Genomic DNA, 70,894 nt, shown 5'->3' with positions numbered 1-70,894 from the left:
CACGCGTCAAAAAGAGCCAAATGGAATTTCACCTTTACGACTGTCTCATTAAGCTTTGACTCCCGATGTCTTTCCATTTCCCTCATAAATGAAGCCACAGACCCATGTGAACTGTACGGCCGGATAGCAATTTCTAGGATATATTCCCCATGTGGACTGATTACTTTAAATGCTCCTTTCACACATAGATTATTAAAATGGAACCAAAATTAGAAAACAGAGGGAAGCTAATGAGATTTCTCTAATTTAAAGAGTAATCTTGATTCCACAGCTGTTTGAGGATATGTTCTGCGAGACTCTTGAGCCGAGTTCAGTCAAGCCACTGGTTTTAATCCTCTCATCTTTCTGGTCTGAGAACAGAAAGACGAGAGCCTCTTACATTGTATTGCTTCATCAAATATTCATGATGGTTAACATCACTGTGTCTATTTATGTGAGAGATATCTAACAATGTGAATGTAAGACCAAGGCTTAGTATTACAAAAAACACGACATATTTTCACATGTTTCCATACAAACAAGCTAGGGGTAAAATACTGATTCATTAGTAAGATAAAACCTCATCTTTAAATGCTAAAGTATGAAAAGGTTAGAGGTTTATGACAAGCTTTTGCAAGGTACTGCATAACAGCTGTTCTCATGTGTGTTTGTACACATGAGAATATTTCTGGCCTGAACAGGAGAGAGAGAGTTCATGAACATCACCTTACCGGAAAGGAGAAAAAACAAAAGACAGAGACTGTCAGAGGTTCACTTTGAAAAAGAGAAGAGACAATCAGTGGAAGAAAATGCTTAAAAATAACAGAGAAGACCATGTAAAGCAATAGACTCCTGCTTGTGCTGCATGAAGAGATCCTTGCTGAAGCTTAAACATTCCTTTACCATAGATTGTTTGTCAGCTGGGCAATAAGCACAACCCTTTAGGGGCAAAGAGAGTCGATAGCAGGCTGTATAGCAGTGGTCCCCAAACTCCACATTTGGACCGGGCCCCTAAACAATACCAGAGAGCATTTATCTTTTTATCATATACCGTATTTTCTGGACTATAAGCCGCTACTTTTTTCCTAAGTTTTGAACCATGTGGCTTAAATGTGGATTTTTCTTCAACCACCAGGGGGCTCTTTAGCAGGAAGTTAATCATTGAAAGTCAAAATTGGAAATAAAAAATAAAGCGCCCATTAACCTCCTGACAACCAGTAGTTCATTTTTGTCCTCTGTAGAGGACATTTCTAAACTTGAATATCTCCCACCCCCTGCATTTTACTGATTTAATACCTTTTGGTATCTGGAGAGGACATTTATGGCTTTTCAATGATACCACATGTGAAGGGGTGGGACTTTTGTACGTACCTTTTTCTAATTCATAAAAATGGCATTTATCAGTAATAACACATTTTATGTGAAGAGACAAAGTAAGTGCATAAAACCTTTTATTACCTTACAAAGACTGTGGGATTTTTAAAAAATTGTGATTGGACATAAAGTCAGGAGGTTAAAACGGAATTAGTTTTTAATAGGGAATTGAAATTTGAGAATGTTGTTGATCAGTAAAATAGCATTGAGGGGAAAAAGAAGATTGTTCGTTCTTTTAAATATTACTGGGATCATTATGAGAATTTGAGGCATAGGTATTAGGATCCAGTAGATGGCAGTAGTGCAACAATAATGAATGCAAGCTGCCGTTGAAATCTGAAGAAGAAGAAGTAGAAGGCGCTCATTTTCATTTAGCACATGCTAGTAGCAGACACGAAGGATCAGCACTTTTACTGTTACAGTTACCGTTCGAAAACTACCTTAATCAGTTCAGTTAAATCTAAACTTGGCAACTTTTCTTTTTCAGCCGTAATAAATGTCATATTCAATTGACCTGTTATTGCTCAAATTTTGGGTGTCCGCCCCCCTCTGCTGCTGCTGCATTGTTGTGGAAAACCTGGAGCGGCAGAGATATCTGCGGCTTATAGTCCGGAAAATACGGTATTTAATTAATAAATAGTGTTATTTCCTGGATTTTTTTTGTGTGTGTGAAGAACCCAGAGAGGGTTATTTGATTGTGCTTTCTGGAAAACAAATTTTTACATTTAGGTACTCCTGCAATTGTCACACTTTTTCTGTTACAAACTGACTCCGGCCCCCCACCAGAGAAGGGAAAAATTATTTGGCCCTCACAGGAAAACGTTTGGGGACCCATGCTGTATAGTAAAGTACTCTTTCCATAAAAACAGATACGACTCCTCAAATTAAAAGCCTTCTAAACATCTCTACATCTAGAAAAAAAAACTCCTTTCAAGCTAAAAATAAACAGTGCCTTGCAAAAATATTCTCATTTTTCACAACTGCAAGCGTCAGTGTGCTTCATCACCATTTTATATAAAATTGAGACGTGTCAGTAATAATATGGAGAAAAAAAATATTTAATGTATATTTAACCCAAGTCACTCTAATTCTCCAAAAATAATCAAGCACTCTACAGCTGATCACCTGAAAGCGGAAAATTAATTGCACAACTATATACCCACTAAGATAAGATATGCTGTCCAACTGAATGGACAGTCCAGGCGAGGAGAGCATTAACCAGACAAGCCTCTAGGAGTCCTATGGCAGCTGTGGAGCAGCTTCACAGATGCACAAATGAGGCGGGAGAATCTGTTGACCAGAAACACTGTTAGTCATAAACCATACAAACTGGGTAACAGAAGAATCGCAAGAAGAAAATCTTTGTTGAAAGCAAAGACATAAGAAGCTGTAATCTCTAATAACTTCACAGATACAAGTACTTGCAACTGTAATCATAACAAAAGATTATTCTACAAAGTATTGACTCAAGGGATCTGAATGCATATGCACACCAGGTTTTTCAGAATTTCCTTTGTAATAAACTTCAGAAACCAGGCATTCTTTTATCTTTCCACTTCATAACTATTCAGTGCTTTGTGTTGATCTATCACAACAAATTGTACATTGAAGTTAGTGACTGTGACAAAATGTGAGGAACTTCAAGGAATACGGATACTTCTGCAGGACACTGTACACATGCCACACAAAGTGAGGTGGTTTTGGATATTCTCAGACTACAGAAGAAACTTTGGTCGATCCTACTGCAAAATGCATGAATATGATTAAATATGAAGATGCTGCCTGTGAATTTGTGTCAGCACTGAGGCATAATTTTGTATCTACAGTCAAAGTTTGCAGCCAGCAAAAATGACAGCGCCGAATCCATCAAATCCTATTACAGACGGGAACCCGTTTCCTCTCTCTCTGTGCCTCATTCATGATGCATACTGCAGGATCCTTTCTGGCAAGTGACCGTGAAGAAGCCCAACGACGAGACTCTCTGCGAGTTTTCATCCACGAAAACAAAAGGAGGTCAGCGCTGTCATACAAGCATCCAAAACCGGGAAACAATTGGAGACAACATACAAACAGTCTGGTGACTTTTCAAAGTCGAGCATGTCCCGCAGCAAACAAAGGACTTATCAAAACAATGACACAACAACTTTCCTGTGCGTGTTGCTAGAGTAAGTTACATTGAGAAAAATTATGTAAGGCATGCAAAAGTAAACAAAGGCTGTTCCCCATATGATGGCTTATAATGCATATGAGTAATAATTAAAGGCAGCATATTCCACAGATTTCATCAGATATTAAATGACCACTAAGTCACAGATAAGGAATGTAATATCCTCCAACTCAGACCATTAAAATAAGGCCATAATGTCATAAATGGGCTCATTTTTCATTTCTAAGTTAGGGTGGGCTCCATTTGGGTGGACAGGAATTGGGTTCACCGCCATGTGAGCCATGAACTTCTTGGCCACTAAATGAAGTTGCAGATCTAATCTATTTTGCATGGAATCCATAATTAATGCATGCAGCGACAGGCAAAAACCTGCATTTCTTGGCTGTCCTGCTATGTCAGGGAACTGTTAGTTCACTTTAACAAAGATGTCGCGGAGAAAAATATGTAGCTGCAAAGCCAGATGTAAATGTGATGGCACGGCAGCCAATGCTTTGTTGCTTATGGTGGAAACACGTGAACGTTTAACACCTGGCATGAACAAACAGCCTCACTCTGTTGGAAAACTTCTGGGCATTAAAATTTGTCAATATTTAAAAATGTCTGAATACCTCTTGAAGTCTTGGAAGTGTAATTTCAAATCAAAATTATAACTAGTATTTACTTTTTATGTGATTAAAAACATTTTTGTTAAATAGCTTTGGGAGTATAAATTAGAGTCACTGTAATCATTAAATATATCAGATAATATAAATCCAGTGGAACTCATGCAGGGCTAAATGCATAATGGATGCAGGATTTGATTTAATAAAGAGGTTAGTCATGAACAGCATTTGAATGAGTTATCTTTATAAATGGTAAATAAATGGATCTGATTTATACATCTCTTTTCTAGTCGTACGATAACTCAAAGCGTTTTTCACTAGAGCCACATTCATCCAATCGCACTCACAGACGTGTATATAATACACCGATGTGCAGATCTTAGGTAACTTAAGGTTAAGGATCTTCCCCATGAACCCATTGTGAAAAGTAGAAGTCGGAATCAAACAACTTTCCCTACTCTTCCCATTGAGCCACAATCCCCCAATAAAGGCACTTACAATGAAAATCATCCACACTTTTTGATTTGTTGATTTCTTGTGCAAAAAGCTGAAAAATAAGTGGCTTTTATTGCAGTAAACTTAAGTCTAATTTTGCCGCTAATGCCTCACTTGTGTAATTGCTAACACAGCAGCCCTAGCCAAAAAAATTATAATATTTATTCAGTTTAGCTAAAAGCTAAGAACTATGTTTTAAAAAGGAAAAAGCAAACAATAATATAACACAATAGGATTAAGCTGTAAGAGGGGAGAAAAATAACTTCAGATCTTGTCTCAGATCAGATAATGTGCGTACTTCTATGCCCCGAGGTGAGCTTACATATTTGATAAGCCAGTTGCAAATTTCAATATTTAATCAGCCTGTTGCAGGTGAACAGGATGTGAGGAGGAAAGAGCGATCAGGTGTGCTGTTCTGTCCAGATACCAGGTAGGACAATGTCCTACAGCTATTCCCCCTGTAAGTATTTTATTAAATAGCTGACATGAACAGGCAAAAATCTAGAATGACAATCAGGCTTTGCGTTCTTGTGTTTGCTTCTGTAAGGCTTGCCTTTTCAGAGGCCCACGAAAAGGTTTCTGTTAATCGTGTCGGCGATAACAACAAACTAGATTGTGCTTCAGCGCACATGAGAAGCATCGCATGCAGAGCTGTACCGTTCCACCTTTTGGCGTCATGACCTTACAATGTGCAGTCACAATACTCACACAGTGAATATAAACAAATGCAATAGACTGGAACGCCCATGACTCTGTGCCACAAACATCTTAGAGAGGGTTATTTGTGAGCACTGGACTGAAACCTGCAATAGAGACATTCAGACATACATGCATAACCCAATGTTTAACTGTAGTGTGTGGCTGCAGATAGAGATGGGATATACAAATTAAAACATCTTGTTTTCTTTTCATTGGAAAACATGCAGGTGCATTTTAGTCTATAATTTAACAGTTGATTTACTTCAGGGGCTGCACAGTGGCGCAGTTGGTAGAGCTGTTGCCTTGCAGCAAGTAGGTTCTGGGTTCAATTCCCGGCCCCGGTCTTTCTGCATGGAGTTTGCATGTTCTCCCTGTGCATGCGTGGGTTTTCTCCGGGTACTCCGGTTTTCTCCCACAATCCAAAAACATGACTGCCAGGTTAATTGGTCTGTCTAAATTGCCCCTAGGTGTGAGTGTGTATGTGCATGGTTGTGTGTCCTGTGTGTCTCTGCGTTGCCCTGTGACAGACTGGCGACCTGTCCAGGGTGACCCCGCCTCTCGCCCGGAACGTTAGCTGGAGATAAGCACCAGCAACCCTCCCGACCCCACTGAGGGACAAGGGTGAAAGAAAATGGGTGGATGGATTTACTTCAGTAATTCAAGCCAAACACTGAAACACATTAGTTGCAGAATAACTGCTATGAATGAAAGCTTATAAAAACGCTGTTCTCCAGAAATTCTATATAAACATTGTAATATGACTTATATCACACACACAAAATGTATTTCATGTAGAAACAAAAGTCCCAAAGTATAGAAGATTAGATAAGCAGAAAACCAAAGTTGCTTGAAGTGTCATTCTTAGAAAAAATTAAAAAAAATAAAAATATATATATATATATATACATATATTGTTGTTGTGAATTCAAAATCTTAATGAGACACACCTAAATTTAATAAAAATTAATAAAAATTAATTTTCAAGATTTTTTTTTTTTTTTTGCTCCAACACAAATTAGGTGTGAGGCTTCACACTCACTTCTGACTCTTGAGCAGATGATGAGTTGAGAAGTGTGGACACTAAAGGAAACCTTTCTTCTTACACATAACACATTTCAACCTTGGTCTACCTTAATCTCTTTGGACATCATCACAAGCTCCACTGTGATTGCTGTGACAACCAGCACACACACACATATTCACCTCCTCTGTCCCATCCAAACCTCTGCTCTTACTCTGCTCTTACGCTCAAGCAGCAGATTTAAACTAACACAAACACACATTCCCATAGCCGTCACACAAAAGGAAAGAGAAAGACAAAGGACTCCAACACACACACAACGCTGGTGATGCTTGTGGAATACAGTAGGAAGCAGCTGGGTATTCATTTTTCTAAAACAAATCAGTGATTTAAAAAAAACATTTTTACCGTAGCACAAACTTAGGAGGTCATTCATGCTTGAGTGGGAAGAAAATGCATTTTAAAAATGTAATATGAGATTAGAACTAATGAGCAGAACACAGCGACTTTATGAACATGTAAAGGACTAAATCTTAAATTACATATGTGGACAACAAACATATTAGTTTTTCCTAAAATTTTTATACAAATAAATTGACCTTCTTACATCATCTTGTAAAGACCTGCTTTTTTAACCTTCTGTCTAATTATCATGCGCAAAACTATAATTCTGGAAATAAGTAAGGAGCTATAGGATCATTAAACATCATTCACATTTTAATATCAAGGTGCACATTCTGCTAATCTGGCATTAAACTAAAACAGCATTTTATCATTCCAACACCCTTTGTGTTAAAAGTTTTTGGACTGTGGAAGGAAACCCTCAGTCAGACGTTTGGCCCAGGACGTTGCTGGGGCAACAGTGTTAACAAATATGCCAGTGTACTAACCAACATTCAGAACGGTGATCTCAAATTGCATTCCTCAAGGGCCAGAGATCTGCAACTTTTAAATATCTCTGCTTTAGCACACCTGGCCCTAATATGAACCCATTAGCAGAGCTCTATAGAGCTCATTTGCATGCTAGTGAGGCAGTTTGACCATGTGACTGAAACATGAAGGATAAGGGTCACATCTAAAAGTTGCAGGACTCTGGGCCTTGAGGAATGCAGTTTTAGACAACTAATTTGGAATAGGAACATCCTAGTCACGGTCAAACACGGTTGTGGTAGTGCTTGACCAACTTAGGGGCTGATTTGTCATAATTGATGGAACAATATGTTCTGCTTCCCATCAAAAAATCTGTCCAAAAATTATCAGAACTTACCACTCTGTCTAGCTGCTCTGACTCTACGGAGACCTGCGGACCTACAAACAACCCTACACTCCCGACACTTAAACCTAGGGGTAAAGAGGAGCCAAACTAATCTAACAGTTATATTTTGAGAAGAAGCTGGTGTAGCCAGAGGGAACCCACACAGGCACAGGGATGACATGCAAACTCCATTCAGAAAGATTAAACTGGAGATCTACTTCCTACAAGGCAACAGTGCTAACTCCAACCCCACTGAGCAGCCAAGTGAAGCAGCTCTTGTAGTTGAGCATTCTTAAAATTCACAGCTTTACACATAAATAACACAATATGTACAAAAATGATTAAGTGAAACCGCACCTTTGCTTCCTAGTTCTCATGAATATTTCAGCTGGCTTAATGTCATTCATCCATAAATCAGGAAAGGTTGCTTCTTCCTACTGCCTTTATGAAACATACATGCATGAGTGCAACATGTTTGCCACTTTAGTGTTATTTTTGCAGCTGATTGTCGCGGCTCGTGGAAGATTTTATATGGCAATGATTCTGTTCTGCTGGAAACAAAACGCACTTGAGCAGAAATGTGCACGCCCACGCAGTTTTCTAGAGCTACTATAAAACAAGTGCAGCTAAAGTTGCTACCTTCACTCCACTTTTCAGCCCTGCAATGACCTCTCACAGTTATAGACAAAGCTTCTGTTTTCGACCGTGCTCTAAATCCCTCTCAGTGAAATTGGCCATCTTATGTTCTCTTTTGTTCCTGGTTTCCTTCTTTTCTCTCTTCACTCTCGTCAGCTTTTATCTCGTCGAGCCTCTCCTTTCTTTCAAATCCTCTTTTCTCCTTTTTGTACTGGCTGTCTCTGTTGTCTTCGTTAGGCTGCCTCGGTGTAAAAAGTCCTGCTCTGATTCAGAACTCCACCACGGGCTGAATACATCGGCTTATCCTCTGTGCATGTATGCCTGCCTTTGTGTGTACGGGTGGACTGTGAGGCAATTTTGCGATAGAGAAAATGGAAAGCAAGGGGGCTGTGCATGGAAATTTGTTATGTGACCTCCTTCCTGGCTGCTTGACAGAACGTGTAGTGTTTGGACAGGGTGGTCGTTGCAAAGCACTCAGCCGTCTATCGACTGGCAGCCATTGATCTGCAAAATCCAATGACTCACTAGCTGCTCAGGATGCAGCCCACATACATATCCACGCAGACGTGACTGCTGTGTGTGTAAATGGGCGCACATGTAGACACTGACTGATTAAAGTAATTACAGTCCACAAATTAAATGAGTATAATTGGCCTGGGATATTTAAACTGAGTTGTTCTTTTGAAGATTGTAGTTAAAAGAGATTAGTAACTCGCCGCCCTCACACAGTAACTGAGAAAAAAACAAGGCTGGAAACCAAAGTTGAAATGAAAATGCTAGTTTTATATGGCTGAGGAGGATGTTTTAGCTGTGAAAGCATGAAAGAAATATATACTATTTGTCAATATTTACTGTATTGGCCTTTTCTGTATCTTGTTGAACCGTTTTAAAAAGTAAAAGACAGTAAAGTAAAGGAAAGTAAAAACAGATACTAGAAAAAAAAACATGTTTAACAGCATACATTCTGCTTGTGGTGACTGTATTCATTTTTACTGAACGTTGCTTTAAGCCCTCATAGATCCATTGGGGAACATTCCCTGAAGGTTCTATGAAAGTTCATTAAAAATATTTTAAGGTGTAAGGAATCTTTAGAGAACATTTACTGAAGGTTTTCTAAAGGTCATTCCATGCCAGTTGGAGATGCACACCAGAGACGATTTATAGAAAATCCTCTGATAGTTTCTATAAGGTAGCACCTTTAGGCCGACGGGGTCAAAACACTCTAAAAAATAAAAGGCAAAATAATAGTCTATCTCCATCAGCAACCTGTGCTAAGTTTGTACCAGCCTTGAAATGGCCACTCCTGCTTTAGGGGAGCGTACATTCTCCAAAGGTTGCATTGTGAGTATTGTAAATAACCTGCAGGAAACATTTATTGAATGTTCCCTGGGGGTTCCATGAAGGTTACTTTGAGGAAGTTGGAAATAATCTTCATTATCAGATTCCCCAAATGTTGCACTGTCAATGTCCTTTCAGCCATCACTTCTGAAATTGTAAGGTTTTTTTTTTTTCTGATTCTCTTGATTTCTGTCATGGGACAAACTTTATAATTACAAAAGTTATTGGGCATATTACCAGAAGCAATGATGAAATATTTCCCTATATTTACTTGAAGTATTTAAAGGTTGATTTGCCCATGAAGCCTTTCAGTAATGAGACTTCATTCAACCAGACTTCTTGTACTCAGTAATGTAGTCGGCCCGTTACCAATTATTCATTTTCCACACCAACTTATTCCATCATCTAAAGTTTAACATATAAATTGGTGTGAAAAAGTGTTTTGTCTCCTTCTTGATTTCCTATTTTTGTCACACTTAACTGTTTTAGAACATCAAACCAATTTAAATATTAGTCAAAGACATACATCATAAAGGCAGACAGAAAATCCAGACATTTAAGGCCTTGTGTGAAAAAGTGATTGTCCCGTAAACTGAACAACTGGTTGGGCCACGCTTAGCAGCAACAACTGAAATCAACCGTTTATAACAATATATCATGGAATATTTTACAGCGCTGTGGAGGAATACTGGCCCACTTATGTATGCAGAATTGTAATTCAGCCACATAATAATCAGCATCTTCATTTAAAACTACATTTTGTGTTCACTTGTGATGTACATGACTAATTGCCTTGATGTTCTGAAACACTGAAGTATGACAAGCAAGTAAAACAAATAAAAACAGGATTTCTTAATTTCTCCCCCATGAAAAAACACCTTTTAAGTTTTAAGACTAGTTATAAATGTGACTGAATGGTACTTTGTGTTTCAAGTCTCAGCTGCTCTGGAACAATTTAAAGGCCTGTGCACACTGTAGCTCACAGTCTGCTCATTGATTTAGCTGGTATATAAAAAAAAATAAGTTAAAAGAATTACTTAATTTACCACCACATGAGGAAAACAGAGAAAGTGTGCCCCCTGTAGGATAAATCAATACGACAAGACTGAAGACATTTGATTACGTTGTCTAAGCAGGATTAGAAACATTAACATGAAAAAAGTCACAGACTTCTTTATCTGATCAGTAATCATAGCTTTACAGCTGTTAATCAGTTAATTGGAATATTTCTAAAACTTGCTCAGTAAAGTGCAGCACTTAAAAGAAAAGGTTTCGATTTGTTGAGGTTTTTAATAATCATCAACACGTTTATATACAAAGCAAGCAACAATACCATGTTCAAATAAAAGAAACAAAAGTATCCTAAAATGTATTTTCTTGTTTTTGTCTCATTAAAATAGCTAAAGCTTACCTCAGGAAATCAATTCAACAGTTATAACAAGACATTTTTGCAGAGCAAGTATAATTAAAATTGACACACAAAAAAAAAAAATCTTCAGAGACCATTTTCTAGTTTACCAAACCTGGGCATGAGTGAAAAAGCTGGATGGAATTAACAACTGCATGCCCCTCCGATGAAGATAATTATGAATTATGACAAGATCCTATTTTAATCAGAGTACACTTGTCCCTTACAGTTTTTATGAGCACCAAGTTTGTCTTTGTTCTTCAATTATTCAATGGGGTAAACAAGACCGCGCACAGAATAGAGGCAGAGATAACAGCTTTTCCAGATCTTAAGTGTTTGAATGATTGGGCTTGTTGGGCGTCTCGAGTTTCCACATCAGCATCTCCTTTAATCAGTCTTTTGCCGGCCACCTGAAGACAAAGGTGTTTGTATTTCGTGCACCTATTGTTGTGCCTTTAATACAAACATCTCAATACCCCGATTGTCAAAAATATTTCACAGTGACATCAGGATACCCTCAACTTTCTGCTTTGAAGAACATACAGAGGTAAAAAATAAAATAAAAAGCAAAAAACGAATATAGGTAAAATTCACTACTGCTACAAACATGTATGAGAGTGAAAGTGAAATGTTTGAGTAGCTTTATTTGACTGCTTGCAAACACATTTAAGAAAATGTTATTGTGAATCAGTCTTAGAAGCTAAAATAACCCTAGATAAAAAAAGAAAACCTAAATTATTTAGGCTTGGGAGTTTTTAAATCATCACATCAATGTTGATCTCTTATTTCACGTTTGTATCCGTGACATTTATTTCAACGTCCTTTAGCACTAACTGCAGTGATGCAGGCATAAAGATCTAGTATAACTCAAGATGATGGTAGGAATTCCCAAAGCATACCAAGTAGTTTGTTCCTCTAAAATGACCATAAACATTTTTTTTATCCAGAGCAAAACAGACGAAGCCCAACAACGCCCAGACAAAATACCAGACCAAAGATGAGATTGGTGCTGTAACCACAGATGTAATTTGCACACAACCAGGACAGTACTTATTTTTTTCTTCTGTATTCAATATAGTAAAATGTTCTAAATAATGTGATAATGTGTGTTTTTCTCTTTACGTTTACAACTCAAATTTGTATGAAGACATCACAAGTGAGGATCAACTATCTTTTTACTTATTCTGCATTATTTGATCATAAAACGAGGGGTTACAGGTAACTGAAAAGAGTACAGAAAAAAAACCCAAGTAGTTATCTGTTTAACACAATCCTAAAGAAAAATAAAGGTAAAACAGTTTTGGAGAAGTTCAGAACATATACAAAAGCGTTTGACCCACAGGTTCGTTTGGTTTGTTTCTTCCTCGGGTTTTCTAACGGTCTTGCCTAGGTGAGAAGCTGCACCGTTGGGATGATGGTGAAAGACATCAACACAAACATACTAAAACTCACTGTACAGTCATACAGCTGTGGCCCTCAGTGAGTCCACTTTTCTCAGTGGCATCACAGGTGAAAGTCTGCAAGTCTCTAGCTCTTGTACAAACAAACCGTGGGAGCAGTGTCGGGCAGTTGGCGCTCCTATGTTTTATAGCTGCAACAAACAGGGAGCTCCTCCACTCTGTCAGATCATCTGGCTAACAGAGAGAACTGTGGGAAAGAAGGTCCTTTAGGGGATCCTACGTTTTGTTTCAGTCATTTAAATGAAGTGGCTGCAAACAGAGAAGACAAAAATAAGTATATTTAACCACTGAGAGAAAAAAAAAATCAACACAGAATATCAGTCAGTAAAACTAATACAAAATAAAGTTTGGAAGGATAAATGAACCAAATAAAGGGTTATGAAGATGGATTTATGACCAGATTTTATCCAACAACTTACTGAAAATTGCTGACATTTCTGGTTAACCTGCTAAACGTCTTTTTATACATTCAACACAGGTTCAGGGAGTTTTAATGAGCTATCGACAAATGCCTTGACTAATCATAAATGATGAATGATTCAGAAGTGAAGACTGGCTAACAGGAAAGGAGTAACAGCGAAAAAACGAAGCCAAGGGGTGAATCTATATAGAAGAATTGTCCAATATGTACAGATAACTTGTTAATTTTCTCTCTCTCTCCTAAACAAGAAGCTGAATGTTATTTGGGTGATGACTTGTGAAAATAATTCTAAATTAAGAAATGTCCCCACTGCTGCGGAGCAGCTGATAAGCTGACAGCAACCTTTAAAGTGTGACTCTAAAAATAAACAAATCCATGAAGAGGTTCAGTGAGTATGAGTGTGTGTATATATATATATATATATATATATATATATATAAATTCAAAGACTGAATATTTTTAATAATCAAATTTATTGATTGTAAAACCATATAGACATCTCCAGGACATGGGGTACAACTGTCTCATTCTTTTGGTTAAGGTAGTACTCTGTAAAACTAGGATTTTCTAGAAAAGAGTTTGCTTTGCTGCAATCTTCCCCACTTAAGTGAAAAAAGAAAGTGTTCTCAAAATGTTTTTTTTGGATCAGACAATAATCAGGATGCTGCATTGGCAAATACAAATAAGCTGTGAAAGCTTATTTTTCACAGCTTTTGAAGTCAACTTATCCCGCTGGGGTCACTATATTATAAAATACCTCATGCAAAGCACAAACTCTGTATATGTGGAATGTCCTGTTACGTTTATGTAGCTCACTGTGCACAACTTGTAAAATTGCAGAAGTGAGCCATTAGTTTTACTGTGGTGCTCTTTTATGGTTTAAAACCTGTGTGTGGTGCAGCTTTATCCCACTTTATTTATTCTCCTATAATTTTTGTTAAACTACACAGGTGGGTTTACCAGGAGTTTGTAGCCAAAATAACTTGTCTGTATAACAATGTAATTCAAGTGACTGAATATATCTGTGCTGTCAGACATCAACAGACTTGTTCATTGCTAATCTGCCCCCCCACTCTGCAGCTTTGCTTGGTGTTCATGTAAAGCTGGTAAATGTAATCTGGAGACTCAGGACAGATTCTAATAACTGATGTGACTTCTTGTTAGGTTTGCCAACCTTCATCTTGATATGTGCATGTAAATACTGGTCTAAATATGAGAGATTTTAAAGCACTTTAGGTATTTATTCCTCATTTATTTACCAAAGAAACGTGGGCTTCGTTAACATTGAAGCAAAGCCACAGGCTGATCCCCTTCATGACACGCTGTGCTGATGCAGTACATAAAACCACATGTGAGGCATATTGACACATAGGTGGGCCAACATTTTTGTATTAATATATTTTTCATTGGTCATTTTCTGAGCAACTGGAGGTTTATTTATTAGCTAAAACCCAAAATCTTGACATTAGCAAAAATAAATGCTTGAACTATATCACTGTGTATATTACTCTAACATATGCACTGCGTTTTTGATGCATGTTACTGAAATAACTTTTTACAAATATTCAAATGTACTGAGATGTACCAGTAATTTCTCACTTAACAGTAAAGTTCACAAAATTTATTGGGTATAGGTATTGAACATGTATCAAACTAATCTAAAGGGAATATTGTTTTTTAAAGCAATAAAAAAATAAATAAATCAGCTGAAGATTTCACCTTGTGGTGGCCTTGATGGTTTTAACTCTCGTCGTCTGACACATGGGGCTTCGCAACAGCCATCTCCTCTTTGCTATTTGCAATCATCTTGCACTTCTATAGAAACAGATCAAAAAGAAACATTGGTTAGTTCTGAAGTAAGACGAACATTTCTGAATATTTAAATATTCAGAATTTTAATCGTGACATTTCCACATTTCCCCAGTTACTATTTCTGCTCTATGCAACAGTTATTTATTAGTCATTTTAAGTAACAGAGCGGGAAGGATAGTGAGGATAAGGATTTACACACTTGGCAATTGATAATGAAATATTTTTGCTGTATTAGGCAGCCATTTTGACTTTCTAGTGTATGTGTTATGGTAAGCGCTGCAGCCACCTCTACTTCCGTTTGTAGTTTATGTTACATTCAGTCTCAGAAGACGGCCTAGGGATGACATCACATCTCAATTTAACACCTGCAGGAATTTCTAGTTATTGTACTTAATAAATAGAATAACTTCTATTAGCGATACAACCTGATAATGTATTTCAGAAGTCATTGCACAGTACTATGTGTGGTTACACAATGAAAAAAAAAAGATTTAATGTGCTTCTTTTGACTTTGTAATACAAATCAAATCCACTATTAGACAAACAAAAAGATTACCCTGATGTTTCTTGGAGGTTCTGTTCATCTATCAATCAGCAATGTCTGGTTTACTAAACACTCAGCTTAAACATAATTAAAAATGAAACCAAATACAAGTGGTTTCACCTATCCAAACCTATCCATACTAGGTTTTCTTAGTATGGATATAAATTGAATCCATCTAGGTGAGTTTCCATCTAGATGTTTGGAAACTCAAGACTTAATGAATCTTTTTTTTTTTTTGGTAAAACAGTTAAGCCCATTTACCTCTGTGAGTTCCTTAATGGTATGTATGTTGGCCTGCTGAGTGACTTTCCTCTTTGCCTCCTCAATGTGGTCCAGGTTTAGAGACGGAGTTGGGGGGACAAGGCTAGGGGGAGGTTTATTAGTTATCGTGGGAAGAGGGGCAAGTGGTGGCATGGCTGCAAGGGCGCCCATGTTGGTCAAGGCAGCAGTCATGGTGGCTGCTGTCATACTTGCCACAGCAGCACTCATGGTGATGTTTGACATAGTGGGCATTCCAGGAATACTTGGTAAGCCCATTGGACCCATGTTGGGCATATTCGGCATTCCCATGCCCATTGGAAGAGGTAACGGTAAAGGTAATGAAATGGGGGTAGGAGACGGGGTCGGGAGAGGGAGCTGGAGAATAGCTTTTGGCCGAAGACTTTCTGGAATAGGAACCCCTGCCTTGGCACACATGGCGGCGGCATTCGCCTTGGCTATTTCGAGCAACTGGTCTTTATCTGAGGAGAAAAGGAGTGAAAATGAGACACAGGAAGGGGTAATGCAAAGAAGGTGGTTAGTGCACGCACTACGTTTATTTATTCACAAACTAAATGTTTTACCTAGATCAGTTAGTCTTGGAGGTGTTTTGCTAGCACTGCGTCGTGATCGGGACCCTGAGCGGCGTTGCTTGCGGAGAATGACAACCGGAGAGTGACTTGGTTCCCTCTTCCATCTGTCTCGTCTGTCAAATGAACGACTGCGGAATGCTGGCCGTCTTCCTCGACCTCGTGACCTTGACCTACGTCTGCGATCCGAGGAGCGGGACCGTGATCGCCTGCTTCTGTCTCCTGATCTGGATCTTTTCCTCCGGCCTGTGGAGCGGCTTTTAGATCGCTTATTCCTGTCCGGGGACTTGGACCTCCTCCTTCCCCGGGCATTCGGAGAACGGGATCGCCTCTTGCGAGCTGGAGAGCGGGATTTGGACCGGCGGTTCCTGGTGCGTGACTTGGAGCCAGAACGCTTGCGACGTGTGGTAGAACGTGAGCGTGATCTCCGCCGTCGAGCAGGACTCCGAGATTTGGACCGTCGCTTTTTTCTTTGTGACGGAGAGACGGAGTCTTTTTTCTTAACCGGAGACTTGGACCTTTGGAAGGATAAATATTCAGAAGAATTAATAACTGCACACAATGAAGCTTTCCAATGCAGAAATCAGCTTGACAAGGAAGGAAGACTCATCAAATTTCAATGCCTCACTTGTATTGGATATCTTTATACCAACTGAAGACCTAATTTTACAAAGTTACTCGACATCAAACCCCTTTTAGAAAACCTCATCATAATACAAACCTGGACAACTTTCTTCTGGATGCCGGCTTGGATGTCGAGCGAGACCGTTTCCGGCGATCAGCAGGTGAGCGTGACTTGGAAAGCTGCTTCTTTGGTACTTCTGGAGATGCTGAACCTGAGGAGCTTTTCTTGCTCGTTAACACAGTTTTGACTGGAGATTCCTCATCGTCATCTGAGCCTTCTGAAGAATCAGAACCAGCTGGGCCGCTGGGTGGCTCTTGGGAAGCAGATCTTGAAATGGGAGCAGGCAAGTCTGCAAGCTGAATGGGCTGATCCTGCAACTTATCCAAGGGACTCTCACTTTGGGGAGCAGCGTCAGGTGCGGAAGGCAATGGTTTCAGATCACCTGCTGGATACATACACATTGCATAACAACCTCAATATCTGATCATTTATTTCAGTTAAATGTATGTATAATGTTAGTAACCTATCAAAAGTTTTACCTGCTTCAAAACAAGGTGTGCCATTTTCTTCAACAGGTTTTTCTTCTGGTGTTTTCTCCTTAGCAGGAGGGGAAGCCTTCTTCTCTTTTAGTGGTGTGTTAGCCACTGATCTTGCTGAAGATGAACTTCCAGATCTTCCATCACTAGATTCAGACCTTGACCTGGATTTAGATTTTTTTAAACCCCGAGAGGCAGATTTAGACTTTGACCTCCTTCGACTCCTTTGTGGAGATTTTGACCTCTTTTTGCTCGGCTGAGGTGATCGGTGTCTTCGAGACAAAGAGCGGGATTTTGAACGTTTTCCGGACCTTGGTGGCGAGCGATTCCTCCTTCCAGGAGATCGAGAACGTCGTCTAACTGCTGAACGAGATTTGGACCGCCGTCGTGGAGGAGGGCTTCTTGATTTGGACCGTTTGCGAGGACTCCTGGATCTGGAACGACGGCTGCGCTTAAGCATGACAACGGATCTTGAACGACTTCGTCTGCTCCTGCGGGCGGATCGAGACCGTGAGCGGCGGGATCTGGGTGGCGGTGACCTCTTACGCCGAGACAAGGAGCGGCTCCTGGAGCGTCTGCCTACTGCACGCCTGGCTGCTGATCTTGATCTGGATCGACCGACAGGGCGTCTAGACCTAGAGTGAGAGCGACGGGTTTTCGTGATGGAACGTGACAATGAACGTCGACCAACTGCACCACTTCGCCTTGGCGACCGGGTCCTGGAGCGCCTTTTACCTCCACGGGAACGTGACTTTGATCGTCGTCTCCTCCTTGGAGACCGAGACAGGGAGGGGGACCGCCGCCCTCCACGCTTGGGGGATCGTGACACTTTTCTTTTGGGAGATGGAGAATTTCTGCGTCGCTTTGGGGAAACTGACACTGAACTCTTCCGTCGTTTAGGAGACTTGGACTTGCTTGGAGATTTTGACGCCTTCTTCATTGGAGTGACAGAGAGAGAGGTGGATCGGGAACGACGACCGGAGCTCTTCTGCAACTTTCGGAATGGTGAGGGCGATGTTTTCTTGGTTTTAGGAGAGGGAGAGCGGGACTTGGAGTGAGAAAGCCTTTGACTCTTCTGAGGAGATGAAGGCAGCTTTTCCTTTGAGCCTGATCTAGAAGGAGTTCTAGATCGTTCTTTCATTAATTCTTCTGGTTGAACCTCAGCTTCTTGCTTGATAAGACAGGGTGACGGTGAACGGCTGGGGTCCGATTCTGATCTCTTTATTTCTAAGCTCTTAGAAGGAGACAAAGGCCGTGGTGAATCAGGCTCCTTGACCTTTGCCTCTGGTACTAAACTGGTCTGATCTTTCAGGATTAGCTCATCTTTTGGAGTAGTGCCTTCCTGTTTTGGGATAATGTCAGGTAATTCCTGTACATGCATGAATTTGGCTTCTCCGTAACTGCTCTCAATCTTCACCTCAACAGTGTCCGTCTGTGTTATCTCATCTTGGCCAGTAGAGGGTGATATCTTATCCTTTTCTATTTCATTAGCGCAACTATGGTTCTCTTCAGTGGAGGGGACTTCCATGTCTGTTATTTCTTCCTTCTTTACTGCAGGCAATTCAGGCTTTTGCATTAAGATGGGAGCAACTTTCTCCTCCCCTTGGCTGTCCTTTGGCTCCTGTCGGGATGTTGGCTCCTTGAGGTCAGACGAAACAGCTGGAGAACATTTTCCATTGCCAGCTGTTTTGCCTCCTTCACCTTCAGAGTCAGAACCTGAAGCTGAGCTGCTGTCAGACGGTGAGCGGGATGATTTTTTTTCTTGCTTTTCATCTTTCTTCCTCTTCTTTTTTTTCTTTTTCGCAGCTTGTCTTTTATGCTTCTTAGATTTTGAGCCTCCATCTGTATCTACACAATGAAAGATAAATTGTCACAGTTAATATTACCAAAGATATTTATTGCATTACTTTAAAAAAAGACACAAACTATGATTGTGTGTCACTTCCATTTACCTGTAACTGCATCTTTTCTTTTCTCCTCTTTCAGTCCAGTGCTTTCAGTTCCAGCTGCTGCTGCCAATCTGGCACTAAAGCAAAAACAAATTATCCAATTTACTTTCCATGTCTAAAACACTGAATAATTGTGGACATGAGCAAAGTAAGATGTTTGCTCATGTTGAAATAAAAATATTCTCAACATTACTTTTATTTTGAAAATATTACAATATGAACCCACAGTATAATCCAGTTCCTGATTAGGGATCAGCTCAATAAATAAAACTCAAATTTATCCCTTTTTATAAAGGAAACCTATAACATTTCTCTTCTCCATCTATTATCACAACAGATCATTGTCTACATGTCCACTGACATTTGTATGATATTTGAGGGAGTCCCTAATATGATGGGATTTTTTTTTTTTTTGATTATTCTTCATTGTATATGTAATTTTCTGTAATTGGTTGTAGATCGTTTCACCAATTTGGGGTCCTTTTGCCAACAGTATACTTAAATATATAAAACTTTGTTTTAGTTTAAGCATTGTTGACTGTGGAACATAGGGTAATATAAATGTGAAACATTTTAAATAGAAAGGTACCTGAAGTGTTTTAATCTTGAATATGTTTTAACTTGATGCCATACATTAGCCATATTTGGCACCATCGGATTTGTTTGTTGTTTTGCCTGACCACCTAGGACAGGCACCAGTCCTCCAGCAGAAATCAAACCCCAGGAATCAATAGTAATGCAAAAACTTACAAGTAAATTAGTAAATTGTTATAGTTAACAAAATGAATGTTTAAAAGTTTGGACAGCAATGTGAACATTAAATATATATGTTATATTACCAAAATGTAATCAAGAAATGGGTTCAGTTTTTCAGGACTTAATAAATGACTTTGCTTCAGATTTAAGATTTTATTTAAAATGTTTAATGGAAAAAAAAATATCTATTTTTGTCTGACCTGGCTCTAGTGGTCCTTCTCGGTGGAGGTGGAGGCTCTACATCCGACTCTGCGCCAGATTCTGAACTGCTCTCCTTCTCGCCTTTTCTCCTCCTCTTCTTCTTTTTGCTTTTGTGTTTTCTGTGCTTTTTGTTTTTCTTGTGAGGCGCCTCAGTACTTTCCTTGGCATTCATGTCACCTTTCTCAGGCACTTCATCCTCACCTGTACACCATATGTAGTACCAAGTATTTTAGTTACACAATTCTTTTTAAAATCCACAACAAAACAGACTAAATCATCAGGAGATTATGCAGAGATTGTCTTGACAATGACCAAAGTAGTTCATGTCCAGTAATCAACCAATGTTTCTTAAATGGCAGTGCAAATTATCTTTTCAAGAAATTATAACGGAATTGAATCAAAGAGCACACAAACAGGCATCTGCCTAATAAGAGATTTTCCAGACATAATTAAAAAACTTACTTTGATACAAAATAAAATGTAATTTATTTTGTATAAAATGTAATTTATTTTGTATAAAATGTAGGATATATAAATGTCTGTGTAAATTTAAAAAAAAATAGAAGAAATGAAGGCAACTCTGAAAATGTACAGGCATTACGTACCTGATGGAACGTCCACTGCACTTTCCATTACGGCAGCACAGAAATGTGGTAAAGAGCTCTCTTAGTGATGCTGAAGTGGATCTCTCTTAATAAATGCTATGGGGGAAAAACAAAGGTAATAAGATCTAAAGATGTATTACAACTAAACAGCACTTATGCATTTAACTCAAGCATATAATTGAGTTAACTGAGAGACAAGCAGAGCAGTGCTTGTCTCTCAGTTGGCTAACATTTACTTAAACCCACAAACGAGCCAAAAATCAAACCATCCTATTAACTAATCAACAGACAGTTTTAAAAACACCAACACACACAATCTCAGTCAAAAACAAATTAAAACAACCCTGGAAAAAAGTTGAGCATGAATGAAGGCTTTCAGGTGGGAAAAAAAAGAATTCCACTTCAAAATCCTTTTCAAAGATTTGTGTAAGAAATATCACATCTGCATAATGTGAAAGCATTTCTCCTGACATAAATTAGACAAAACTGGTAATCTCTCAGCAAGATAGCTACAAAATACAAGCAGTAGCTTTGACAAAGTAATATTTGAATGTCATTCAATTATCTGGTTTTTAACTACAATGAAAATCACAATAATCAAAGATGGTGTCCTGAATGATTCAAACACTGGAGCATTTGTGTCGTCTAAAGGCTGATTTTACTCCTATGTCCATTTCTTACAAGCAATTCCTCTCTCTTAGTAACACAGGCATTGCTAGTTTAATAAAAACAACAATAAAGTAACTACAATGGTCAACTGGTTCTGCAATTTCCACTTTTAAAAAACTGATCTAGTACAAATTGCATTATAAAGAAAGCCACAAACCAACTCTCTGAAGAGGTACAGTGTCTTCCATAGAATACAATATAATCGTTACTGCCAAAATATTCCAAACATTGGCTCAACCGAGCAACTCTTAAACAAATACAGAGCTGTGGAAAAAGTATTTACCCCCTTGCTTTGCTTTTCTGCCCCACTTAAATGTTTCAGGCCATCAAATGTTAATATCAGACAAATACATCCAGAATAATTACACTAATCAGTTTCAAATGATGATTTCATTTATTAAGGGAATAAAGCTATCCAAGCCAACCTGGTCCAATGTGAAAAAGTAATTACCCTCTAAGTGGACTAGGTTGTTCCACCCTTGGCAGCAACAACTGCCATCAAGTGTGTGTCATATCTGGCTTTGAGTCTTTTATGCAACTGGGGAAGAATGTTTGCTCCACTCTGCTTTGCACAACTGTTTTAATTAAATTACTAGAGTTTTCCAACATGAATGGCCTATTTCGCTCACAGGGTCTCAATCGTATTTAAGTCTGTGCTTTACTGGGTCATTCAGAGGTGGACTTGATGATCTGCTTTGGATCATTCACTTGTTGCAGAACTCTAGTGTTCTGAACAGCTCGAGACCATCACACCACCACGATCATGTTTGAATATAGGTATGATCGATGTCCTTTTTCTAAAAGGTTGTGTTTTACATCTTCCACTTACCAAAGACTTTCACCATTGTCTCGCCAGTAACACAGAATATGTTTAAAATAACTATCAAGATATTTTTTGGCTGGTTGGTGATGAGCTCTCTATGTAATTTTGATAGACCAACCATTCCTGGGAAGGTTTTCCGCTGTTTCTTATATTCTCAATTTGAGAATAATATTTCACACTGTGTCTCAAAGCCTTAGAAGTGCCTTTATAAAAATTTCTAGACTTATGTTAATGATTAGTTCTTGAACTCCTTGATTTTAGTGTATTTCTTGCTGCCCAACAGGTTGTGTGTAAGAGATTTATTGATTCTACAGACCTAACAGTGGGGAAAAAGGTTGTTCATCATATTAAATTCATAATTATTATGGGGTGTGATTAATCACTTTATCAGACTGTTTAGGTTAACTTTCAATAAATAAATCATATAAACCCTGCTTGTAGTATCTGTATAATAAATTTGCCTGATATTAAAATTTGTTGATTTTTAAGTGTAACAAAACAGACAAAACAGAAGATATCTTTAAGGGGGTGAATACTTATTCACAGGACTACATACTGAGATATTTAGAATATGCTTTGTAAATTATTGGCAGTTATGGCCATTTTATTTAACAAAATGTACATTTGTATAGAATTGTTAGTATTTACATACATCAAGTGCCCTCGAATTTCAATGTTTAAACTACTGTAATTGTCTATTTTTTAACCAACTACCATAATCTTGGAGTCCTTTAAAAGTTATTTCCATGTGTTTTAACATATCTTTTGTGGTTTTTGTTTTGTGAAACAACTCTTGAAAATGCATCTAAGAAAGTAATTTAAACATTTTATATAGTGGGATTTTTTAAAAAATGCACTAAAAAACATTTATTTCAAAAGGAATACGAATAACAGCACCACACAAATAATGATGTAAAGTCACCAACATGATCTTGAGTATAAGTCACCATTGGCGGCATACAGTACATATCTGCTCAAGAGTACAGATCATACAAGTCTCAAGAAGTCAAACTACGCTTGCAAAACGGTACTAAAGAACCAAACAAAAAACAATTCACGCCATTTATTAATCGCCCTTAATGGATGGTACTTGATGAAATAATGCCCAACAAGCGACGTAATGTTAAATTCACAAGAAGCTTTTTTTATATTTTTAATTAATAAATCCGACAAATTTAGTTAATTCATTCACAACGTAAAATGTTATCAGATGAAACCGGACTAAGTACTGATTTGCCAAAACCAAAAACTGCGTTGAAAGCGAAGCTAAATGAGAACAAAGTTGTGCACATCGCCATCCCGTAAACACGTTAGATAACGTTGACCAGTGTCAGGCCTACAATGCCCTGACTAACATTCATCCACATATGGTAGCCGATGGCTCTCGCTAGTCAGCTCAAATTGATCCGTAAGAATAAAATACGCCATATTTGAAAAGTTCTGAAAAATGTTTAAAACATTTATAAAATGATTAGCCCCAAGAGCCAAATATCCTCCTTGCAGGAAGATGCGGCCTCACACGCCGACAACGCACTAGCAGCTCAAACCTTGAAGCTAATGTAGCTGCTAAACATTTAGCTGCAAGTGATGTCAACAAAGCGAAGTTGTTCCTTTGTCAGAGTTTTTAACTGTACAAAGCATATTTACCCGGTTTACGTTAAATGGCTCCCGTTCGTGTAGAGAAAAAGGCAGACGAGTACTGCGCTGAACTGTGCGAAATCAAGCAGTTGTTGAATATGCTAACCGTTAACGTTAGCTTTCTCTCTTCTCCGCCATGATGGAGAGAGGTATCCCAACATGCCATGCTGCGCGGTTTGAATGACTACGTCACTGTTTCCCAGGCAACACCACAGTAAACCAGTGAGCCGTTGTTTTTAGACTGTAAAGGGGACCACTTGGACTACCTTTAGTAGTTCTCAAAATATTTAGTGTCAGTTATTTGCCAAGTAAACTGTGTTATTTGTGCTTGACAGCGAACCATGAACAAGTTTGTGACCAAGTATACTGTATCATTTAGTCCAAACTTGGACTTGAGTAAGATCAAATACTACAATTAAATACAATTCAGTTTAAGAATACTTTATTCATCCCAGGGGAAATTACATGTTGTTGTGACCCTTTTTTTTTTCAAAGAGTTGCTAATGGGCATGGGGAGGAAAACTCACGTAGCACTTTGTATTACAACAACTCAGAGGAAGCCTCTGACTGAAGATGATGTTGTATTGAGAAGGATGCGCAGAGTTGTCTGTAATTGTCTTGCTTTTATGATTAATCTTTTTTTGCACAATAATCTCCAGATGTTCCAGAGAAGTCCCCAAAACAGAATCAGCCTTATTTATCAACCTTTATAGCTCTCTGGTTCTGACGCTTCTGCCTCAGTTAATGATGGCAAAAGAGATTGCCCTTACACAACAAACTTCTAAAAGATGTACAGCATCTGACTGCAAATACTGAAATATCTGTTCTCTCCCTTCTTATAGACAGTCATTTGTCAAGCCTGCCCAGAAAAGCATTTTGAGACAAAATGTGAAAAGTTAGTGTGAATAATATGTATCGAAGCTTCCATAAACGTTCACAAGAGATGACTAAACAAAATGGACAGGGCATTCGCCCTTTAACCCTTGTGCATGCGAGGACTGAGGCAAATGTAGAGGACTGTGGCAAATGATACAAGTTTTACGGGTGTGGGGTCGGTTGGACCCCATTTGTAAACACAAGGGTTAAGCCACTTTGTAAACTTTGTAGACTTTGACTATCATGTCAAAGTCTACTCTATAAATTTTCACTTCATAATTTGACTATTTAGCAAAGCTATGTTTTATTTGTTTTAGTCCATCTGCTGTAAAGATGGGCTAAAACAAACCTGTAGATTTTAAGAAAAAATTCAGAGGCAATTTATTTGAAGTAATATGTTCAGATCCTTTGTTCAAAGCTTGCTAAAAGGGTAACTTAAAGTATCTATTTTGTGTTTTTCAGTCTCCATCCTATGAGTCCAATATAGAAGGTTTAGCTCAAGTTTTACTGAAATCTAGCAAAAGACACTCTCATTACCTTGTAGCCTTTTACTTAGCGACAGAATATATAGAAAATAAAATAAAAAGGGGGAAATTTAGCTCAAAGTTATTAACCATATGTAAAGACTGTGCTTTTATTTTGGTAGTGTCGGTCCCGGAAGTGTGTCGTCTCCTATTTTCTCTGTTGCGTAAGGAACGTTTGTAAAAGTTTACGGATAAATTCAGGACATGTTTTTCTGCGAAACGTTTTTAGAAAATTAAAGACATGAAGAAGAGATTTCACATTGACCTGGACGATTCTGCTTTCACTAAAGAAAGAACACCGGTCTGTATTTTCATATAGCTACTTGCTGTGTAGCTAACTTGTTAGCCCTTTAGCCTGTTCGAAGAACCTTCAATTTCAGATGTCTTTCAAAATAGTTTATCAAGGACAATACTGTGAAAAATATGTCAAATCAATTCTCATATTGTTATTTGATTGTTTTCCAGCTAAAGCCACAGTTTCAGCCTTTATCCAAAGGACAACAAAACACAACCGCTCCAGCTACGTCTGCCACAGAGTCAGCTACAAAATCATCTGTGCAGCCCCTCTCCTATGCAGATTACATTGTCCAGAGTAAAACGACAACAGCTGCTGCTCCACAGAGAGATGCTGCCTCTAAACTGGTCAGGGCTGAAGGAGTTGGAATCAGCAGTCTGCAGCTAGGGGAGAGTGTGTCGACCCGCACTTTGGGCTCTGAAACGGTTCAAGACTGTGTTAAAGGGACTGAAGTTCAGCCCGAGGAGGTGAAAAGGAATGATGAAAAACACGAGACTGCTGCTGAGGATAGCAGCAGCAGCAGTCTGAAGTCAGATCCAACTGTCATCCAGGGTCCCAAACCAGTGGGATCTGGGAGCAGCATTATTGTCAGTCCTCGACAGGTAAGCTTGGACTTGTAAATATATTGGACTCACTAAAGTACAAGATATCTCTGTTTATGTGCATCAATAAGCTTGTTGACAAGTGTCAATTTTGACTTATTAATTTTTTTGCATTTTTTTTCTTCTGCAGAGGGGTAATCCTATTCTAAAGTTTGTGAGGAGTGTGCCCTGGGAGTTTGGAGATGTTGTTCCTGATTACGTCTTGGGACAGACAACCTGTGCTCTTTTCCTCAGGTGAGTGGCTTTGGGGGGCTATGAAGTAAGCAATGTGTTTTTCCTCACAAAGATTTTTCCTAAAATAGAGGTGGAGGCAAACTGTGCAGCACCACTATTTTTTTTTTTATATTGGGATGATATCTGAAGTAATAAATTCACCTTGTCCTATATTATCTGCTTCTCACCTGCTATTACAATGTCTACTACTCTGTTTGGGGTCTTTGATATCTTTGGTACTCCCTGTGTTAATGTTTCCATGCAGTAACACTCCATCCAGCAGACTGAATATGTTATTGGTATAAAAAGCATCAATTCCTGACTTAATGATTGTTCCAGGATGCAAACAATGCATATTCCTACCCGTAGGTGGAGAGCTTATTGACAAAGTAACATTGTATTTGGCTTTGTGATACCCTTTATTATTAAAACAACTAAGACAAGACTTTTATTGTTAAAGTAGGGCATGTTTTATTTTATTAGTGAAGAAAACTTGCCCAAGATACATTTTTGAATGTTCTGGATTATTGATATTTATGTTAATACTGCTCTCTCCACACTTCACTATTTAGGTTCTGCCTATTGTGGCTCTTTTGATTTATTGTTCAGAATAGCTCGCTTCGTTTTTAATGGGGATTTTTCTTGTGGCTTTATTAAACCTATGAGACAATAGCACCATACTCTGTACAAAGCTTTAGTGAGTCTACTCCTCCTCCCATTCGATTTATGGAGGGTACTCAGAATTGTTTCTGAACTTAGCAGAACTGTGTTCACATTTCTTGTACCTCTGCAATGGATTAATCTTCAAATTAGACTAAAGCTTAATTTTTGTGTGTTTTTGGTAAGAGTTTAAATCTTTCCTAAAGGTTTTAAGTGACCAGTACAACTGCTGACGCAGATGATTTGCAGCCACAATCCAGAAACAAACTGGATTCTGTTTCTGCATTATGTTGACTCTGACTTATTTTGTTTAGATATTTTGGTGTTAATTTCTAACTTTTATCCTGCCTGGTTTTTCTGACTCTTCCTTCCTATTATTGCATTACAAACGGTACATTCCTGTTATTATTGCATTGCATTGATGCACTGACGTTATGATAATTAATTGATTAATCTATTGTGCAGCTCTGTTCTAAAACTTAAATAATTTTTTAGGAAACATGGAGTGGTGTTTTTCTGTTTGATTCGTGAAGTTTGTCCTAACGCTCGTTCTGTTTTATGTTTTGTGATTTTCTCTTTTTCATGATGATGGCTTTGGACCTGATTTGAAGCCTGAGGTATCACAACCTAAATCCAAACTACATCCATGACCGTTTAAAGCAGCTTGGAAGTACATTCACTTTACGTGTGTTGCTGGTTCAAGTTGATGTGGTAAGTAAGGGTAATCACTGTCACAGAGGACTTGCATTTAAGGTTGATCAGAGAAGAATGGGACATAGTTTGCTGAATATTTATCTGTAGTTATCATTTTTGAATTTGCTGTGCTAACCCTACAGAGTAGCATCAGTACATTTCAAAATATGTTTTTGTCCTAGTAGTCAACATTACTTTTCTTACTTATGTAATTTGTACTTGCAGTAGATTCCAGATTTACTTTAATGCTTGTCTGTGTTCACATGAATTTTACTTTACTATTTGTAAAGTAAAACAATTTGTTCAAAGGTCTAAAAATAATTAAAAAATCCTCGAGGCTACTGTTTCATACCTAAATAGATGCATATAAAATGGTAACGCAAGTAATTTTGAAAGCAGAACATCCTTGGGACGACTTCGGTTACCGTCAGGCTATGTAAATCAGTTTTAACAGAAGACTGACTGTAATGTGAGCTCCCCTTACAGAACTGTTCATCTGTGAAGTGTATCTTGCTTCCACAGAATTGGGTTTGCTTACAACTGTACAACTGAAGTGTGCAGCTGGTTGCTATTTTTGGCATCACACTCAACAAAAAATAACAGATGTCATGAAATTGGCCTATTTGAAAAATAAGTCTACTGTCTTACCATTTAATGTAAGAGTTCATCATTAAGAATAATGTATAATATCACAGTGTAAATGTATTTGTTTTTATTTGTACAGAAAGATCCTCATCACGCTTTAAAAGAACTGGCACGCATCTGTGTCCTGGCCGACTGCACTCTTATCTTGACTTGGAGGTAAAATTAACAAATGACATGTATCAGTGTTCAGAGAAACTCTGTTAACTTCTTCAGCACGTTTAAGTTGTATAAAGAAATGATGGAGTGAAGTTTTTTTTTTGTTATATGTCACCTAATTGTATGTGTTAGTCATAAACACCCAAAGATGGCATTTGTTCAACAGTTTTTAAATTATTTCATATACTGTAAATAAACGTGTGAACCACAGTTGAGGACTTTTCTCTCTCTTTATTTTTTTTGCTTAATATTAAATTGTCAGCCCAGAAGAAGCAGGACGTTACCTTGAAACATACAAGTCATATGAGAAGAAGCCAGCAGATCTTCTGAAGGAGCAAGTAGAAAAAGATTATCTGTCAAAGGTCTGTTTGTAGGTTTGTTTTGTGTTAAAAATGTCATTATTCTGTACATTTCTTCCCACATAAAATAGGCTAATATTATTTATTTATAAATTGATTTTACAAAACCGAAATACAGCTGAGTCAACTTAGTACCAGCACATAACTGTTTTTTGTGTTTCTTTAAAGGTTACAGATTGCCTGACTACTGTGAAGTCTATAAACAAAACCGATGCCATAACCTTGCTATCCACTTTTTCTGTGAGTATTTCTGAAAAACAACTATGAGGCCATCCTGGATTGACTTATTTCCAGAATGGCAAATATATTACTCACACAGGAGCCACAAAAAAATAGTTAATACAGACTATATAAAATTTCACCCTTTTTTTTAAGTCTAAGCTCAGAAATCTGCCTAGTGCTCGGTAATTTGTTCCCATTTATTATCAGTCTTCTCAGCTGGATGCTCTTAATTGTAAAGAAATTTAAAATATATCTTAATTTGAAATGTTTTATAAAATGACTTGATTTTTCCATTTCAATATTTTAGCACTGTTCTGTTTCAACTGTTAACTTGACTTGGATAGAATGCTGCGGGCACTATACAGATAACACACTGTGGTTTCTACTTCTTGTCCAGACTGTAGAGGGAATCATCAATGCCTCTAAAGAAGACTTGGTTCTCTGTCCGGGCCTCGGACCACAAAAGGTGAAGACGTATGGATCTTAACGAAGGCTCATAATGACTATGCCAAGCATTTATTGAACATTACTGATTTACCTTTTGCGTTGACAGGCGAAGCGTCTTTATGATGTCCTACATAAACCCTTTCTGAAGTCAAGAACAAACAACAGCTGACATGGAAAGAACTGAAGAAAGGAAGTTGTCCCATTGAACAACCTTAACTAAGACACAATTTAAAGTACTTAATTTTAAGCACAAACTATTTTGATTAAAAAAATTACATGAACCATTTTATGCTGTTTTATGTTTTGGGAACTATGTTTTTTTTTAAAGTAATAAATGCTATTTTTCTACAGTATATTCTCCCCTTTGTGTATTGATTACTGATTCATTGTGTGATGTAGCGCCATAAAAAACTATTTGGCTTCTTTTAAATTTCTTCCATTTTTGCTTGTTTCACACTTAGCTGTTTTAGATCATCTTACTGCCATAAGCAGCAGAGAAACAAGACCATCACAGAAACCGCATTGTTTGACGTTTTACGCTAGATAGTGTGACGCACCTTTTCAGAAAGTTCCACTTTTGTTGCTTGAGAATTCATCCATCGATGTCATTTTAGCCCAGTTTTTTTATTGATGAAACATGACCACCTTAATTGAGCCAAGAGAAGTCTGTAGTGCTTTAGATGTAGTTACTATTTAGTAATTTTGGTTGGCTAGTCACTCCAAAGAAAATCCATTACTGTTCCATACAGTCTCAATTTGTAGATAATGGCTCCCATTATGGGTTATTGGATTCCTAGGGAATTATAAAGCTTTGTAAGCATTTATCTAGGCTGATAAATTTTAGTGATTATATGTCTAGCAGTTATCAAGCCTGGGTGTGGCGAGTACAATTAGACACATTTTTTAAATCACATTTAAATCATGATTTAACAAGATGGCAATTACTTTCTCCATATTAGACAGGGTTTGTTTAGATAGCTTTTTTTTCCTTTATAAAAAAAATGAAGCATTACAGAGTAAAAATATTTGTAAAAGTTAAATATCCTTTTCATATCATCAGATAATTGATTTTGTGGGAGCTGAAAGTGCTTTTTTATGTAAATGTGTCTTAGTTTACCTTGCATGTTATAAAACGGCAAGATCCAAAATCCTGGAAAAAGCGAATGATCATGATGTCAAATCGTTCAATTTTAAACGAACACAACTATTGTCACGAATTAAAATTTATTGTATGCGGTACAATAAATGTGGGTGATCTGGATTATTTTCAGTAATTCGACATGATGAATAAAAGAATTTCGAAATTTCCGACAGCCGTGAAGGCTCCCAAGTCAACGTCAAAAACAGGAAGTGGTTTCCGCACATACTTATGTTAAAGTGAGTGAGTTTTGCCGCTTGTTTCGCTGTAGTAACATACGACTGTTTTGACTGTTATTAAAGGTGGTTAAAATTGGTCTTATTGAAAGGCTAAATCAATTATTCGTCCAAGCCTCCTGTTTAAAACATGCAGACGGAGAAAGTAGAAGAAGAGGAGGATGCTCCTGAAGAGTATGTTGCCCTGTGTGATTTCACTGCAAGCGGCTCTGAGCAGGTTATTCTTCTGCCAGTCAAACGTCTTGTAAGACTTTGTAATAAAACTGTCAGTATTAACCATTTTGCTCCGTTTTGTTCCACAGTTGAGTTTCACCACAGGAGACAAGCTGCTTGTGCACAACAAGTCTTCAGCAGATTGGTGGTGGGCAGAACTGCAGGGGGTGATCGGTTATGTTCCTGCCAGCTATCTGCGCCTGGATGGTGCTGAGGAGGGGGACGACACCTCCTTCGAGGACCCCTGGCAGGATGACGAATACTTCGGCAGCTACGGGACACTGGTTAGAAACATAGAACTGTCATTTTTATGTTTCAATTTTCCCCAAGTTTCACAGACTGACTAGTACTCTATTTAATGAAATCAATCAACCTTGCATCCTGAGGCAAGTCTCCCACAGAGTCTTAAAAGCAGGACCAACTAATTGTATTAGTGTGGTGAATTTTATTTTTACTTTAATGCTAATGACCCAAAATGTTGCTTTCTCATTACATTGTGTTATCATTTTGTAACGAAGTAACAGTCCAAAAGCAAAAGTATTCTCGTCCCTTGAATGTTTTCACTTTTTGTCAAAATACTGCCTCAAGTTGCCTCATCGTGTAGGTGTTAGGAAAATAACTCGTTTCCCCCCTTTTACTTTCCAAACAAAAATCTTAAAAGTGTGGCATGTGTTTTGTAATTACCACTCTGATACCCCTAAATAAAACCAAGTGTAACAAACTGCCTTCAGAAGACACTGAATTAGTAACTCTGTAGGAGCTGCAGTAATGCACAGCTCAGAAGGGAGGATCTGTATACTAGAGATTATTGTATTGGAAGTCGTGTTTGCATTTTGCCAAAAGACACAGCAGATGTGTGGAAGATTGTGTTGTGGTCAGATGAGGTCTAACCAAAGTGTCTCATTATGCTGTCGAGATGCTTCTTTTTAGCTGGCACAGAGTTATTCTGAAGATAGAAGCATCTAAATAAAGGGCAGCTAGAAAACCTGTTAGAGGGTGAAAAAAGATTTCAGACAGGGGTCAAAGGTCTACTTTCATTCATGCAAATGACCCTAAAAATACTGTGGGACCTTAAAAAGCATGGCTTACATAAACTAATATCCATGCTTAAAAATGTCCCACTCAAAATCCAGACCAAAGTCAAAGGGAGAATTTATGTTTATGGACACTCTTCGTCAAATATTGCTATTTTGCTATGTTGAATAGGCAAAAACGTCAGTCTTGAGATATAGCAAGAATGTACAACAACAGACTTGCTGTAAAAGGAGCAGTCATATGTTACTGGAGGCGCTAAATACAAGTGTACACCACACTTTCTTAATTAGTTGTAAACATTTTTGAAAATAATGTTTGGTTCACTTCACAGTAATGTGCTGCTTTGTGTTTGGTCTGTTAGATAAAATTGATTCTACTTAATGTTTGCATGACGAAACTTAAAAAAACCGCTTCTATGTGTTAGATACTTTTGCAAGACACCGCATATTTAGCTTCAGAAATTTAATGAATGATCAGATACATTTTCACAGGAATGCGTAAACGTGTGTCCCAGTCCTAAGGCTCTTAACCCTCGAAGTTGTTACTTTTAAAGTGCTTCAACATGTCAGTTTATGGGGGACTTAAAGTGACATGAAAGGAGAAACAGGAGAAACCTTCACAACAGCTCTTGATGTTTGGTAATGCAACAACGTCATTAAAGAAATTGAAAGTGTGTCACACCTAGAATGCATTTGAAAGTCAAGGCTCCTGTAAAAATGCAAATACTAGAAACTCCAATAAATAATCAAAGCAGTCACCAAGATGCTCTTGCTGACAGATGCATTTGTGCAGATTTTCTCTCAGCATTATTGACACTTTTGTTGTGCACGTTTTGTTTGGGAGAAGAACATCACAGTTTATTGCCAATAGTTTTAAAGAGATTTGTTAGGAATATCTATAAATATACCTCCCTCGGAAAGATAATGCAACTATACAAAAAAAACTGTAACCACACCACTGAGTTTGTGAGAATAAAGTCTGGGATTATATCTATTGCTTTTCTGCATTTCTGATTATGGTTATTCATTAAACAATTCACAATATAAGATATGTTAGTTGTGCTTTACACGGACATCATAGGACCAAGACAGCACAGTGAAGGGCATGGTACAGAGACAAAGACTTTATTAGAAATCTGTCTCCTACCTCAGACCCACGAATGGGCCCTATATGGATTTATCAATACACGCTGCAGTTAGACTGCAGATATTCAAGACCCATGATCAGGGATGTAGATTCTAATTTGCACAAACTTCAGTCAGACGAAGGATCGATGAGCCAAACTGACTAGATTAGCATCCTTGCTGAAACAAGCCCTCTGCTCTCTGCTGCTAATGCAGGACAGCTTACATAAAAGCACAAATCACTTTCTGCTATATAAATGTTCATTTAAATACAGCAGATGTTTGTGTGGCTTAACTGTGGAACAATGTACCTCGTAACGTAAATTAGTTTAATCGATATACGTGTCCACAGACTGTAGTCTTGCACATAGCAGTTATTTTATCTGTTTGTCACACAGAAGCTTCACCTGGAGATGCTGTCGGACCGGAGCCGCACCGAGACGTACCGACAGGTTATTGTCAGCAACAGCGCTTCACTTAGGGACAAGGTGGTGATGGACCTCGGCTGTGGGACCGGCATTATCAGCATGTTCTGTGCTCAGTTGGCAAAACCTTCTATGGTAAAAACGGCAGATAAGTTCTAATTGAGCACACTTTAGTGTTTTGTCTTCTGAGGGTTTCAAATGTATTAAATTCTTCAAGAATTTATGCCCCGTCCTTCAGATATTATATATTTTGCCATATTTGCCTACAAACAATGGGTTTTATTGGGATTTTTATGATGGGTCAACCCAGTGCATAGTTGTGAAGGGAAAGTAATATAATACATGACTTTTTTTTTCTTCTTTCATATAAAAATCTGAGAAGTGTAACACTTATATGTATGAACCTAATTTACAGGCTTGCAGAGCCCCCTGTCACATAAAATACTGCATTTTGTTTCTGATAGCTTTGCAGGCCCACAGACAGAGGCTTTTTCCCACCAAAATAACTTTAAATAACTAAGCTCCGATGTGGAGCATCTCTAAACATTGGTTTTAAAGTCTTAAGTAAAATTCTCAATTAGATTTGGCTGTAAGCCTTTCCAACACATAAATATGCTTTGTCGCGGGCCATTTTGTATCCAGAGAACTTTTTTTGAGGCGTCCCCTCACGGCTTGTGACCAACTTCTGTGATTAATGCTGTCCTCGCCAGGCCTGTCAGTTCAGATGGATGACCATGTCTTGGTAGGTTTGCTGTTGTACCATACTCTTTGTATTTTATTATCATAAATTAAACAGCACTCTATGGAATTATCAAAACTTTAGATTGTTTTATAATTTGTCCTTGCTTTAAGGTTTCCAACAAGGGTCTCCCTGCTGTGTTCCTTGGTCATAGTGATGCCTTTTGTTTACTAATGTTCTTTAACAAATCTCTGAGGTCTTCATACAGTAGTTGTATTTGTTTTGAGATTACACAAAGATTTACTCTTTTTACTAATTAGGTTGGCTCTAAAGGCAATTTGGCAGTACTAGGTTTGATATAAGGGCACAAAATTAAAGATTGTTAAATCCACCCACCACTTGTTTAGCAAATTTATTTGTAAAAACCTTTCAAAACTATGCCTTATTTTGCTTCTATTTCACAATTATGCACTGTTTTGTGTTGATCTGTCACATCAAAAATCTGAGTAAAATGAATTGAATTTGATGAATGGGTTGCTTCTGCAAGATCCTACATGTGCTTCACATTATTCATTAATGTGTTTATACCTCCATCTCTTGGACAAGCACTGTTACTGCTGCAAAGACACAGCTTGGTGTTAACTCTGCTCTAATTACTTTCATGGTTCTGTAGGTGTATGCTGTAGAGGCGAGCTCCATGGCGGAGCACACCAGACAGCTGGTGAAGCAGAACGGCTGTGAGGAGGTGGTCACTGTGCTGCAGGGGCGAGCAGAGGAGCTTGAGCTGCCAGAGCAGGTGGACATCCTGGTGTCTGAGTGGATGGGCAACTGTCTGCTGGTAATTATTAAACCTTCAGTGCTGCTTGTTATAAAATTTTCCATAGCGTGCATAAACCCTGTAACTTCCAAATTTGGTGTTTATTGTTTGGGAATGATTTTAGAAGCATTTCTAACCAACTTTTGAATCAGTGTGTAAAGTCGATAGACTTCCAACGGTCTATCCAATGAACTAAAGTAAAAAAAAATATTAATGACTTTCATTTAGCTCAGATTAGTGCAATTTTCTTGTTTGCTGAAGAAAACTCAGGATCTGAAACGGCAGTCCTTGAACACTGTTTTCCTGCACCATGTGTCTGGGTTGCACACGTGAATCAAATAATTTGTTCATTAGTGCTTCTCTTTAGAACACAGGCCACAAGTCCAGTTCTGGAGAGCTGCTATCCTGCAACATTTGGATGCATCCTTTCTGTAACACACCTAAATGCAATGAACGGCGTACTGCTGGGCCTCTGCAGAACTGATTGATGTAATGAGTCTTCAGTTGAATCACTGCTGATAATTTATTGCATTGATCCTCTTGTGGTTATCTTCCGTTGTTGGCATTTATTGAGTCTTTATGAGAAATAATAGATTAATTCATTTGATGTTGCTTTCAAAATCTTTTCCTTTGGTCTCAGCTCCGTTTTAAAGATTTAAATATCTCTAATTTTCGTACTTTCTGCTGGTCTAGTTTGAGTTTATGGTGGAGTCGGTCCTCTTGGCCAGGGATCGTTGGCTCCGGGACGGTGGTGTGATGTGGCCCTCCTCAGCAGCTTTAGCTCTGGTTCCATGTCAGGCCGACAGCTACTACACAGAGACAATGGCCTTCTGGGAGCGACCTTATGGCCTGGACTTCACGCCACTACAGTAAGAGCCACTGGTCAGCTGTGGAGCTGAACATGATCTTTTTATCTATTTTTGTTTGCATTGCTCATTCCTCATTTTCAGAGACTGTACACAAATGTGTAGTTGGCAGATTGATGTAGCCAAACTGACTACCAAACTGAGATTTCTTGCCTAGTGGGATGAGTCCTGTGGAATACAGTGGAGGGTGTCCTCTAAAGCAAATCAGGCTTTTAACTTTGAATCACTTACAACAATAAGGTGTTTTTTTTTCTAATAAACTGTTCAGAGACTGAAAAAGTCTCAATTTCAAGCTTTGCAAGATACAGAGCCAAACACTTCTGCAGGTTCTTCATGGTCGATAGCAACGTCTTTGTTTTCGATGAAAGTCAGTGAAGATTAGACACCAGGATCAACAAAAGGCTCATGAAACAAAATGAAAGAAGGGAAAATAACACGAATGAGCAAGAAAAAGGTTCAGATATAGATTTAGAAATAGATTTTTAAGGAAACCAAATAAGTAGTGCACAGTAATGACATTTAGTGCCATTTTTTTCTGTCACTAGAATTATGAACCTGTTAGATCATTTTTTATTTAGTTTTAAACAATAAGATTCTATATAGCATTGGTAATAACCTAATTAGATTTTATTCGAGTTTGTTGAAGCCGAGACAGATGTAGAAGTAGCAGAACACTGGCCTTGAGCACTGCCTGCATATGTGCTGCAGAGGGAGCTAAAGATTATTCTTTTTGGTTTCTGTTGTGTGATGTCTTGATTTTTTGAAGAGGTCATTGTTGACTTACCCAATTAAATAAAGGTTAAATAAAAATTGGGTGAAACTTTAAGCTTAGAAGGAACTGTGTGCTTTGGACAGATGGAATAAAAATCTGGCTTTTTCAAAACAAAGATTTTAGGTGGGTTTGGTTTAAAAACAAAAAGAGGAATGTGTTGAAAAGCATGTTATACCCAGGGTTAAGTATGTGTGATTCTGTGGGCCTGTTTCTCCTCCAGAATCTCTGGGGAACTTGTTAGAGTGGACGGCACCATAAGTCTCTAGCTGCATAGTTTAACTAAAACTCTGGGGGAATCTTGTCAATGGATCTTTGAATTGGATATTAATCCAAAAACATGTGGTCAGACCAACACAGAAATGGTTTAATTAACATAAAATCTACATTTTTAGCCATCTCAGCTTGTAAACCTTATATAAGTATGTCGGGGGGTGTTTTCAGTGTGAGATTAATCACTAGCGAAAATGTGTATTAATTTTAAGGATTTTAAACTATTTCTACCAGAAATGCTAGTGGATTTTACTTTGTGTCTATATTTATTCAGAAGTGGAGCATGTAAAAACTTGAGCTGACCCAAATGTGTTAATGATTCTAGTTTATTCACCTATAAAGCCTTATCTTAATTGCTTCTTCATAAAACACTGAGATCAAGGGTTATAAAATAAACTGAGTCACGGAAAAGAACATTTATTTCATGACAAGGAGAAGAAGTGAAATAAAATATAATTACTTATTATATTTGTAATTAAAATAACTGACTACTGTGATTACAAAAATATGTAGCTCCCGAAATAACTTATGAAATAGTTGGATGAAGTATATTTTATTTTGTGCCCTGAAGAAAATCATTCATGCATACAACAGATCATACTGTTTCATGTACTATAAATTCCTCCTGCAACCATTTTAAATGCTTTCTGTAGGAGCAGATTCATTCCTTCTTTGGCTCCTGATTGATGTCTTATATCCCTGCAGGCCTTTGGCACAGCAGGAGTTCTTCACCAAGCCAAAGTTCAGCCATCTTATTGACCCTGAGGACTGTCTCTCTGCTCCCTGTGATGTCATCTGCCTTAACATGTACACTGTTCAAGTGAGAGACCTTGAGGTATCAAATGGGCTTCTCTATTGCAAGAGACCGCAGTTCTGATCTGTTTTTCTTTTGATACTAATGGAGCAGAGTTTCATTTCTCAGGAAATGAGGGGTGAGTTTCAGTTTTGTGTGGAGAAGCCTGGAATTTTCCACGGATTCACGGCCTGGTTCACTGTTCAGTTTGAAAGCCTGGAGATGGGAGGAGCAACAGTGGAGCTCAACACTGGACCAAACTCAGAGTAAAAATCAAACTACACTAAATGATTCACACGTTCAAAATCCATCAATACGTTAGAATGTAATCTAGTTTCAATAATTTAATTTAAAAACTAATCTATAGATTCATTACATAAAGCATTTATTTCTTTTTATTTTAATACATCTATGAAAATAAATTCTTTAATGATCTATTGCATCCTATCTACATAATCTACGCAACGTTCACATGCCTGACATTAACCATTAACCAGTTTCTCCTCAAAGTTTTGAAATCGAGGTTAAAATGTGAGGAGGAATGAATGTCCTAAGTGGACTGTAAAGTGTCATGCTGCTACATGTCTACACCAATCAGTTTGAAGAGTTGTTTAAATGCCCATTTCAAAACTTGTTTCTTTTCTCCACCGTTTAATTATCCACAAAACACCAAATATGCTACTCTTCTGGCTTTTATTTATTTTATTCGGACCTTTTTATTCTATATTCTATATAACTGTTTGGTAAAACTGTGAAGCACTTTGGTCAGCTATTTTTCTTTTAAATTTGCTAATAAATGCGTTGAAATTGAGGAAGGGAAAATGCTAAGGCCCATTTTCAGGATACATTTGTGTGCCTTTCCTCATCGAGTCTCAAAACTGCTAAACAGGCTTTGCTTTGTAGTCTTTTTAGGGCTAAATCCTCCTTTTCCGGCAAATCTCAATTTGTAGATTTACATTGTATTCCATTGGATACCAATTAGATACATGGGTTGTATACCCATTGGATACAACCCATTGAATCCCATGAGTCGTATCCAACCCATTGGATACAACATTCTGTGAACAACAACCCATTTTAGTGACTATATTTTTCTGTGCTTTAGCCTCCATGTGGGTTTAATAAGTTTCTGCTGGACAACTGTCAAGTCAGTAGTCATTCTAAAGTATACAAATGTTTCAATATTCCAATTTACTGGGATCAAGCTGTTTTATGAATTGACTCTTTGTTTATGATCTGTTAATACTCAGTCCAACCCATTGGAAGCAGACTTTGTTCATGCTGGACAGGCCGATCCATGTGTACGCCGGAGACTCCATCAATGGAAACATTGTCCTGCGCAGAAACCCTGTGTGGAGACGCCACATGACCGTTACGCTGCACTGGAACATCAACAGCAACACGGACGACTGCCAGGCAAATATCTCACTACACTGCACATCCATATTCATAAATTTGCTGTTGTTTTCATGGCTTTTGTTCACTTCCTCTTTACATTTATAGGTTGGGACAAAAAGTTTCCCCATGTGGAGGTGACTGGTTTGTGGCAAATCAACAGTAAACCAGTCAAATATGTCCACTCTTTGCCCATGAGCTGCTGCTGGCCAGTGATCAGAAGCGGTTACTGAAAACGTGACACCCAGAGCGCTACCTAGCAGGACATTTGAGTCTTTAGTGATGCATCTGATCGCTACAGGAACAGGTGATCACACAACGGGTCATTCTTTAAGAGCAGCATGTGGCTGAAAAGAAGAAACTACTGAGGAGTCACTGATGGAGGAAAATAGGGGTCATTGAAGGAGTAGCAAGATACTCTTTCAGGTACAACAGAAAAAGAATGTTTTAATCTTTATTACACTCCAGTCTTTACAATGTTTTTTTTTTTTTTTTATAAAAAAGCTTAATTTACATTTTCACTTATTTAACTGATATTCAATTATTTAAACACCTAAACATAAGAGAATTTTTTGATTTTTACCTTTCATGTTAAAGTAAGCAATACATTAAGAATTGCTGGATTACCAGTAACAAGCTAAAGTAATCATTTAAAAAGTCAAAACTGCTAAAACACTCCTGTTGAGGTGCACTACTAAACTGCTGGGTAAAACTTGCCTTCTAAACTTAGACAATATTTGCATAAAACACAAGTCAGGGTGTGGCAGCTAAACCCAGCAACCTTATAAACGCAAAACTGTTATAAAAATACAGTTTGTAAACTATGACGGAGAGAAAGTCTATTTAATCATTATATATTACTTTTGTTACTCCACAAAGAATGTCAAAAAAGTCCAATGACCCACCATTGCATTTAGTTGGTGAGAATTATAAAGATTGTGCATTTCCACTGTAGGAACCATTTTACAGGAACTAGGGTAGTATTCAGATTTGTCACTGCAGTTAATGCAGGATTTATTTTTTAGTTACTGCATAGTTTATACCTTATGGTAATTTTAAAACATAAAAAAGCAGTAATTGGCATTTTTGTCAACACAACATTTAAATCCAGCCACACGTGTTGAATATCAGTGTTCTACACTGTAGTTGATTTTAATTAATACATTAAATCTCGTAACCTTAATGAAAATCAGTAAACAATAAGGAGGTAATGCTGTCAAAGCTATTTTGTTATGGGTTTAATCCATTTTATGTGTTTAAGTTTCAGGATTCAAACCGAAAAGATCGCCACCTCAAGAGTCTATCATTAAATGTAAGCCTCAATGAAACAGATGCAGATCCTTTGAGACTCATAGTGCTACTTTGTTATAAATCTAACCCATCTACAATGGGTTAGATTTAATCTTTCATCTGCTGTGTCACATATCTGAGTAAAAATTGCACAATGAGTTTGGCTCTAGATCACAAGGTTGTAATCTTGAGCTTTTCCCACCTTTCCTGTTGCTCTAAAAAAGCTTGTATATAGAAAAGTCTGATAGAGAAATTCAATTAAGCTTGCCACAGTTAATTCTTTTTTTCTTATTCTAGAAGTCCATATAGTGAAGATGAGCACCAATGGCTCAGCTGTAGGAGTGACACTGAAAGTAAACTTTTGGACCTCACAGTGGAAATGCACAAATCTGACATAAAAGAACAAAGAAAAACTCCAATAAATAATGTTCCACATGGTCAAAATAAAACATATTAAAAATGAAAATTATAAATGTATGGTGTAGATAGCATACTTGTAATTCTATTTTTTTCTGTAGCAAAAGACATGATTGTTCCTTTGCTAGTTTTAAATAAAACAAACAATTATGTTTTATATTTTCAAATATTCTTATCCTTTGTTCTCTTACCATGATATCTTACATTGGGCCGTACCTTTTACAAAAATGTTTAGCTTTGCACACATGGGGGTGTAGATAATAAAACTAGATTATAAAATGAGATGAAAGTAGGACAGATATATTCTGTGTGCACAATGATAAGTCAAGTAATAGGGGGATGCAAACTGCAGAGGACTTGAGAATCAAGAGAAGCTACCAATAACTACATTTATCTTGGATTTCTATTATATTCTATAACCGCCACCTCAAGAGTCTCAAGTATCCCTCAAGAACTTGAGGGATACTGCTACCTACATGGAGGATGTAGGAAGAAAAATGTCCAGTGAAGAAAAACAGTCCGCCATGTTGGATTAACTGAGGTATAAGATGCTCGGAGACATGGTCGAGGTAAGGAAGGCTAAAACCTGAACATCACAGAACAAGAAAAATAATCTGACTGTGCCAAGAAATATCTGAAGACAGATTTTTCAGAGGTTTTATCGCTTGATGAAATGAGAGTGACCTGATGGGCCTGGTGGATGGACATGTGGATCAGTAATGGGTGCAGAGCTCCAAGTCAGATGTTAAGGTGGAGCTCATTATTAAGGATGAGCTAGCTGGATCTTTTCGGGTTGAAGATGGGCTCAAAATCGACTCCCAAAGATGCACCACTTTTTTTGTTTTTTTTTAAGACACCTTCTTCAGGCAGCAGTACAGGAAGAAGTCTACATCTTTCAAAACGACAATGATTTTTATGCAGGATAAAGGCTCGCCAGAAAAGGTGTTAAAAGATGGAAAAAACTGCTGACGGATACAGATGTTCCTCACCTGAACTGTGGGCAGTTAAACAGGAAATGTACGGTGTAGAAAAACAGTCCGCCATGTTGGATTAACCGAGAACACTGTATGAATGAATACTGTATGCTGATTAATAAAAACAAGGTTTGCCTGATAATTGTGAACACTACTTGCGCGACTCTTGTATTCCACTTTAACTCAGTGACATCAGTGCATTTCTGTCATGTTTGTCACACCCACAATATCATGTTTACAAAAACTGTTCACTTGGACAGTATTTCTCATCAGGTAAAAGACAGAAGCTTGAGGGATACTGCTACCTATTTTCTCATTTGTAAACATTGATGCAAAATGCTGAAGTTGACACTAACGTGCTGCACCCGTCTGAAGCAGAAGTGATTTGAAGCGGCTCTTGGTTAAACATCAGTCTCAGTTTTTATTCTGACGTGTGTGTTCATCTCTGAGGACAACTTCTGATTGGGTGAACTCTCAGGGGAAGGAGGCCTGGAGTGCGGAACAAACTGTGGAGGCTTGACAACTTCGTATTTAACACAATTTTTTTCCTTTTTCTGCTTCAAGTGTTTGTCACAGTGATTCACAAACGTTTCCAGCTTGACAAAGGTCTTGTTGCATACTTTGCAGTGATAAGGTCGCTGGCCCTTTTTTAGGCGTATGTGAAGCCGGATGTATGAAGAGCGTACAAACGTGCGGCAGCAGACGCCGCACTTAAGATCCGCCATGTTGCTTTGCGCTTCGTGTGGCTTGTTGACTGGAGGCGCGGGTGCAGAAACGACAACAGGAACAGGTGTGGGTCTGGCTTGTCCGGCGGCCTCTAGAGCCTTGTGGGAGAGCAGGGTGGACATAGAGCGGAAGCCCGCGCCACACTGCTCACATTTGAAGGGCCTCTCACCGGTGTGGAGTCGAATGTGTGCCAGAAGCCCGGCCTTCTGGGTGAACGACTTGCTGCAGTAGGTGCACTTAAAAGGCTTCTCTCCCGTGTGCAGCCGACGGTGGGTCTTCAAGTGTGACGCGCGCCCAAAGTTCTTCCCACACTCGGGGCATTTAAACGGTTTATCACCACTATGGATCACCTTGTGAGCCATCAAGTGGGAGGACTGATGGAAGAACTTCCCGCAGATGTTACACCTGAACTTCCTTTCCTTGTTGTGGGAGGTGAGGTGAAGGCTCAGGTGGGCAGATGAGATGAAGGTTTTGTTGCATATGCTGCAGCTGTGGGGGTCCAGTCGAATGCGCCGGTGGGCCCGCCGGCCGTTGGGGGGGCTGCTGCTGCCTCCAGCCTCACAGGATGGACATTTGAATGGAGCATCTCTGTCGTCTGTCTGCTTCTGCTTAGCTGATGCGGAATCAGAGTCGGAGTCCAGCTGTGTTGGGCTGAAACTGCACCCACACTCTGAGCAGAGCCTGGACTCCTCCTCCTGCTGCTGGTCATCGGTTTTATCCAGCATCCCGATATTTACAATCACACCATGGAGGGACTGATAACCTACAAATGAAATGCAAACACACAACTGGATAAAGATATATGCAGCTTTTAGTTGTGTTATAAAGTGAGAGTTTGACAAAAGGCAGACTGTAAAGGTTAGATGACTGTAGTTTTAGAGCAGTGTTTCTCAACCCTGGTCCTCACCGTCCCCTGCTCTGCATGTTTTAGATGGGCCTCTATTTCAGAACAGCTGATTCAAATGATTGGATGATTGATCATCAAGTACTCCAGAAGCCTGTTAATCACCCAGAGATACTATTCAGGTGTGTGGCAGAAGGGAAATACCTAAAACATGCAGAACAAGGGGGCGGTGACGACCAGGGTTGAGAAACACTGCTTTAGAGGGATGCCCCCAGGCTGAAGCAATTAGCATCTTTGTGGCCCAATAATCAAAACTGTTTCTCAGTCTTATTTTTTTGTTTTTCCTCAGGTTTAGAGGTAGACTTCAGGGGTGTTGACTATGCTTTTTTTCTCTCCTCTACTCCTATTTCCTTACCTTTTAAACCTTTTCCCGACACATACACACACATATACACTACAGTTCTGTGTCCTGTCCTGTTCACACTGCTGGACAGGAAGCGTTAAGAATAGACTCGTGTGGAATAAAATATTAAATCCTGTGGACCAATCTAAGAAGCAGTTAATGCTGGTTTTGACTGAAAGGTGTCAGAAAACATCACTGTCGCTTACTGCAGCCCACTCTGCTTGCCTGTGTTGCACCCTTCCAAAAGGTCCTAAAAAAAACCACGTAAGCATCAGAGTTCGACCTTGGAACAATGAAAGATTACGGCCTGACCTGATAAATTACGTTTATTTAAGGCACAAGTGTCAAACTCCAGTCCTCAAGGGCCGGTGTCCTGCAATGTTTAGATGTGCCTCTGCTGCACCCCCCAATAGAATAATTAGCAGGACTCTGGAGAACTTATCTACACAAGGAGGAGGTAATTAAGCCATTTCATTCCAGTCTTTTGTACCTTTGGCACATCTAAAAACTGCAGGACAGCGGCCCTTGAGGACTGGAGTTTGACACCCCTGATTTAAGGGAACACAGGATTTATTATGGGAAGAAAGCAACCTGGCAGAGGCAGTGTGATGCTTCACAGCAGGGGTACAAGACCATTGATGCTCTCAATGACTTCACAATCATTAGCACATTATTAGGCAGGTGGTCATAATGATATACAAGAATGGTTTACCTGCTGTAAACAATGCACAGCTCGCCCTCCCTGCTTTATACCGCATTATCTTTTAATCAGTGATTTATTTCTTCTCCATAATGTGGCAGTTATAACATAACACAGCAAGTAGACAGAACATAAACTGGGAAATCTTAAAACCTCAGATAAAATCCGCCCAGTAAAGCTCCTGTCATCATGCTGCGGCCTGCAGCGCCGTAAACAATGCGAGGGATGCAAACCAACAAAGACTCCACATACCGTGCTCATTTTTTGCCTAACAAAACGGATCTCTTTTGTTTTGGGTGTTCTTCCTGTGAGCTGCTGTTAAAACATAGCCAGAAACTGGGGTGAGTTAACACATTTCAGGGAGCGTTATGTCGTGTTTCGTCGTTTTCTTTTTCTGGAAGGAGGCTGACCCGTTTTTCTGTACAGGAACGGGGCTGCAGCATCATCTAGCGAGCGGCGGAGCAACTAGACAGACTGGTGAGCATTAAAGGGGCGGTACACTTAAAATCAAACCTGTCTAACTGTGATGTAGGTTTCGTTTTATTGTGGCAATGAGACGAAACTCGAGCTGGTAGCGAAACGGTTCTAGTTACGGAAATCGAACTTTTATTAACGAAAGATAAATTGTAAACCACCCAGAGCGCCAGCGAGGTGTATTTGGACATCACCTTCGCTTATATACGACATGTATCACATATTTTAGACGAGCTGATAACACCATTCCCCGATTTGGTCATAATCAGATCAATCTCTGAATCTGAGCGTTCCCGAAGCTAAAGACTTAGGTGGAGCCCTGCGCTACGTAGCGGTTACATGAATTAAGAGACTGTCGTTATCCAGTAAGTTTCGTTTTATAACCAAACCACATAGCATACGATGTTATTGATTAATTGCCCTAACTTTTTGCATCCTGGGTGGTCTTAATTTCATGAGAAATGAAAGTTACCGAGCATGGATAGGATGAGGGCAGGGCGATTCAGTGTTATAAAACGACAGGTTGAAGCAGCATCTCTCTCAGACCTAACACACTGATGACCTAACACACGATATGACTCAGGTACTGATTTTTACTTCGTTGCATCCTTTCAGGGTTTATGAGAATGTAACTTCTAGGACAGAACTGCAATAGTTATGGTATATGAGAAATAATCAATAACATGATAACTTCTATTCGTTTTTCCAGGTCTTCCTAGATTTATTTAATTTTATAACACCCATCAAAGTTTTTTTTTTTTTTTTTTTTTATAGATTTGGTTTTAGTTTGTCGGAGATAATAAAGTTGTGACTCGGCTGTAAAGATCTTCGTTAAAGCTGCGTCACTTAAAAATTACAGTATATTCTGTTATTGCAGATCGATTTCCTGTATCAGCTCCACGAAACAAAGAAGCTCCACCAGGGTTTTCTAAAGTTGTTAAAAAATCTAACCATTCTACCAAAGTGGTTGTGCTGACTGCTTAATAAGCCAAAAGCCTCAAATAATCCAACTAAAAGAAGAGAGAAAAAAAATACTAAAAAGAATGTTTTTAATTTGTGTTCTCACACGTTATGGTTTTCTCTGTATTCTATAAATTAAGAATCTATAAACAGCTCTGGAAAAAAATAAGAAATCACTGCATTGAATCCTCATGGTTAGTCCACTAAATATTGATTTCTGAACTGTTCCCGAGTTAAAACAGTACTGTTGTTGTTTCTAAATGAATATGAACTTGGTCTTTTTTAAATTATTATTTGAGGTCTGAAATGCACTGCATCTTTTTCGTGATTTTGATCATTTCTCATTTTCTGCAAATAAATACAAAATTTTTGCTTGGAATTTCGGACACATGTCAGTAGTTTGTAGAATAAAAGAACAATGTTCATTTTACTCAAACATTATACCTATAAAATATTATGTGCTGCATTAGCTTGTGTTACAATATTTGGTTTCTCTCACAGCATCCAACTGAAGAAGGATGAGTGGGAAGACCAGATATAAAACCCGGTAAGCTGTTGGATTTCTTGACAAGCTTTTGAAATGATATATCTTATTTTGACAAGACTAGTCAACAGTGCTGCAAGAACAAATTGTTGATATCAAACTATTTAAAGCTTTATATGCATTTTCATAAAATGTTTGTCTTGTGGGTGGAGTAGTTAGTTTGCAATTCAAAGTTGTGAATTTGAGTCAATGTTTTGTATTTGCATGCCAAGATACTCCTGAGCAAGGCGTATCTTGGATGAATGGATCGACTCCATCCATCCATCCATCCATCCATCCATCCATCCATCCATCCATCCATCCATCCATCCATCCATCCATCCATCCATCCATCCATCCATCCATCCATCCATCCATCCATCCATCCATCCATCCATTCATCCCTTTTCTTACACCCTTTTTCCTAGTAGTGTTGTAAGGGGTGGTGCCTATCTCCAGCAAGACATTTTGGACAAAAGCACTCGATACAAAGTTACCTTCATTTACAAAGCACAGTTTTATGAACATACAATATCAGAGATTGGAAGTTAAAACATTTTGCATAAGTATGCAGAGACTGATTAGTTTTAAAGTGATATTCATCACATTCCTACGTTGATTTTTGCTGTTGTAAACTGTTGTGTCTTAATACTGTTATTTAACTAAATCAATAGTGAATGTAAATCTTAATGTTTGCAGGTTTGTAGGTGATGCTGAAAAACAATTTTTGATTACAGAACATAGCAGTATTTGGGGTTATTGCTTCAGAGTTTTTTGAGAAACAAGGAAGTACAAAGTGTTTTGCTTACACATGACTGAAAAGTGAAATCAACATTTTTGTAGAAATTCAGGTAAAATCAGGAAGTGTACCTCTGATAAACGGCGCACAGGAGCTTTTTCCGGAGTTATGGAGAACTTTATTAATATTTAATATAATACAAAATAATTAATTTGGCTAATAGTTACGTAACAGATTGGGGAAGCATCGAAATTCATACCTGGACCATGAGTTTATCCTTAAAGGATCATTTTAATGTCAACACAAGTTTTGTCAACGTGTGTTGACAAAAGTTTTGACTCTAAACATGAAACACAAAGTTTGGCAACTTGATATATGTTCCAGAAAATCTTCATAATTTTCACATTTTTAGAAACGCATACCATGTTTTATAACATGACAACATAAATTACAAGATGGGGGAAGAGGAAACAGTGGGACAGCAGCTTTAGGATGTTCTAGTATGATCTGTATGATGTTGTTTTGTCACTGTTTAAATATACCAAGTATTGTGACCATATTAATCTCCTGAAGTGTGAAAGACATTTTTGTTACAATAGTTATAATCACAGGGTAAATAAAAATAGGGGGGGGGTCAAAGGAGAGATGGTGGGGGGGCTAGTGTATTGTTAGAGTGTGGGGGAGGGGGGGGGGCTGGGGGGTTAGCGTACTTTTAGACGGTGGGGGGGAGAAGGAGGGAGGACGGAGGGGGGGGGGGGGTCAAAGGGGGGATTGGGGGGGGTTTGTGCTATTTTGATTAGTCTTGAAATCCGCAAGCAGAATACTTTATTCTACAGATTTATTGTATTTTCCAGTCCATACATTCAACACTCAGACTGAAATGTCTTGCCCAAGGACACAATGACTGAGAAGACAGAGCCAGGGGAGTTCACACCATCAACCCACTGGTTACAGGATGAACTCTTACCTCCTGAGCTACTTCTAATTGCTATTAAACACAACTCCAATTAAAATCTCTTAGCTGGAAGAGTAAATGCAGATTAAGCATATCTGGACCATTGATTTGAATTTTACTGTTTCATTTTTAAATCTTATTTTCTCTAGGAGGTCCTTTGGGGCTACGGCACCACCTTTTCTTGACTACCTGAAAGATATTCTTCGTCGATATCCTGATGGTGGACAAATTTTGAAGGTCAGTATGGTGTTCACATTATGATTATAGCAGTGCAGGGTTTCCCTCAATGTTTAATAGGCCTGGCACCCGCCATCCTTTACTAGCGCCACCGCCAGACTAATCCTTTCTTATTTATGTTTTTAGGAAACTAATAATTAATAAAAAACAAAGTTATTTTTTTATTATCAACTCTGAGCGCTTCACTGGCGGAGTAGATTTATTCCTAAAAGATATGTTTATGGAAGATAGGTTTATAGTTTATGCATTGAAAGTCGGACCAATTACACCGCTGGCACCTCTGTGCGTTGCCTCTGCACATTGCATTAGCTGGATTAAGTTTACCTCAACGCGGATCCCGCTCGCCTCCTTTCACTCAAACTGGACACAGGCTGACCTTTATAAATATTTACATCCACCCCCTGTGAGGAATTATGATTCTTTCCAGAGTTTTTGCTCAAAGTAGACTTTAAACACCACTCTAGTTTGCTCTGATTGCGCAGCTCTACGTGAATTGCAGGAATAACTTGTAGTCGCGCTTTCAGAGGTGCGTTGAGCGAGTGGTGAGAATGATTTATTTTTGTGAACAAAGAATTTTACGCAGCTTTTCCATCTCAACACGCTGCCCAGCCCGACTCTGCCTGCACTGGAAAAGTTTATCTCTGTGTTCCCGGTTGGCCGGTGTATTAGTTAACGAACTAGGGCTAACCTGGTCATGCAAGTTCAGCCTGGTGAGGAGCTTTCGCTTAAACAAAAGTGCAAACAATTTATATTCATTTTAATTGTATATTTTGATTTGTTGTTTTTAAGGCTAGTTGTGGGTTTAAGTAGTGTTTCACTGGCGATGTTTTCCCGTAATGTATAATGATATTTTTAAACTTCCTGTCACCTTAACATCTTTTAATACAAAAACACGGTGGACCGCCTCGGCGCCACAACCACCGGGCTTAGCAAGTTTTCTGGGGGAAACCCTGCAATGGCTATTTACTACCAGAACAGACATAAACCTTACATACTAAATGAAACAACATTAAATGATGTTTCCATTAGGTTTACAGTGTTTTTAATATCCTGTTTATCTGCTGTAGAAAGTTTGCCAGGCCTGCAACTGTTACAACCCCTCCCCAAGACAGCAAAGGATAAGTTCTGGCAGTTGACAGTCGCAAAAAACAGTTTATTTTACAATTTAGGTAAAATGTCAAGCACAAGAGAAGAAAAATACACAAGTAAAGTTTTATGCATCAGGGTCTCTAAGGCCCAAACAACAAACAAAACACTCCCTTCTACCTCTAAAACAAAGGAATACTTTCGTACTGACACTATTATCATACACCCTTATCTCTCGTGGTGTTGGAAGGGGTGCTGGTGCCTATATCAAGCGGTCAAAGGGCAAGTGTCTTTTAATCAGAATTAGTGATTTGGAAAGTGTTTCTGCAGATGAAGTTCACTTGTTCAAGTATTTAAATAATTGGCCTATGTAGTATAAATGCCACACTGCTTTGGCTCACTCAACATGAACCTCCAAAAGCATGATAATATGAGAAACCTTCTGTGTATGATGTTATATTTGTGCCATCAACCTAAGCATGCAGTGAGATCCTGTACAACCAGGCTTTGCAAGTTTGCTGGGGGGAAATCCAGAAAACTTACATTGATGAAGTACATAAATACAAATGGCACAATTTAAATGGTCTCATTTGCATTTGATTAATGCCTTAAACTATCACTCTGGTTTAGGATTAAAAATAAAATGCAAGCTTACAATAACTTAATCAGGATAGGTCTTTTGAGTTTTGTGGCAGACCTGAGTTAATGGGCTTTTAGGATATGTGTATAAGGTCAACCAGGTCCTCTCTTGTCTGTGTATTCTGCTTAGTGCATATGCTGTATTTCATCAATGTAAAGGATACAAATTAAACTTGTGTATGCAATTGTATTTGCCGGTCTTCAACCAAAATACTTAATGATACAAAACACTTATTCATTTAATTTTTCACAAGCTTTTTTCTTCAAATCTAAGAATTTGGTCTGAATCTATTGATTCCCCATTTACAACTGAAGTTGGGTGACTTTGTCTTGTTGAGCTTGTTTGGGTTTTAATAATAATGTATTTTATTTTGAAACAGGAACTGATTCAAAATGCTGATGATGCTCATGCAACAGAAGTGATTTTCATCCATGATGAGAGGAGCTATGGCACTGAGAGTCTTTGGAGTGTCAATCTTGGACAATACCAAGGTATGTTGATTTGTAAATAGTTCTTCAGTTGTAGGCTACACTTGTTTTCATGATAACATAACTGTAAAGAAATGCAGTTATGATTTACTTTTAAGAAAGATTAGTTTTTTATATCAATAATGTGCCTTTCCTAATGTTCAACATTGTTTACGAGGCATAAATATACATTTATTATTATAGAACACATGAGTATTAATTATAAGCATTTTTTATAATGTTGCAAGGTTTAGCCATTTTACACCAAAAACTTTAAAGAGAAATACGATTGTGCATGTTGTATCTGTCTTTACAGCCAAAACAAGCTGTTTAATTTTTCTCAGTTCAAGCTGAAATTATAGAACAGGCGCTAACAATTTACATATTCAAAGATCCTAAACAGTTTTATTCATTTAGTTACTCATTGACTTTTTGCTTAGGTCCTGCTCTGTATGCCTACAACAATGCTGTGTTTACTGAAGACGACTGGAAAAGAATTCAAATGGCAGGAAGAAGTGGCAAGATCAATGACCCGAACAAAATCGGGAGATTTGGAATCGGCTTCAACTCTGTTTATCACATTACAGGTAAAATGTATTCGTTAGAATGATAACATGCTTTGACTTAATGATTTTAACTAAGAAGTAATTTTAGAGATAATAAATAGAAGCATTTATTTCTCAACAGACGTGCCCAGTATTTTCAGCTCAGGACATCTTGGATTGATGGACCCCCAAGAGGAAATATTTGGTGATAAGGGGTTTTGGTGGTTTTTGAATGAACCTGAAGACCAAGAAACTTTGCTGATAATGCATGACCAGTTCCAGCCCTACAGAGACATAGTTTCAGTTGTAGGCAAGCAAGAATGGTCAACAATCATAGAGGATCAGTACTTCTCTGGGACACTTTTCAGGTTCCCGTTACGCAACAAAGCATCAGAGATTTCAGACAATCTGTATGATTCAGATAAAGTGGTTGAGCTTTTTGATAGCTTCATTGCAGATGCAGACTTGAGCCTTCTCTTTTTGAAAAGTGTGAGCTCTGTGTCCTTGATCCATATCAGTCAGGATGGTACCATTAACACCAGGCTTGAAATAAAATCCTCAGAACCAACAGAAGTTCTTCTGAAGCACAAAGATGAGTCTGATGTTGAAGGCCAGACAAGAATCAAATTGATAACTCTAAATTCAGAAGATCAGAAAAAAACACAATGGCTTTTAACAACATGCACCATGAAAGAGGGAAAAGCACCAAACCTTGATGACCTTGCCAAAAAGTTGAGTTTTTTACCCAGAGTTGACTTGGCATTTCCGCTTGGCGAGCAGAGAGACTGTGGTCAAGGCAGATTGAGCTGCTTTCTCCCTCTCCCAAACAACGTATCCAACAAGACCGGTCTCCCAGTCTATGTCAATGCCTGCTTTGGTCTCACAGATAACAGAAGACACATCAAGTGGCAAGAAGAAGACCAGAAACATGATGAACATGCTTTGTGGAATGAATTGCTTGTGAAGAAGGTGCTCCCACAAGCATATGTGAAGATCATTCAAGACGCCATCAAACTTTGTCAACAATCTGCTCTTCCTGTATCTTCTGTGTACAGCCTGTGGCCTGATGTTACTCAAATGCAGCACAAAGATAAATGGTTCAATGTTGCTGTTGATGTTTTTTATCACTTACTCAATGGGAACATGGCTGTTCTCTCTCTTGCCAGAGATGAAACACAGTTTATCCCTTTATCAGAAGCTGTGATACCCTGCAATGGGCCAACAAGAGCTGATACCTTATCTGCCATTAAAAGGACTTTGGTTTCCTGCGGGGAAAATCTTGTCAGTTTACCAGCTGCTGTAATCAGAGCCATTGAGACCTTTACAAAAACCAACCCCCAGCATGTTACTCCCTGCTTCATCAGAGAGGTTCTCCACAGGTCTGGTGTTGATAACATCAGTGAAGAAGATAAACTGTGTATTTTGGAGTACATACTGAGTGATGGAAAATACAAAGAACTGCAGGGTCTTCAGCTACTTCCTCTCAGTGATGGATCTTTCAGAACTTTCACAAAGAAAGAGGAGGACACTGCTTTGATTGACAACAAGGAATTTCCAAGGTAAGGTTATAGTTTGTCTGATGTGCCTGTTGCTATATTTATGTTAATTTTCAAAACTAGATTTTGCATGAAAGCATGTCTATTCAATGGTTAGAACTCTTATTTCACTCCAGACATATTTTTGGTTGAAACCCAGCTACATTTCAGAGAGTGCTTGTTCTTGCAGACTTCAACTTTTTCTTAAGCATATTGCACTTTACAATCTAGATGTGTAAAATGCAAACTCAACTACTTTTTTATTGTAGTAGCATGTATGCATTCCAATAAGTGTGGCACAGGTAATTACACTAAAGGGGTTTTTGTTGCCAGCACTGGACTTTTCCACCAGAATAAATGCAATCAAATTTGTGAAAGCCTTCTGTGATACCCTTGTACACGTTTTTCCCCAATAGCACAGCACTTAGTCTTTCCCTACATTTCATGATGGAGCATACAAAAAGTGACAGAGATACGGCTCCTCTTTGCAGTTTGATTATTCACTAATAAACAAATAATTGTTGGTTTTCATTAGCACAACTGTCTCATCAAAAAAAGCATTGTTTTTCACTTTAGATTATTTTATTATTTCTGCTTTATTGTATTTTTTTTAAAGGTAAGACTTTTGTCACTGAAACTGAACATAGTTTTGTTTATATTAACATTTTTATTGAGAAAGCACGTTACAATTATATAATTATACTGATTACATTCACATTTTTACATGATTTCTCTGTTTTCTAATTTTAAACAAGTTAAAGAAAAAACAGCAAAATAAATAAATAAAATAAAATAAAATAAATGGGAGTGGGGGGGCAGCCTGAGTATCAACCGATAATTGACAACACATATCAAATTAGAGCATAAATCTGAATGATAGCAAGGTTTACAAAAAATCAGACATAACAGGTTTGACATATTCTGTCCACTTTGACCTTATCTTGTAGAAAATGTCTCTCTGCACATTAATGGAATAAGACAGTCTCTCCAGTACATAAATCTCTTTCACTACATTTATCCAGTCATCAGTTGTTGGAGGTTCCCGTTTAAGCCATTTTCTTGTGAGGGCATTTTTGCTCCCGGCCAGTAAAATCAACAGAAGTTTTTGATCGTTGTAGTTCAGTTTGTCAACCGGAATGTTACATAAAAATATGCATTCAAAAGTTAAAGGGAAATCAACTGTGAAGATGTTCTGTAAATGTTCATGGATTTGAGACCAATATTGCTGAATGGTTTGGCAGTCCCAGAAATATGGAAATGATTGGCACCATCCCTTCCACATCTCCAGCAGGTAACACCCCCTCCCTGGTATCGTTTCTGCATTGGGGTTATGAAAAATCTTATAATATTTTTCCAGCAGAATTCACGCCAAACATTTGATCTTGTTGTTGTCCATGGCATCTTGCAAATGTGGTCCCAATCTTCTTCTGAAATCGTCAGGCTGGCTTCTTTTTCCCTCTTCACTTTAATATAAACAGTGCTGTCTTTCTTACACCGCAGGATGGCGTCGTACAACCTGGAAATAGTTTTGCCTGGTTTTGATTTAGTTAGTAATATAAACGTTTCCACAAATCTCAGATTATGTAAATGTACTTTTAGATCTTTATTAAAATAACTTCTGACCTGTAAAAAATCTTAAAAAGTCATCTGCACACAAATCATGTTTTTTTTTTCAAGGTCTCAAAACATTGGAATGCCCCCTTATGGACGAAAGAATAGTAGCTAGTTAGGCCTTTTGAAATCCACTTCTTGAATCTATGAATCTATCATCATGTTGATTTGGGATGAAGTCCGAATCATAAGCGCACCATCTTAAAAGTTTAGAGGCATTTTCTAAACCACAGATTCTAATTGCTTCGTTACATGCAGATATCATTACTTTTGATATAGGTTCATCTGCCAAATTAATTTTGCTCTGTAATTTTGTGTCAGCTATTATGGCTCTAATCGGTATTGTTTTGACCGTTTCCCCTTCCACATTTTTCCATCCTGCAGTGTAATTCGGACAGCACAAACACACCAAAGGTCTCAACTGAGCTGCACAAAAATATTCTCATAGACATGGAAGCCCGCATCCCCCTTTTTCCTTTTTTAATTGTAAAGTTTTGTATTTGACTCTGGCCTTTTTCCTTTTCCAAATGTATTTGGACAGCAACTTATCCCATTCTACAAATTGTTTTGACGGTATGGGAACTGGTAGGGATTGAAATAAATACAAAATCCGGGGAAGAATGTTTAATTTAACTGATTCAATCCTGGAGTGTAGGTCTAAGAAAGGTATGGCATTCCATCTTTGGATATCCGATTTTATGGCTATGTTCAGGGGGGCATAATTGGCTTCAAACATTTCAGTAAGGTCACGATGGATCACCACCCCCAGATACCTAACACTATCCGCCTCCCATTTCCATTTATAGCAATTTTTAATTTCAGGTGGTGGGTCATAATTTACCGTTAGTACCTGTGTTTTGTTCACATTAACCCTGTACCCTGAGTATAAACCGAAATCTGATAAGATTTTCATTATTTTGGGGAGAACCTGGGTAGGATGAGATATAACAAGCAACAATTCATCAGCAAATAATGACAATTTTGGCTCCCCTCCTATGGTCCTTATTCCAATTATATCCTGTCTCTGTCTGATCCACTGGCTCAATGGTTCTATAAACAAGGCGAAGAGGAGTGGCGACAAACAGCAACCCTGTCAAGTACCTCGCTCGAGTATGAATGATTCAGTAAGGTCTCCATTAATTTTGATTTTGGCTGTTGGTTTATTATACAACCCAGATATATTTATTATAGATTTATCAAATCCAAATCTCTCAAGAACCTGATATAAAAAGGACCACCTCACAGAATCAAATGCCTTTTCGGCATCTAAACTTAACACTAAAGTCTCTATTTTTTGTCTATGAACCTGATTCATTATATGTAGAACTTTCCTAATGTTATCTTGAGTTTGTCGATGTTTAATAAAACCTGTTTGATCATTATGTATTAGCCCTGGTAGGATAGTTTCAAGTCTCTTAGAGATGATGGAAGTGAACAACTTATAATCAATATTTAATACACTGATTGGGCGATAGTTGCTACAATCTAGGTTGTCTTTTCCTTCTTTCTTAATTATAGAGATTATTGCTTCTTTCCATGTTGGGGGTACAATTTTTTCCTCCATTACCCAATTAAATGTTTTCTGCAAGGTGGGAATCAAATGATCCTGCATTATTTTATACCATTCTGGGCCAAATCCATCTGCCCCTGCCATTTTTCCCCCTTTAAGTCTTTTAATTGCCGAGTGAATTTCTTCTCTGGTTATTGTGGATACTAACAATTTATTTTGTTCCTCCGTCACTGTTGGTAGCTCTAGTTTAGACAGAAAGTATTGACATCTTGATTATTATCTACATGGGTTTGGGAGTAAAGTTTTCTGTAATAATTCTGAAAACATTGTCGAATTTTCTCCTCTTTGGTTTCTATTTGACCATTTAAAGGATTTCTTATTTTGTGTATAGTCCTCTCTGCTTGCTGCTTTCTGAGTTTATATGAAAGAAGTTTTAGTGATTTCCTCCCTACATCACAGTACTGCTGCTTGTTAAAAATTATTTTTTTCTGTACTTCAATCATGTTTAGGTCATCTAATTCTTTTTTTAAAATTTTACCATGTCAGATTTAATGCTGTCGTTCATAGTCACGGAGTGTTGATGTTGCAATTTTAACAATTTGTCTTCCAGGTGTTTACGTTTTTGCATGTTTTCTTTTTTTAAGTGGGAGGATATACTAATTATTTTCCCTCTAATCACTGCCTTCATTGCATCCCATAGTATTCCTGGTGACACCTCCGAATTATCATTTTGAGCTAAATAATTCTCTGTCTTTTTTTAAATTCTCTTTAATGTTTGGGTAGTTTAAATTTAAATATTTGTGTTCATCCTCCATACTGTAGATCTATTTTTCCTGTCAGACAAAAATCAGCATAAACTCGATTATGATCAGAAATTGTACATGGGCCAATTTCACAGGTTTTACTTTTAAACAACTCATTCTTAAACGTAAGAATGTAATCTAACCTAGAATATAAGTTATGTGGGTGCGAGAAGTGGGTGTATTCTCTCTTAGTTGCGTGATGTTCTCGCCATACATCAACTAATCCTAAATCGCCCATGAGGTGTCTCATCCTTTTACCAATATTTCGTCCATCGCCTTTCCTACTAGAAGAATCAAATTTGGTGTTTAATAAAATATTGAAGTCATCGCCGCATATTAAAGTACCCTGACTCCTAGTAGTTGGAATTTCGAGAACCTGTCAACAGGGACCAATCACTGCCCCAATCACTATTCAGGATGGTGGTTATGGTACCATCAATGATTATGTAGCGACCTTCTTTATCTTTGTATTCTGATATATGTTCATAGTTAAGAGTTCCAGATAACAAAATTGCCACTCCCCTTCGCCTCCCAGACTTTCAACAACCGCTTAATGGCGCTACAAAGCATCGGTTTTGAAGTATTTCGCTCACCCCTGTTCTTTTCCACCTCTATAGGTATGTTTTCGTCGTTTAAGTGGGGTTGGGTTTTCAATTTCTTAGGTTCTCTCGGGAGCCCGTTCACAGCGTGGCCATCACGGTGACGTTCAAACCGGAAGTCCAACATAGTTTTGTTAAATGCATATTATCCATCCATTCATCCATATTCTTACACCCTTGTCTCTTAGTGGGGTTGGGAGGTGCTGGTGCCCATCTCCAGCTAGCGTACCGGGCGAGAGGCGGGGTACGCCCTGGACAGGTCGCCAGTCTGTCGCAGGGCTAAATGCATATTAACCATAATAAAATAATGTATGTTTTTGCAGAACACTTCTACCATACTGCAATCACCTCTTCATCCCCAGTGATCTACGTTCAACTTGCAGAAACCACCTGGAAGAGCTGGCCAAGCTAGGTATGTTATGTTGACTTTGACTTTTATAAACATGTTATGTTGCCTATGTGATTCCATATAAAAGGTATTTGTTTTCCTTTTTTAAGAAAAAGTAATTTTTCTATATGATTTTGTTATTTAACTGTTTTCCAGGGGTATTCCGAGTCATCAACACTAATAAAAAACATGTAGAGGAATATACAAGAAAATTTCTGCCACAGGACTGGAAGCAGATGGAGAAAAGACTCGTTACTTGGAACACCAACAGAAGTGACCACCCACCATTAGATTGGCTTCAGGAATTCTGGAGGTTTCTGAACTCTCATTTCAGTGAGTTAACCTGTTTCAGGGAAATACCTCTGATACCTGTCAGTCTCCTTTCTGACAATCAGCCTGTATCACTGGCAAAGCTACAAGAGAAGACAACCCTCATTTTTCAGAAACGAGGACAGAAGAGTTTGCCTGACCAAATAGCTCAGCTGGTGACCAAAGCTGGCGGCACATTGGTGAGAGGAAATGAGTGGCTTAAACACGAAGACCTTGAAACTTATGTCTTGAACCCATCTCCAAGGAGCGTCATGAAGGTGTTGATGAATTTAGACTCTAAGAAAGTCATCAGCATTGTGAAGTCTGAGTCTCGAAAGACAAGAGAAAATCTGAAAGACTATTTGTCACATCTACATGCTCTCTCAGGTCAAGAGAAAGAGTTCCTCATAAATCTACCTGTGTTTCAAACTATGACTGGATCCTTGGTCACAGCTCAATCAAAGCAGGCTTTGGTTCTAACATCTGGTCTGGTTATACCCTCAGAGCTGCCTGTACCTGATTCAATTATCCAGTGTGTTACTGAGGCTGATCGCAGACTTTTCAAGCTGCTGAAAGTAAATCTCTTGGGCCCAGATAAAGTAGGCATTATCCTCATTGACAGCATTAAGAATGGTACCTCCAGTAGTCAAGAAACTCAGAACATAATGACTTGGATTTTGCAGCATGGTGACATCCTTTTCTCCCAAAACCAGTCTCTAAAATGTAAGTGCAAGGAACTGAGATTCATTGAAGTAAAGAGAGAGCTGAAACGGGCTGCAGACTTTCTTAATCCAACAGTTAAAGCCTTTAAACTGATCTTTGAGTCAGACGTTTTTCCCCCACCAATATACACAGAATCACCACAGATGCTGAAAAACCTGATAGATCTTGGATTGATAAACAAAGAGGCAGATCTGACTCCAGAGCATGTGCTCTATGCCACCACACTGATTGAAAAACACAAAGTAAACTCTGAAAGTGAGGCTTTGACCAGAGCTGAATTCCTCTTGGAAATGCTGGATGGCTATGATCTACTGTCAAAGTTTTCTGTTGTGCAACTTCAACGCCTTAAGATGATAAAATGGATACCATGTGATCAGCCTGGAACTGAAAAACGAAATAGATTTGATAAATCTACAAAAAGTTGTTTCTGCAGCTCAGAGGAAATAAGACACACGATGTATGAGGACATTGTTGGAGAGGTGATGCCTCTGATGGGGAAGCTCAGTGATAGAGTTAACACCAAGCTTGGCCTCAAACGGCTGCCTCCACCTGAGAAAGTGATTGAGAATTTGTCAGTGCTGAAATCAGCCGTGCAGGACATGGATGACCCTGACACCAATGTGGATTTCAAGAGAAAACTTCATAGCATTTATGGGCACATGCAGCAAAACATCTCTAAATTTGGAGAGTTGATGAACAAGGAACCAGACTGGCTGTGGGCCAATGACCAGTTTGTTTCCCCTCGTGATTTGGTTCTAAACTACCCTCAGGATCTGGATCTGAGCTCTTACATTGGGAAAGTACCAAATGAATTTTTGCCATTCAAGAAGCTGCTTCAGAAATGTGGTCTGAGAACGGCACTTTCCAATGAAGAAATTGTTGATATTCTTCATTCAATCCAGAAAAACATTGAAACAAGACAACAGCCTTTTGCAACTTCAGGTGAAGTAAAGGTTTCCATCGAGATTCTCAGCTGGTTGTGGAAAACAAAGCAAACAGTTAAGGGTGACATCCTAGTGCCAGTCGTTACAGAAGATGAACAGTTTACCCTGAGACCACAATCAGAGGCACTTCTCTGTGATGTAAACAAAAATAAACTGAAAGAACTTCAGATCAGTGAGGAGAAAATGTATCTTTTACATGAAGAAATCCCAATAGCAACAGCTGAATGGTTGAAAATAAGGTTTCTCAGTAACTACATCCTTTCTCCAGAGTTAATAGGCATTGAACAGTGTGGCCAATCTGAACCAATAACTATGAGGATAAAAAACATTCTTAAAGAGTATGATGAAGATGGTGATATCTTCAAAGAACTCATTCAGAATGCAGAGGATGCTGGAGCTGATGCCTGTAAATTCTTGTTGGATTTCAGAGAACACAAAGATCCTCCTGAAAGTCTTATTGATCCTGACATGGCCCTGTGTCAGGGACCATGTCTTTGGGCCTTTAACAATGAGCGGTTCACAGATGATGATTGGAAAAACATAGTCAGAGTTGGCTCAGCTTCAAAGGAAAATAAAGTGGAAAAGATTGGAAAGTTTGGACTTGGATTCAATACCGTTTATCATGTCACAGATGTTCCCTCTATCCTGAGTGGCAACAAGCTGCTCATACTTGACCCAAATGTGACTCACTTGACAAAGCACATCCATCAGAAAGCAAATCCTGGAATCAAACTAGATCTCTCTCAAAAGAGACTTTTCCATTGCTTTCCTGGTCTATTTGGACCATATGAAGGCATTTTTGACTGTAATTTCACCCAGAAATGTTCTCCAGAACTTTATAATGGCACGCTAATCAAACTACCTTTCCGAAGTGAGGAAGAAGCTCAGAGATCAGAAATTTGTCAAAAAGTATATAACAAAAAAGATATATTTGCCTTACAGAAGAACTTCACCAAGAACTCACAGGTTCATCTGCTTTTTCTCAGGAACATCAACATGTTGTCTTTAAAAAGTATCTCGAGCAATGTATCTACACCACTGAGGGATGAAGATATGCCAACCCTTCTGAACATTGTTAAAACTGTTGATAATACAATGAGGATTCCACATGAGACCTTCATCAAAAAGCAGCAACAAGCAGAAAAATCATTAATGAAACATTATATTAAATGCACAAAAGTCATTGACAGATCCACTATCCAAATTGTCCAGATAACTAGCCAGCAATCTGGTGAAACTAAAGTGCAGCCTTGGCTCATTTACAACTGCTTTGGTACTGATCAGTCTTTGAAAATGGTTCTTAAAGAGAACAAAACAGAAAAGGAGAAGGCTGTGTTCTCATTGCCCATTGGAGGGGTTGCTATGCCTTTGCAACAGGATATAGAAACTGCAAAATTTTCTCCTCTACAAACTGATTTTACTGGACAGGCATTTTGCTTCCTTCCTCTTCCCATTCAGACAGGTCTTCCTGTAAATATAAACGGTACATTTGCTGTAATGAGCAACAGAAAAGGTCTTTGGGAAAGTGGAGTGAAACACAAGTGGAACATGGCTCTTCAAGAGGATCCTGTGGTGAATGCATATATTACTTCACTTTTTGCACTGAAGAAAATGTCTGAAAATAAACAACTCGAGGCCTATTGTTATCACAGCTTTTGGCCTGAGAGAGAGAAAGTGTGTGAGACTTTTAAGCCTTTGGTGGATGCATTGTACTCTAAACTTGTGCAGTCCTCCAGTGGCCTAGAGCTCTTTTCTGATGGAGAACACTGGTGCTCAATGAACAATGCAATCTTTCTACATGAATGCATTGAAGAAAATGCAGAAATCAGCAGACTTGCTGCTCAAGTGTGCAAGAAGTACATAAAAGGGCCAAACTTTGTTGTTCCTATCCCACTGTGGTTAAGAAAGAGCTTTAAACAAGCTGGACAGGAAAAGGTTTTACAAAACAAGACATGGACATGGAAAAAGTTTTACCAAGAGGTGGTGTTCAAAAACCTTGCTACCATGGACCCTAAGACCAGAGATACACTTGTGCTACATGCTGTGGACCTCAACATAAAAGAAATTGACCATCTGCTGACATGTTATCCTTGCATACCTACATCAAATGGGCAACTCCAATATATCAGGAATCTTGTCAATCCCTATGGAAGAGTGGCCTGTCTTTTTGAACAAGATGAAGGACGTTTGCTGGGTGGAACCAAACAGGACTTCTGTTCACCCAGAAGGATTCAACGGTTGCTGGAACTTGGAATGGCCAGTGATCATCTTCCACTAGAGGACACCACACACAAAGCATGCACAATGACAAAAATCTGGAGTGTTGACAAAAACAAAGCATATGAGAATGTAAAGGTCCTTCTTGGACTTATGAAAAACCACCTGAATGACAAAGATTCTCCCCACTGGAAAACCTTGAGAATGACTCAATTTCTCCCAGCATTTTCTCCTGGTGACATAAAGATGAAACAAAGCACAAAGCTCCAGCAACCCACAGCAATTTTCAGTGACAGATTCTCCCTGCTTGTTAACATGAATCATCCTGTGCTGGATAATATTGGACTGAAAATGCACAACACTGATCCTGTCCTAAAACATTTGGGAGTTCGCAATTGTATGGAGCCAGAGACTGTCCTTCAGCAGCTGCAAGAAGCCTGTAAGCATTCACAGTCATTGGACACATCTATGCTTCACAAAATAGCATATGAGTGCTATAGGTTTCTAGATCAGTTGATCAGTGAATTTGAGTATGCCACTTTCATTTCACAGCAGGCAAATTCATTCCCCTTTGTCCTCATTGGCAACACATTTGTTAATGTCAACTGTGTTGCAGAAAATGAGCAGTTCGAAGCCAAACCCTATCTCCATGTACTTCCACAAGCCTTCACTAGTTTCAGAAATCTTTGGGAGACTGTTGGTGTTGGAAAAAAATTTTCTTTCAGCCAGTTACTTTTTGTGCTTCAAACACTTCAGTGGCAATATGGAAATAAAGCACTTCCAGAAAGTGATCTTTCAACCTGCCTTACAATTTTAACCAAAGGGATATTTGAAGCAAGGCAAAAACCAACTAGAGACTGTTTGATACCAAATGAGCATGGAGTTTTGCAGCCTGCCAAAGACCTGTTTTACAATGATAGTCCATGGATGCCAGTTGCCTCAGGTATCACATTGTGTCATCAAAATATACCCCGTTCTATGGCTATCCACTTTGGAATTCAAACAACCAGGCATCATACTCTGGAAAACTCCAGAATTGACGACTTTTCACCTTTTTCCTTTCATTTTGAACAGCGGGAACAACTAACTGTTCGAATTAAGAACATCATTTCAGCATATCCATCAAAAAAAGACATTCTTAAAGAACTGATCCAAAATGCGGATGATGCTGAGGCAACAGAAATTCATTTCATTTGGGACAAACGTCAACATGGCAAAGAAAAAACATTTGGAAAAAGATGGAACAATCTGCAGGGTCCAGCCCTCTGTGTTTTCAACAACAAAGTGTTTTCTGATGATGACTTGAAAGGCATTCAGCAGCTGGGAGAAGGAGGAAAACAAAACTTACAAGGGAAGATTGGTAAATATGGACTTGGTTTCAACTCTGTTTACCACCTGACAGACTGTCCCTCCATCCTCACTGGAAATACATTTCTTTGCGTTTCTGATCCCACTCAGAAATACATTGAAATTATTTCAGATAGACCTCGACATGGCATTGGATACAACCTAACTGATGAATTCAAGGAAATGTGTCTTGATGTCTACAAATCCTTTCTTCCTGATCAGTTCACTCTTGAAGCAGGCACCATGTTCAGATTGCCTCTGAGGACTTCTGTCAATGCAGAAAATTCAGAACTATCACAGCAAAATGTTACTGATGAGGACATGATTGAACTGTTCTCTGCCCTGTCGGAAGATCCAGAAGGACTAACTTTGTTCTTGAAAAATATATGCAAGATTAAAGTTCATGTAATTAATGAGCACTCAGAAATACTCCAAACCATTTTTATGGTTGAAAAAACATTGTCACAAGAAAGTGAGGGAAAAAAGAATCAATTTACTAAACATCTAGATATTGCCCTAGAGTCTGAAAAACCAGCTACCCCTTGCCATGTTCTCTATGAAATTACAATTTCCACCTCAGATAAAAGACACAGTGACTGGATCATTGCTGAACAGTTTGGGTCATTTAAACATGCTCAATTAAAGATGGCAAACAAACTTCTACAGGGGGCAGTCGCTGCACGTGTAAACTCAAATTCATCTCCACCATCACGGTTCAGTAATAACGATTTCCAAGGTGCTGCCTTCTGTTCTCTTCCATTGCCTGGAAAAACAGGACTGCCAGTACATGTGAATGGAAACTTTGAAGTAGATTCTTCCAGGAAAAACCTTTGGAAGGAAGATGGTCAAAATCTTAAGTCACATTGGAATGAGATGTTGAAAAAAAACATAATTGCTCCACTGTATGCAGATCTTTTGGATTTCATCAAGCAAAAACTTAGAGGCGGTACACGTCTTCTTTCAATGCCATACTTATCTTTTTGGCCAATTGTGTCTAAAAATGTTGGTCCAGAGTGGCATGAAATGATACTGGAGGTATATAGGGCAATAAAGGAAAAATGCCTTTATGTAATTCCAGTTTTGAGGACTTCCAAAGAACGAGGTGAGAGTCAGGGTTGTAAAGAAAACTCTCTTGACTGGTGCAGCCTCAGAGAAACTGAGCCAACGAAGACTCCTTACCTGACAGACTCAAAAAGTGAAAGGATTAATCCCATTTTGGAGGATCTTGGGATGAACCTAGTTTGTGCTACTGCAAGCATGTGCAAGATTTGGAGTACTATACAAAAAGCTGGGATTGAAGTCAGAGTCGTCTGTCCTGATAGTGTGAGGACATTCCTTTGTGCAAAACCTCTGAATGATCCAACAGAAACAGATAATGATTTACCATTACCCTTGACCGACACTTTGATCGAGGATGAACAAAGGTGTTCAGAGCTTCTAAAGTTTTGCTTGAATGATTCCAGGTTGTGGGAAAATGCAGAGAATGATTCCACTTTGCTTGATGGGCTTCCACTTCTTCTCACAAAAGATAAGGTTTTGCGAAAGTTTAACTCTAAGACACCAAAGCTGTTTTCAAGATATGATGATCTCTTCCTTGGATGTGAAGCTGTATTTGCAGACTATACAGTTAATGCACAATGTTATGACATTCTGGAAAGCTTCAACCTTGTGAACAAGCTGACACTTCTTGATGCTGCAAAACCTTTAAAATCAATAATTCAGAGTTTCCTGTCCCATCACTGTAAAATTGATTCAGACAGTGGTTTGTATATCCCAAATGAAACAATGCTGAAGTGGCTTGGATCATTTTGGAGGTTCATCACAAGTGAAACCCAATACAAAACACTCAATGCTTTCAAAAAAAATCTGACATTAGGTCATGTGAGGGAGTTCTTCAGTGATGACAGCATTCTACCTGTTGTTTGTCCAAGGTTAAACAACAAGATCCTTCTGCAAACCATGAAATGCATGTCAAATGTGATTCTAGATGCATCTGAAAAGCATATATCGCACATCCTCTTCAAACTTGGCTTTATGAGGCTTAACAACATTTTCTTTTACATGGAAATACAAAGGACTTCTTTAGATGTTGGATTATTGGATGTCAATGACAAAAGTTTAGTGCTGAACAAGATCTGCAACATCAACCAGTCAGAGTTTTCTCAACTTTCAAATGATGATTTGAGAGCACTTCAGTCCTTCTTGCAATCAGGAATTACCAAGTCCAAAAGTCAGAAAGACTATGAGCGGAAACTTAGGTCTTTACCAATATTTGAAACAGCACTTAGTAAAAGAACAAGGATTGATGGACCTGAGGAAGTATTTCTGCTGCACAGCAAATACTCAGCAACATTTCCAGACCTATTCACCCTTTCCAACAGCAACAACATTTTTCTCAAAAACAACCTTGAAAACCAGTTTTTGTCAGAAATCCTTGATATCAAAGTCCTGAATGATCTGGAATATTTTATGAAGTTCATTTTGCCTTTTGTAAAAACACTAACAGAGGAGGAAACTCTTGAGTGCCTGAAGCTGATATTGAAACTATATCCACAATTGGGATTTTGGAAGCACAAAAAAAGCATCATGTCCTCAATGAAGTCAGTAAAACTGATTCGAAGCTTGCATGGTCATCTAGAGACTGCCTCATACTACTATGATGACAGTGTTGAGCTTTACTTGAGAATGGTGCCCAGGGAAAGATTTGTGCCAAAGACGTTTTGGGCAGAGCTTTGTGAAGGAAATCAGCATGAAACCATACAAGCTAGAACTCTTGTGAGAGAACTTGGAATGAAATATGAGGTGACTGAAGATGATATGATCAACTTTGCACGTCAACTGGAATCAGAAGCGAAAGAAAATGAGGAAAGTAAGCTGAAAGAGAAATCGGCATTCTTTTTCGGAGAAGTCTTGAAAAGTGTGAGCAATGACAAAGATGAACGGTTAATGAGGAGGATTGCCAACATCAAATTCATTTATCCAGTTAAGATTCAAAAAGATCTCTGCAACTACCATCAACCATTTGCTTCAGAAAATAATACCATTTCAATCCAAGGATCTTTGATTGAAACAGATCCTAAACATCAGTATTTGATTTGGTCCTCAATGCCAATTATACATTTGCCATGTTATATCTCGCCAAAGCTTTCACGAATCCTGAAAAATGCAGGAGCTTATCATCAGCCACCTTCAGAGTATGTCACCAGAAACATGAGAAATATCTGTCAGTCTCCATGTAAAACTGAGAAAGTGATCAAAACTCGTGCAGATGTGTTTCGTCGTGCATATGGCTATCTACAAGCCAATGACTTTGACAGACAGTCTTTATATGGTCTTCCTGTTGTCTTGGTTGAAAAAGATACTGTGCTTTTTAAAGTTGATGGTGTGTGTCTCTCACTCTCTGATGAACTTGAGTTTAGACCATACTTGTACAAAATACCTTCACGAGATGTTTTGTATGCAGAGTTTTTTAAGAAAGTTGGTGTGAAAGAGAGAGCCACTGCAGAGCACTACTGTAACGTTCTAGCAGCTGTTTATGCTGATTCCTGTGAAAAACAACAGCTGAATGCAAACCAGTTGATTACTGTAAAACGAGCAGTTCACCATTTATTTCGCCTAATCAAAACTCAAGGAGAACAGGCCCTCAATGGTGATGATCAAACTTTGTATCTTCCTGCAGTTGATGGAAAGCTGCATACATCAAGTTCACTCTACTACAATGATACAGTGTTTGAGGTGCAGAGGTTGAAAGAGGGGCTGGAGGATAAGTTCCTGTTGCTCAAGAAACTCAGTGAATGTCATCTGGGCAGTGACGTCTTTGAACAGCATCGATTGGTGAAAATGTTGCCTCAGAAACTTCAGCCTAAAATGTTGTCTCAGATCACTGAGGAGAAAATTATGGAATCAAACTTGCAGCTTTGTGAGCTTGGGAATGGTTGTGAGTTCAGGGGATGGTTTGATCAACATCTCTCCTCAGAGTCATTCAAATATGGACTCATTTGTCTTTTTAGAGAACAAACTGGAGGCAAAATAACACAACAAAAAGCAGCTGAGATATGTGAGAAGACATTTGGCAGTATTAAAATTGTCTGCTGTAAATCCCTAAAAACGATGGTTTGGCTGGATGAAAAGCCACTACACAAAACTACCAGAGAGACTGATGTATTTGTCAAACAGGAACAACAAGGTTTCACCTTATTCTTGAAACACAATGATAACATGGCTCCAAAAGCAATTAATGAAGTCAATATGACTCTTATAAAGGAAATTAATTCTCTTTTGAGCAACACAATTTCATCAGTTCATCTTCCAGTGCTTGGACAACTCCTTATGTGCGACAGTCTGCAAGATGTTCGGAAAACTCTGGCTAAAAATGAAATCTATGACAGTTCTGTAGCTGAAACACAAATTATCAGTCCACCAGACCCTGGGACAAATATTCCAGATGAATGGCTTGATTCATTAGACATGAGCTTTCTGAACAACTTTGAAGAAGGGGAATATGTTGGCTACCGCAGAAACAACACATACATTTATGCAGTTGTTGTTGAAGAACTTCCTGGTTGCTCTGGAAGATGTTCCTGGAAATACAAAATAGATATTGGAGACGATGAACCAGTAGAAGTCGGTCATCTTGACCTGTACCAATTTAAACGAGAAAAGATTAAAATAGGAGGGATGAGAAATACATTTTCCATGGAGCTTGGGGTACTGGTGGAATCTGTGCCACATTCTTCCCCGTCAGCAAAAAGTTCTCTACCAACCTCTCTAGATAAAATTAAAAAAGAAATTGACAATTGTTTGACTGAGATCCGGACTCTTCCTGAAGAGGAAAGAAGGGCAGCTATTAGGAGACTTTACCTCAAATGGCATCCTGATAAAAATCCTGACTGCCATTTACTTGCTACAGAGGCATTCCAATATTTGCAACATCGGATTGATGAACTCAACAAAGGCAGGGTTACGTTATCCACATCATCTCCCAGCAGATCTTCTAATTTCAGAGACTTCTACCAGCAATGGGACCAAGAAGCCAGGCATCATAGAAGTGGCCGAGAAAGATTTTTTAGATCTAGAGCATCCCATTCCTACAACTTTTGGACCCATAACACAAATATTCCAAGACCAAACAAAGAAGAGGCCAAACGCTGGTGTAAACAGGCTCGCTGTGATCTTGACGCAGCTCATAAAGACACAAGTGGAGACAGCACAGAGTGGTGTCTATTCAAAGTCCATCAGGCAGTGGAAAAGGCTCTCATTGCAGCAGGATATAAGCATGATGGTAAACACACCGCCAGCAGCTCAATTTCAGCCACAGCAGCAAATGTTTCCCGCTACCACCCTCAACTGAGAGACCTTCCTCAGATTGTAGCCGATCTGAAGTCACTGGGAGTGGACGCCAAAAAAACTCAATACCCCAACTGTCATCCATTTCCCCACATTCCTAATGAGCAGTTCAGGTCTGAAAATGGAATATTAGCAGTGAACAGAGCATCTGAGCTACTCAACAAAGTAGAAGCGTATGTAAATTAGATTGTGCTCTTATATGTCTTAGTTAACGTTTTGATGTTTTTTAAACACATTTTAAGAAAGTTATGCATTTCTTTTAAAACATCTTCTGTTTTATCTTAATCTATGTATCACTCCATATGGAGTCCTAAAAATAGACATAATAATGAATCTTATTTTTCAAATGTTTAATTTCTCATCTAAAATTTTTGTGTAAATTTGGGATGAAAACAGGAAAAATTAAAGTAGAATTTAAAATCAAAATATGGTTCCTAAATGAGGAGCACGTCAGACACTGTACTTTTTTTTGTCATTTTAAGATTTTCAGTATGATTTGAGTCACTTTACAGTGTAAATGAATGTTTTTTGTAACATTCCTACTCTTTATTATTCACAAGAATTGTATGTTGTTTTTATGATACAATATGATGCAGATATTGACATTTTTCTGGCTTTTTTAATGTGTGCATATTCACTTGTTAAACTTTTATATAGACTTAAGATTCCATTTTATTTTCAATAATATTTTTTATTATGTTAAGTTTTATGAACCATTTTTCCACTTAAGTTTATTTCATGATGTGTTATCTTTTAAGCACAATATTTTGTCTATATATCTATACTCTTTTTAACCATTTTTTTTTTTTACCTAGCACAAAAATGTTTTTTAGTTTTTATATTGGAACAGTGCATAACACAATCAACATAACTATAAAGAAGTGAAAACGAATATAGGACTTACCTGTAAAATGTCCAGACCTTAGTATTTGATGAATTTATAAGAAAATTAAGATTTACTTTTTGTGTTAGGGGGTAAAAGCCTTCAACATTATTGGCAAACACTCTACTATCGTGTTATAGAAATGGAAATGCAGTGCAACTTGCAGTCTAATGAAATGTCTCTTTTTTCTAATATGAAGAAAATCAAATAAAATGCATTATGTACAAATGCATGTGTAGATTATCTGTGTCATGCAGTAATATAATTGCAATTTTAGCAAATCCTGCTTTTAGTACAGTGAGATTTTCTTCAAGATTATGGAATCATTGGTGTCATCATTTATTTGTGACTCAGTGAATAATATTATGTCATGTTTATTTTTATTTTTCTCTTATTTTGCTTCTTTTACCTTTTTACTATGGACCTTTTTTATGTCTGGAATAAAGATATGATGATGATGATGATGATGATGATGATGATGAAAAATACATGCTTTACAAAACAATAGTGTATTTTGTGTATGTGTGTGTATACAATTTGATATAAGCAATACCTGAATGTAACACGGTGTTGAAAAAAAAAAAGATTTTATGTCATATGCTAAGAATCAGGTTTCAGAATAATTGCGATGGACGGTTGAAGGGGAAGCTTACACATGACTCTTCATGGTATGTCAAAGGTTAATGTTTATGGGTTATTTTCTGTCAGGAGAAGAGAACTTGGTCCAAATGACAAGGAACGACCATTGTTCTATCTATTGGGGTTTGCAGAGCTGGGAAACCAGCCTCCACACAAATGTGCTACGAGGAAATGTTTATAATGAGGTTTATAATGTTTATAATGAAATGTTTATAACGAGTTCTTGTGTCTGTCAGAGTGTTTGTGTACTGTTTAACTCAATGCATTCTCTACTTGCCAGCAAGCAAGTAATAAATCTAATAAGACTAATTCTTGGGATTTCTGTCTTAATGATTCTTTTTGTCAATAAATTTTTCTAACACATAATTACTTCACTGTACTTTTAAAATATTTTTCACATTTTTTAATGCTGTTATTTGTAAAGTAAATTAAATTTTCACGTTTAGTATATATTTTATGAAACGGCACAACATTATGTACCCTTTTGTAATCAGTAACTAAAATATCTACAGTTACACCAGCTTCTAATTAGATTTCAGCCACTTGAATGTTAAACATGAAGGAGGCAATACTCTGCTGTCACCCTGAGAAATATTTACAGAACTGCATACTTTACTAAGATGCTTAAGAATAAAGTATGTATAAATTGATGTGTGAAAATTAATAAATACTTAGACAATATTTTCTAACACCCATATACTCAATAAATGTGTAATAAAACCTTTTGAAGCATTTATTTTTTTT

At 38.2% G+C, this 70,894-nt stretch overlaps 5 protein-coding genes across 7 annotated transcripts; 3 read left to right on the top strand and 2 right to left on the bottom strand.

Annotated features, from left to right (window-relative positions):
- Positions 1-10,836: 10,836 nt before the first annotated feature.
- Positions 10,837-24,045, bottom strand: sona (SON DNA and RNA binding protein a). 2 transcript variants are annotated; one of them, XM_081604291.1, is made up of 10 exons: positions 23,871-24,045; positions 20,732-20,827; positions 20,126-20,327; positions 19,173-19,246; positions 17,224-19,068; positions 16,781-17,126; positions 16,054-16,577; positions 15,473-15,951; positions 14,575-14,670; positions 10,837-12,683 (listed from the first exon to the last, which is right to left on the bottom strand). In XM_081604291.1, the coding sequence occupies exons 2-9, from the start codon at positions 20,757-20,759 to the stop codon at positions 14,596-14,598; spliced, it is 3,573 nt and encodes a 1,190-aa protein (XP_081460417.1). In that variant the 5' UTR covers positions 20,760-20,827; positions 23,871-24,045; the 3' UTR covers positions 10,837-12,683; positions 14,575-14,595. The 2 variants fall into 2 exon arrangements, with proteins under 2 accessions (XP_081460417.1, XP_008402324.2); XM_008404102.3 differs by having other exon boundaries at positions 16,781-17,129; positions 23,871-24,044.
- Positions 24,046-25,361: 1,316 nt separating this feature from the next.
- ercc1 (excision repair cross-complementation group 1) lies at positions 25,362-29,906 on the top strand. Its single transcript, XM_008403911.2, has 9 exons — positions 25,362-25,562; positions 25,727-26,158; positions 26,289-26,392; positions 27,643-27,742; positions 28,449-28,525; positions 28,788-28,887; positions 29,053-29,124; positions 29,504-29,572; positions 29,660-29,906. The coding sequence occupies exons 1-9, from the start codon at positions 25,503-25,505 to the stop codon at positions 29,720-29,722; spliced, it is 1,077 nt and encodes a 358-aa protein (XP_008402133.2). The 5' UTR covers positions 25,362-25,502; the 3' UTR covers positions 29,723-29,906.
- Positions 29,907-30,555: 649 nt separating this feature from the next.
- On the top strand, positions 30,556-39,806 carry prmt2 (protein arginine methyltransferase 2). Of its 2 annotated transcripts, XM_081604305.1 has the most exons (10): positions 30,556-31,144; positions 31,230-31,424; positions 33,698-33,859; positions 35,077-35,241; positions 35,914-36,089; positions 37,834-37,963; positions 38,051-38,187; positions 39,027-39,068; positions 39,172-39,337; positions 39,425-39,806. In XM_081604305.1, the coding sequence occupies exons 1-10, from the start codon at positions 31,058-31,060 to the stop codon at positions 39,455-39,457; spliced, it is 1,293 nt and encodes a 430-aa protein (XP_081460431.1). In that variant the 5' UTR covers positions 30,556-31,057; the 3' UTR covers positions 39,458-39,806. The 2 variants fall into 2 exon arrangements, with proteins under 2 accessions (XP_081460431.1, XP_081460433.1); XM_081604307.1 differs by lacking the exon at positions 39,027-39,068 and having other exon boundaries at positions 30,826-31,144.
- A 2,108-nt stretch (positions 39,807-41,914) lies between these two features.
- On the bottom strand, positions 41,915-45,079 carry LOC103461643 (uncharacterized). The gene is made up of 2 exons (XM_074186876.2): positions 44,923-45,079; positions 41,915-43,486 (listed from the first exon to the last, which is right to left on the bottom strand). Exon 2 carries the CDS (start codon positions 43,446-43,448, stop codon positions 42,399-42,401), a length of 1,050 nt encoding a protein of 349 aa, XP_074042977.2. The 5' UTR covers positions 43,449-43,486; positions 44,923-45,079; the 3' UTR covers positions 41,915-42,398.
- A 16-nt stretch (positions 45,080-45,095) lies between these two features.
- LOC103461753 (sacsin-like) lies at positions 45,096-70,461 on the top strand. Its single transcript, XM_081604288.1, has 8 exons — positions 45,096-45,147; positions 46,606-46,651; positions 48,471-48,558; positions 50,664-50,775; positions 51,192-51,338; positions 51,439-52,855; positions 57,678-57,766; positions 57,899-70,461. The coding sequence occupies exons 2-8, from the start codon at positions 46,623-46,625 to the stop codon at positions 68,812-68,814; spliced, it is 12,798 nt and encodes a 4,265-aa protein (XP_081460414.1). The 5' UTR covers positions 45,096-45,147; positions 46,606-46,622; the 3' UTR covers positions 68,815-70,461.
- Positions 70,462-70,894: the final 433 nt, after the last annotated feature.

Source organism: Poecilia reticulata, chromosome 2 (assembly GCF_904066995.2).
Source record: "Poecilia reticulata chromosome 2, P_reticulata-male-v2, whole genome shotgun sequence".
Taxonomy (NCBI): Eukaryota; Metazoa; Chordata; class Actinopteri; order Cyprinodontiformes; family Poeciliidae; genus Poecilia; species Poecilia reticulata.
The sequence above is the reverse complement of the archived record's forward strand: the minus strand, read 5'-3'. Positions and strand labels throughout refer to the sequence as shown.

What these genes read in the sequence shown, in the direction of transcription:
- sona (XM_008404102.3), bottom strand. Translation starts at nt 20,759, where the DNA reads ATGGAAAGTGCAGTGGACGTTCCATCAG. An exon ending in TGCAGTGGACGTTCCATCAG is followed by an intron (nt 20,328 to 20,731) that starts GTACGTAATGCC and finishes TATGGTGTACAG; the next exon opens with GTGAGGATGAAGTGCCTGAG. An exon ending in TCCAAGACTAACTGATCTAG is followed by an intron (nt 15,952 to 16,053) that starts GTAAAACATTTA and finishes TTTTCTCCTCAG; the next exon opens with ATAAAGACCAGTTGCTCGAA.
- LOC103461643 (XM_074186876.2), bottom strand. Translation starts at nt 43,448, where the DNA reads ATGCTGGATAAAACCGATGACCAGCAGCAGGAGGAGGAGTCCAGGCTC.
- prmt2 (XM_081604305.1), top strand. Translation starts at nt 31,058, where the DNA reads ATGCAGACGGAGAAAGTAGAAGAAGAGGAGGATGCTCCTGAAGAGTAT. An exon ending in AGTTGGCAAAACCTTCTATG is followed by an intron (nt 33,860 to 35,076) that starts GTAAAAACGGCA and finishes ATGGTTCTGTAG; the next exon opens with GTGTATGCTGTAGAGGCGAG. An exon ending in AACACTGGACCAAACTCAGA is followed by an intron (nt 38,188 to 39,026) that starts GTAAAAATCAAA and finishes TCTGTGCTTTAG; the next exon opens with CCTCCATGTGGGTTTAATAA.
- ercc1 (XM_008403911.2), top strand. Translation starts at nt 25,503, where the DNA reads ATGAAGAAGAGATTTCACATTGACCTGGACGATTCTGCTTTCACTAAA. An exon ending in TCACTAAAGAAAGAACACCG is followed by an intron (nt 25,563 to 25,726) that starts GTCTGTATTTTC and finishes ATTGTTTTCCAG; the next exon opens with CTAAAGCCACAGTTTCAGCC. An exon ending in ACTCTTATCTTGACTTGGAG is followed by an intron (nt 28,526 to 28,787) that starts GTAAAATTAACA and finishes TTAAATTGTCAG; the next exon opens with CCCAGAAGAAGCAGGACGTT.
- LOC103461753 (XM_081604288.1), top strand. Translation starts at nt 46,623, where the DNA reads ATGAGTGGGAAGACCAGATATAAAACCCG. An exon ending in AAGACCAGATATAAAACCCG is followed by an intron (nt 46,652 to 48,470) that starts GTAAGCTGTTGG and finishes TATTTTCTCTAG; the next exon opens with GAGGTCCTTTGGGGCTACGG. An exon ending in CTCTGTTTATCACATTACAG is followed by an intron (nt 51,339 to 51,438) that starts GTAAAATGTATT and finishes ATTTCTCAACAG; the next exon opens with ACGTGCCCAGTATTTTCAGC.